This window comes from Cibotium barometz, chromosome 17 (genome assembly GCF_041138505.1).
Source record: "Cibotium barometz isolate CiBa-2024 chromosome 17, ASM4113850v1, whole genome shotgun sequence".
NCBI classification, from domain to species: Eukaryota; Viridiplantae; Streptophyta; class Polypodiopsida; order Cyatheales; family Cibotiaceae; genus Cibotium; species Cibotium barometz.
This window is the reverse complement of record NC_141062.1, coordinates 35,050,448-35,106,738: the sequence shown is the minus strand read 5'-3', so window position 1 is coordinate 35,106,738 and position 56,291 is coordinate 35,050,448. Positions and strand designations below refer to the sequence as shown.

The window sequence follows — 56,291 nt, the reverse complement described above, 5'->3', positions numbered from 1 at the left end:
TCAAACCATTTTTTCCTTCTATCCTTCTCCACAAGGGCATTGTATACAGCCAATTGTCTTTCTTCGTTTAGTCGCGTAGTATACAGCCAATTGTCTTTCTTCTCCACAAGGGCATTGTATACAGCCAATTGTCTTTCTTCGTTTAGTTGCTTAGTATACAGCCAATTGTCTTTCTTCGTTTAGTCGCTCAAGGATATATAGACGCTCTACTAAGGGATTACCATCCCAACCCTCTTGAGTAGCAACACGAAGACTAGGAATGACAAATTCCCACGGCATGACCGCTTCTTGGCCATATACCATTTTGAATGGTGTGCAATTAATGGCCACTTTGTACGCAGTACGATAGGCCCATAAAGCTGTTGTAAGCTTTAGATCCCAATCCGTGCGATGAGCTTCAACTGTCTTTGTCAAAACAGAGATTAAGGTCTTGTTGGTACTCTCGGCTTGGCCATTCGCTTGCGGATAGTAAGGAGTAGATTTATGATGGGATATCATGAAATTTGTTGTGAGCTCCTTAATCACTTCATTTATAAAATGCGTACCATTGTCGCTCACAAGTTCAAAAGGACAACCGAAACGTGTGATTATATTTTCAAAGAGGAACTTGGCTGTTGTCCTTGCATCTGCCTTACGTGTCGCTTTCGCTTTAGCCCATTTGGTCATATAGTCAGTGGCCACAATAATATAGCGAGATTGTGTGTTGCGGGCCGCTGGTCTAATTGGACCTACAAAGTCTAAACCCCACTTTTCAAATGGTTGGTTTACTTTGATCGGATGTAGGGGCATCTGATCTTTTCGCTGGGGTTTCTTGTATCGTTGGCATTCATCGCAACCCTTCACAAAGAGTGATGCATCTTGGAACATAGTGGGCCACCAATACCCTGATTGTAAGATCTTTCGCGCAGTTAAGTCTCCTGAGAAGTGACCACCGGCTACGCCCATATGTGCCTCTTGCAAAATGTATAGATACTCATCCTCTCGGGCACAACGCCTAAGAACGTCATCCTTTCCTCTTTTATAAAGAGTCCCGGCTATTAGGCAATAGGGTTCGTATTCTTTGATCAGCTTTTGAGCTAGATCTTTACGAAGCTCCTTGGGTGGAAAGCCATTAACCAAAAAGTTAACAATCTTCTCACTCCATTTAGGCATTGTCTCCACCATGAATAGGGAAGTGTCAGGTAAGTCATCAACAACTCCCATAGGAGCCTCACCATTAGGTATGCGAGACAAATGATCAGCCATAACATGTTTTTTGCCAGGTCTCACAACAACAGTGAAATCAAACTCAAGAAGAATCAATAGTCATCGTGTGATTCTTCCTATGGAGCATGGTTTGTTTACCAGATACAACAATGCTTGATGATCCACATAGAAAACAAACTTGGTGGCAAGGAGGTAATAACAAAATTTCTTTACTGCATATATCATTGCCAACCCTTCTCGCTCCGTAGTGGTGTAGTTCATCTCAGCATCCGACGACTGGCAAAGCTAATGGGGAAGTCTAATTTGTGTTCTCCAGGTTGAGTTAACACACACCCAATAGCAAAGTTTGATGCATCAATATGCACATGGAAGAGTAAATCCTAGTTAGGCATTCTCAAGATTGGAGCACTCGCCAAGGCCTTCTTTAATAGCTCATATGCACGGTCACATTCTTCGGTCCAAATAAACTCGATGAGAAGCTTATACAATGGTCGAGCTATCTCGGCGAAGAATAGAATAAACCTTCGATAATAACCAACATGGCCTATAAAGCGTTGGACTCCCTTATAGTTGGTAGGTGGGGGCAATTCCAGAATGATCTTAATTTTACTCTCGTCAGTAGAAATCCCATTTTTGGACACTATATGCCCTAAGATAACTTCGTGTTTAATAGAGAATTGGCATTTGAAAGGATTCAATGAAATGCGATACAATCTACACCTTTCAAATATTTTTCGTAAACACATCAAGTGCTCGTCCCAAGAGGAATGAACACAAAGATCATCTAAGAAAGCTTCACAAAAGTCCCTTACATATTCCTTAAAGGCCATGTTTATCAATCGTTGGAATGTTGCAGGTGCATTGGTCAAGCCAAAAGCCATGACGCGAAAGGCAAACACTCCAAACTCCGTGATAAATGCTGTTTTAGCTTGGTCCTTGACTATAATTGTGATCTGATTGTTGTAACCCGAGTACCCATCTAAAAAGCTATATGCCTCCTTGCCTACCACTCTTTCAAGCACATGTTCAGAATATGGCAAGGGGTAATGATCCCTTTTGGTGGCTGCATTAACCTTTTTGAGATCAACTCACACTCTGAGTTTCCCATTCTTCTTTGGTACGATGACTATCGCAGAAACCCATTCTGAGTGCTCAATAGGGTATATGAATCCACATTTTACAAGCTTTTCAATTTCCTCTTGTACAATCTTTGCGTACTTAGGATTCATTGGGTAGGGACGTTGCTGGACTGGTTTAGTAGTGCTAATCATTGGAATTGTGTGTTGCACCACAGAGGGTGGAACACCCTTCATATCATGATATGTCCAGGCAAATACGTCCTTGAATTCCTTAAGAAGCTTCGTAAGTGCAGCTTCCTCTGACTGGGTGAGGTCTTGAGCAATAAAAATTGGTTTAGACTGGGTGAGGTCTTGAGCAATAAAAACTGGTTTAGACTCCTCACCCGGATCTGCTAAGTCTATCTCCTTAACTACCGCAGGGCCATCGTAGACACCGCTACTCCCATTGGTAGGCGTTCGTTGGGCTTTTGTGTAGACCACTTTACGTTCCCCTGTGGTGAATGATTTGAAATGCTCGGGTGCGGGGTGTAAGTCTACTGGTTCTTGTTGTGCCAGGATTTTTTCTTTCAATTCCGCCTCCTTTTGTTGCTGAGCTAACTCTTGGTTTTGCTGCCTTCTTGCAGTACGACTTAGTTTCGGCTTCTCTTCGATCTCTAATTGGGCGACATCATGAGGTTGCAGAATACACCACATGACACTTTGGAGGTATTGTCCCCAATTATCTGCTAACTTCTGATGAGCGTCAATAGCTCCTACATAACTAAGCCATTCTGCGGTGGATCTCTCCTTGTTTATTGCAGTGCGTACATTAGCTCGATAGCGTTGGCCCTTATGTCTCCAATTATCTGCTAACTTCCGATGAGCGTCAATAGCTCCTACATAACTAAGCCATTTTGCGGTGGATCTCTCCTCGTTTATTGCAGTGCGTACATTAGCTCGATAGCGTTGGCGCTTATGTCTCGTTTTCTTCTTACACCAAGTTTTTGATTTTTGTTTCTGTCAGATTCAAACTCACTTGGTCGATTTTCACTTGTGTCCCCCTCACTTTTGGATGAACTGCAAGAGGTCACCGTCCTAGGCCTTGAGCACATTGCTTCCACATTTGGGTGAATATTTGATTCATCCCCCCCATCAGGCTCAGAGTCAGTTTCTTCTTGAGATTCAGACGACTCAGAGTTACATTGGTCAGAGTCTTCGCTACTTTCAGTGTCAGTGGAGTCTGCCGCTTTCTCGCCATCAGGAGTCAAGTGCATAACACCTATCATGTTTATTGGCACTAACGGTGGCATATCTTGCTCCTCAGGTGTTACCCAACTTGTGCCTCTATTTCCCCATGTGTCTATGGTTGCCGCTAGGTGTACCCAATCCACGTTATCCGACTCAGTCATACCCGGTAGGACATCCATATAAGGAGAATCTTTCCCATCATCAGTCTCTTTTTTGCATGTATAGCAATATCTTAATGGGGCGGAGTGAATAGTGGTATCCGATCGATTATCAATGATAACCTTGCTTCCTAAAGGATGTGCATGACCATTCTCAAGATCAACTCGAATGACAGAGTCCTGGAATTGTAGGTAGACATGGTTTTTCGACCAAATCATGCACCATTTGTGCTTCCCTCATGAAAGGACATCCTAAGATCATTTGATATGACATAGGATGCTTGGAGAAATCCATTACAATGAAGGTATGTTTTACCTTGTATCCCAGGACCTTGATCTTAAGATCCCTTAACATTCCAATAGGTTTAGCTATGGTTCCGTTTGCCATCTTAACCACTATGTTTGTGACTTCGAGGTGAGGTCTTCCCATAGATTCCCAACAGTTTTTAGTCACAATGCTCACGCCAGCACCACCATCAAGGATTCCCTTTAGAGTTAATCCCTTGGTAGTAATGGGGAGGGTGGCATTAGATTCGTCACCTTCAAAGTATTGTCCCAACTTGTTCACAGGTATTTCAACGACCGAGTCTTCATCTAGGTTGGGTTGTAGATCCCAATGTTCCCCTTCATCTTGAAGCCTGTCGGGTCTATCCATATTTGCAAATTGTGGTAGCCCCGCCTTTAGTTCTCCATTGAGAAATGCCCAAAGAGCTAAGAATAGCTAAGGATCTCCGTATAATTTGGATATGATCGTGGTTCTGATTTCAGAGGACATGAAATCCATTAGCTTAGACACATTCAACGGTACTTTTCGAGACATCGTCCCTTGACTAGGGACTGGTGAAGATGGAATCACTTCCTCTTTGATGGGGTCAGGCATTCCCTCACTAAACATTCTTTCAAGCAAAAAGGGTGTTTGCCCACTTCCTGATGTCCTATCCTCACTTTCTTCCCGAATGATACTAGGTATAGCTAATGGTTTATGGTTCCTGTGAAGCTGAACTTGTGTAGGAAACACTGTGTCTGGAATTTTGATTCTTCCAGGGTCTGCTAGCTCCAGTTCTCTTTGTGTTTCTTCCACCAAACCCCTTAAGTGTTGCACTTATTCAATCTCCTCAACTGGGTTTGGGTAAGTTCCAATCTTTTTCTTAAGGGTTTTTGGCCCACGTGGCTTGTCTTGGGGAGTCTCAATTAGTTTGGGTGGTCGAGAGGGCATTAACTGACTTGGTTGTGGGGCCGAGGAAGTTTTCTTCTGTTTCCCCTTATTTATGTACTCGCTTGATTCTCCTTCGCTGAGCTCCCGAGTGGGTTCCTCCCTTAAGGTAGTGGTTTTGGTCCCCATGGTTTCTATTGAATCAGAATCATCTTCAGGATCATTCATATACACGGGGTCGTCTCATGTTCCTATGTTAGTCTTTGAACTAGGCTTGGAGCTCGTGGCATTAAGCGATCTCTTCCGTCACGTTTTCTTTTTCTTTGCTCGAGCAATTGATGCAGTATCCCTCTCCTCGAGAATGTAGTTTTGATTTTGAAGCATTGACCGTGTAACTACATTCACGGGTACAACGGGTGTGGTTCCTCGTGCCTGGTTGGCGACCTCAACCAAATTCAATGGCGTAATCTTGGGTGCATTAGGATTATGTGGACATTGAGCAATCAAATGATATATGCCACAAAACGATTACATGTAAGTACCGGCATTCCCGATGTGCTCCCTTGATTTGGTTGCATCTGAGTAGCGATCTTCTGTAGCCTATTAGGGCACTCCGCTACACGATGCGGTCCACCACACTCGTAGCATTGAAGAGGTGGTCTCCTCGCCAAGGTATTAAGATTTTGCCCTCTTGTGGTGGCAAGAGCAGCCTTGATATACAGACTTGACTTGCCCGAAATGATCCTCCATGTAGTACTGGGGAGTCATTTCAAACGTATCAATCCCGTATGGAGCAGTGGGGTCTAACTCCTCTTCATAATCCCCACACGCACTATGCGACTCACAACCCATCTGGTTTATTGGGGTAATCCTTGGATGTGGAGGTTGTGGTCCTAGCACTGGCGGTGGTAACGGCACAGACTGGACTACATTCGGATTCCTTGGAACTATGTGCTGTGACAGTTGCTCGACAAGTTGTGCAGGCATTAGCGCAGGTACTTGAGGTGTGTTTGACCAGGCTAGTGGTGCCTGATTTGCCAACATTCGCTTAAGTACTAGGCAATCTTTAGATTGATGGCCATACTTACCACATGCATTGCATTTTCCATTGAATTTGACTTTCAATGTGGGACATTCACTCGTGCTATGTGGTCCTAAGCAAACCGAACACCATTGTTGCTCTCTTCTTGGGTACATATGGCTATTTTGAGGAGCTCGATTACCCCTAAAGTATTCTTGGAGAGCCTTAGTAAGGTCGGTCATAGACATTTCGGATATCTTGGGCTCCTTGGTACTAGGTTTTACCGTCATTGGCTCGTGCCCAGATACTTGCGAACTAACGGATTTTGTCTCCGAAGACACCTTTTTACCTGCAATCATCAAGTTGTCTTCTAACTGGATTGCATTGGCAGTGACTGCTTCCTACGTTGTAAGACCTCTAATGACTAGGCCATTGTATATGTCCTCGTGGCGCAATCCTCGGATGAATCTATTGAGCAGTTGGTTATTATTGAAGCGCTCATCGTCGAGAGTGCCCAGATACTTGCGAACTAACGGATTTTGTCTCCGAAGACACCTTTTTGCATTGCATTGGCAGTGACTGCTTCCCACGTTGTAAGACCTCTAATGACTAGGCCATTGTATATGTCCTCGTGGCGCAATCCTCGGATGAATCTATCGAGCAGTTGGTTATTATTGAAGCGCTCATCGTCGAGAGTGCAGCGAGAATTTAGATGCTTCAATTGACTTATAAAGTCTCTCACTGACTCCCCTTCCTCGCGTTCAGCTTTTTGGAGTTGAGATGCTACTCCCCAAAGCACACCCTCACGTATGTATTCTTTCAAGAACAATCTCTTGAGAGTGGGGTAGTGAGTGCGCTCTTCAACCCTTAAGGTTCGATACCAATCTCCAGCCTTCCCACTCAAGGTTAAGCCTAAGGCTTTACACTTATGCAGCTCATTGTGCTCTTCCAAGGAATCACACACGTGTTCAAAAACTTCAATGTGCTTCCTAACATCCTCGTTACCACTGAAGTTTTGAGTGAGCTTAGCTACTTGTACTAAAGTTTTGAGTGAGCTTAGCTACTTGTACTGCCTTGCTTCTAGGTTCTCTCTCAAGCATGCCCCGCATGTTTTTCGTAATAGATCGTCTGATCGTCTGAGCAAACACTGCGAGATCACCTAGGTGAGCAGGCATAGCTGGTGGAGGCACTTCTGGGATAGCCTGGCTGATAGGAGTTGGCGTTGGTCTGGGTATGTTGGCAAATGACGTAAGATACGATATGTGACTAGGCCTAGCTCCTCTTGGATAAGGGTGGTGATGATAAGGTGGTCGTGGAGCATACGCCATTGGCATACTAAGAGGCATAGGAGCTACATGAGCATGAGTAGTGATAGGTACATATGGTCGATAGGCACTGGCACGCACTGTTGTAGGTATTGTTCCACTAGGTAGCGGCGTCGTACTAACTACAGTGGTAACAGGTGCACTTTCCATCATGCTCATCATTGGAGTAGGCATTGTGGATTCCCTAATGGAAAGTTGAGCCAAGGTTGGAAAGCTAAAGTTACTGCTCGTGGGCTCAACCTGCATTGAGACTCCAGGCGAAACAACATATGAAGGGTCTATGGGACTAGGGTTGGTTGTTTGGCCTTGCCCGTATCCAAAAATCTCATAGGGCCAGTGGAAACTAGGTTCACCCCCCTATTTTGCCTTTGAAATTGGATAATTCTATGAAGAACCTCACATATCATTTGTTGTTGCTTCTCCAGATTAGTGGTGCTAGATGTAGATCGTAGGACTTCTAACCAACCTACATGGTATGTGTAACCCGTGTATAGGTCAGTTAGAGTCTCATATTCCCAATTTTCATTGAGAAATATCCCATCTAGACTTGGTGTGCCAAACGGTTCTCTTGAAGTGGACGCAATGTCACTTCTTATGGATTGGCTTCTAGGAACCTCTACTTTAGGAAGAGCATCGGAAGGTGGTAGCTCAGTAGGGCCCTCATTAAACGAAGTGGGTAGAATATCCACATGGACACTCTTTGAGAGGGTAGGGTCTACATGAGATGTGAATGGTGAATCCACTACCCCTCCTTCTTCATTTACTTCGCTTGTCGCATGTTCAGAGCGTGTAGCTCTACTAAAGGTCTCTATTAGACGACTAAACATGCTAGATCCGGGTTGTGGGACCCAAACTGGCATGTTTTGGCTTGTCTCCTCAGGGTTCTTGGTAGGGTGCCCTTCCATGGCTTCTGAGTCAGAGGACGAGTCACTAGCCGCTATTCGTGGATCTTGGTTGCACTTCCTTGGGTTCCAGCGGAAGGCCAAGATGCTAACGTGGAGGGATGGTGTGAGCCTGCGTAAACAGAAATGCTTTCTATTGGCTCAGACTCTAGCACCCGACCAGAGCGTAGATGCATGTGACGTGGGTACCCTACAGGCGTTGGTGACTACCTTTGAAGCCCACACAAGTGGGCTTCTTAGGTGTTTCGCACCCCGTTTTTACTTGTTTTTATATTATTTTTAACTCGTTTTTTACCACCTTACTTATGGTTGAACCTGAACTAGGGCGTGTGATAGCTCCAAACGAGCGTATCGTTTAAAGGGTCCTAGCGTGCTTTACAGCACCGTGTTTGCCTATCCAGAGCTCGTGTGGTCCTCAAAACAGTCTGTTTCCTTGTGGGGCAAAAGGTGCAGGCCTATTGGCTTGTGGAGGAAAGGGTGAAGGCTTTATCCCACATGCTCACTTCACTCCTTGGGGAGTGGGCTACATATAGGGCACAACTTTCCATAAGCTCTCACTTGAAAGAAAGCTATGGAGGCTCACTCTCCTATATATATATATCAAAAGACCGAGGCCGAGGCCGGGGTCAATTGGGGGTTTTTCTTTTCAAAATTTTTTTCTCCAAATAAAAAATCTTTCCTCTCCACACGTTTGGTTTTTTTTCTTTTAAAAAAAGTTAATTTTTCCTTTTTATTTTTATATTTTTTTTAAAATTAAATTTTCCTTTTTTTGTGATATCTTTCTAGGGTTCAGACTTTGCCGCGGCGCAGTTCGCACACGACGCAGGCCTGGGGATTCAGAAATCCCCCCCTCACACGCAGAAAACCAGAGACTAGAACGCACACGGAATAGAAAAATAACAAAAGAAGCAGAGTTGCAGGAGACAAATTGTAGAAACAGATTGCAAAACACAGAAACACCTTAACAACAAACACACAGTCGCCTTTCCTACAGTGTAAATTTCACTTCACGCAGCAGCCCGAGCTGCAAACTGGAGCTTGGTGCAGGGCATCTCCCCGGCAGTGGAAAATGTGCGCTTTTGCTGCACAGGTCGTTGCTAGGGACTTACCGAACACCGTATGCGAGCCACGAATGTCTGCAAGCATACAACCAGGAAAGCAAGCTCAAACAGAATGCAAGGGTGTGTCACTCACCGCTCAAACCACCACCGTGAAGGATTCCCGTGTCACAGCCGTGAAGGAGGAGCCGCCGTCCGCCGCTCTACCGCCTCGCCGCCGCCGTGCCGCTACACAGTGCTCGATCGCTCTCTCACTCTCTCTCTCTCTCTCTCTCTCTCACACACACGCAGGAGAAGGAAACCAAGAGGATAAGGCAAGAGCACTCTTGTATTCAACACATGAGAATGAGGGTTTTAGGGTTACATTTGACTCTTATAGGTGACTTGGCCATTCACACATGGGCGCCCATACATGACCGATCGATCCTAACTCTTATCCTATTGATATTCAAGGTGCGCCTCTCATCGGCGATCACCCAATCCCTTTATCCTTTGCATATGGTGACGACAAGCCCGGCCCATGACTCAGAATAGTTAAACTAATTACATGACGTAAAACATAGTACGTCTCATTGTCCATCATAGGTTAACAGACTGGATTTTTGGCAAGATTTCGAATGGGCCAGATAACCCATAACATTCACTTTTCTTTCATTTTTTCAGTTTGTGGCATATCTGGTTATCTAGGAATGCCTTCATATTTGATGCAAAAGTGGGTATTATAGCTCACATAGTTCTTATAAAAGGGATACTATTATGGCAAGTCTATTACTTGAAGTCAACTCATTTGGTGGAGAATGACACAGTTATATATTGGATGAGGGTACTCAAAGCTACACCTGTGGTCTAGAGTAATTAGGGAGGAAAAGCTAGTACATCACATGGTGGCCATGTGGCCATTTGTAGAGTAATTGTTAGTAATATATCTTCTATTACGAGAGAGAGAGAGAGAGAGAGAGAGAGAGTAAGAGCTAGATTGCAGGACTCAATCATGATTTGATTGATGTGTTGTACATGCTTTTATAGACTTGAAGCCTTATCTTTTGACTTATAGAATTACACACACACACACACTGAATTGATGACACATGGTACTCTTATCCTATCTACACATATAGCAGATGTTCACACCTAAGAGGATGTTCACACCTACTAAGCCCCAAATCCTAACAAACTCTCCCTTGGAATAAAGGACATGTTGTCTGAGAAACCTTCAATAGCCATGGTGATTTAGACTCTAGATTGTATCATGTGCTCAAAAGAGTCACAAGGATACCAAAATCTGAACTCTGATGTCAAGCATGATATAAGATCTTAACCACTCATGACATCCTACATCAATCCTATTGAGCCCCAAATCCTAACAAACTCTCCCTTGGTGGGAGGTGTTGTCTGAGAAACCTTCAATAGCCATGGTGATTTAGACTCTAGACTGTATCATGTGCTCAAAAGAGACATAAGGATACCAAAATCTGAACTCTGATGTCAAGCATGATATAAGATCTTGACCACTCATGACATTCTACATCAATTTACCTAAAAAGAAAGGGTATAAAGAGAATGATTGAACCTTTTATAACAATAAGACATTACAAAGTGGAAAACACACATATTGTTTATTTAAATCAGTTTTTGGGGGACATCTTGGGCAAAGAACCCTTTACTCACACGTATAGGATAAATCAGAAGACCCAGTCATACCTAATTATAATCTTCCTTGTTGATATATTTTCCATTACTGTGAATGCTTTGTCTTCTACTGATGTGGATACTTTTGCTTCACTACCAGAGTAGAACCCCCCCCTTAAACGTCACAAATAACGTCATCCAATTAGACATATTTTGTGTGATGCTAGGAGTGACGTACAAAACCTGTCGGCAAACGTCACTCATATAGTCACAACTATAACCATAATAGTGATGTTATAAGATCTTAAATTTTCAAAGCTAATCATCACAAATGTGACTTTAAACATCACAAAGTGTGACATTTAAAGTTGTATTTTGTGACTACTTTGTGATGTTTAAAGTCACATTTTATGACTTTAAAATGACTTTACGCATTGTTAGTGAGGAAATCGACCGCTTATTTCCATGGCAACCTACTGAAGTTCACTAGTTATGCGCACAGCATACACCAGACTAACATAGCATTAAATCAAGCAACAAAGACAGCTTATAGGTTGCTCGAACAATTATTGGACTGCCACAACAGAAAAACACAATACTACAAAGCTAATTTCAATGCAATTAACAACCGGACACAGACATGAAGACTCAGAAACATGATAGGATGACTCATGTACAATGAAGCTAAATATATATATACATATACATATATATATATATTATATACATATACATATATATTATATATATACACATATACATATATATATACACACATATATATTAAGAAGAGCAATGATACAAAAATGGTAGCCAGCCTCTGCAAGGCTTAAGACTCATCCTTTTATACTACTTGCTTGCTGTATTTGTCAGTGCTAAGATTTCTTCTGGATGGTAAGATGCACCAGCAAGGCGTGCAGGAGGCGTTGTTGAGTAATAATGACCTTTTAGCTACCATTCGGCTATTGCTGGAGGTGCTAACTTGCAATTGTGGTAGGGCGGCTATCCGGCTTTGCTGCTGTGCGGTCATTAGTCCGCGCTCGCACTTAGCCCTACGACTAAGACTTCCCAATCCACCGACGACTCGAACCCAAAATTGTTGACAGGCTTAAGACTCATCCTTTTATACTACTTGCTTGCTGTATCTGTTAGTGCTAAGATTTCTTCTGGATGGTAAGATGCACCAGTGAGGTGTGCAGGAGGCGCTGTTGAGTAATAATGACCTTTTAGCTACCATTCGGCTGTTGTTGCTGGCGGTGCTAACTTGCAATTGTGGTAGGGCGGCTATCCGGCTACTGCTGTTGTATGGTCATTAGTCCACGCCTGCACTTAGCCTACGACTAGGACTTGGCACGCCTGGTGGGTTGGATTCCCAATCCGCCGACGACTCGAACCCAAATGTTAACTGCCTCTTATGTTATGAGGGAGTTTTGGTCATGGTCTTGGCAACTATACCTTAGACTTCGAGACCCGAAAGGCGAAATTTGAAGGAAGCCTTCCATGATATGAATTCCGGGGATTGATTCCCGAAAGTGGACATGGGGAAGAAACATCCCAATGTAGTACTGACTTCTTCCCATGTTGCTTGACTGGTGGTGGATGTCCTTGCTTTCTTGGTGGTTGTTGTTTTGCTAGTCTCATTGGAGGACATCATGATAGTGAATAGCCGATCTTGTAGTTGGTCATAGTCCTTCTGGAGAGCCGTGGAATATTCTTCCAGATCTTCTTTTCCGAGTCTTTTCTCTCTGTAGTGCCTCTTTGGCCTAGTGCTCCTCCACCCAAGTGGAGACTTCCGTCCGGACTTTGTGTTGTTCTTGCCAAGTGGAGACTTCCGTCTGGACTTTGTGTTGACTCCTTTTGGCTTCCCCTTCTTTTTCGGGGTCTGTTTCTATGCCACCTCCAAAGTCTTGGACTGCATGGATCTGGTCACTGCCATGGCTGATAATTTGGCTACTTCTGTGGTTGGGTGGTTTTCTACTTGCTCATCCAGAGCTTGGATTTCCACTACGTTGACTGTAGGTGGACCAGACGTGGAAGCATGAGCTCCCTTTAATTATGCTTTATGCTTTTTTCATAGTTCACATTTTGACTTCCAGTGGCCTTGGCCACGATAATAAAAGCATGTAAGGATGGGCCTTGGGGAACCAGTCACGTCTCTGGGCAGAAAATTTCCACATTGGCATAAACTGCGGTCTGCGGAATTGGTCTTGTGCGGCCATTGGCTGGGCTGGTTGGATTGTAGCTACTACCTGGGGTTGCATTACTAGCTGCAGAGGTGCTCTCCTACCATTGTAGTGGCATAACTGCGGTCTGCGGAATTGGTCTTGTGCGGCCATTGGCTGGGCTGGTTGGATTGTAGCTACTACTTGGGGTTGCATTACTGGTTGCAGAGGTGCTCTCCTACCATTGTAGTGGCATGCTTCAATTGCATGTGTGGAAGTTCTGCAAATGGCACACCAAAGGTCGTTTAAGCCGCAGTTTTCGGCTCCATTGCGACACTTCGCAAACCAGATATCTGACCGGACGGTAGGAGTAGGCTTTGCACCTTCAGTGGTCAAATGAGCCATGGTTGCAGCCAATTCTTTGACTATTTTCCACGCCTTCTTGCTCTTGGACCTTATCTTGTGCTCCTCCTCCTCCTCCGATTCGTTATTGGCTGTGGAATCATCGGAATCATTCTGTTCGTTCAAAGATTCAGATGAGGACTATTTGGACTTCTTTGTATTTTTAGATTTCTTCTTACTTTTGATCGGACCTACTAATACCCATTCTGCTTTGAGAGCTGAGTCTACCAGTTGTTCCATGGTAATGGTAGACATGTACACTCTGACTACAGAGCATTTGATTTGCTTGTTGAGGCCCTTCATGAAATAAGAATTTAGAATTTCTTATGCAGGCTAATTAGTTGCATCTAATCTACGGAGAAGTTTGTGAAACTTTGGGGAACTTTGCAGCATAATCTTCCACTGTCATTGCCTTCTGAGCCATTCTGGACAACTTATCCAAGACATGCACATATGTCTTGTCCTCTCTGAAGCGTTGAAGGAATGCATCTCGGATGGCATTACAAGTGGGGAAATGGGCATAGCCATACAGAGCTACCCAAAGAGTGGCACTTTTGTGAAGTGTGGAAACGAAAGCATCCTTCTTGAGATTCTAGTCCATTGGGCCAAGAACATTAACACGCCAAGTTGTGTCAAACATTAGGATGTGGGCATCGGGATCATCTGAGGACTTGTGGGAGAATTTGGGATACTTTATGGTGACAATTGGTCACTGCATGGTGTTTTGGTAAGTGAAGGATTGAGGCTATGGGGGTGGGGTGGTGGTGAGGTTGGGGTGGAGGAAGTTGGTAGTTCTACTTCTGAGTGGGATGGGGATTGTTCATGGTTAGATTCTTGGGGATGAGGGGTGAGTGGTTCTTCTTCTGAATGGGAGGTGGGTTCTTTTGGTTCTAATTTAGCTGGGTGGTTATCAGGGTTGGCAAAGAAGGTTTGTCGAGCTTGGTTACGCTCCAAGTAGCGTCATTGGCGTGCTGACATGGGGGACGGGTTTGAAAACAAGGGGGAGAGCTTCAAACACAACAACAACTAGATAACAGGCGAAATAACAGCTACATGAAGCAATAACAAGCATCATGGTCGCCAAAGTGTTAGCGAGGAAATCGACCGCTTATTTCCCCGGCAACCTATTGAAGTTCACTGGTTATGCGCGTAGCATACACCAGACTAGCATAGTGTTAAATCAAGCAACAAAGACAGCTTACAGGTTACTCGAACAATTACTGGACTGCCTATTCACTTAACAGCGGAAGAACACAATACTACAGAGCTAATTTCAATGGAGTTAACAATTGGACATAGACATCAAGACTTAAAACATGACAGGATGACTCATGTACAATGAAGCTAAAACCCAAAAAGGCAATAGTCTTTGCTAATATATATATATATATATATTAAGAAGAGCAATGATACAAAAACGGCAGCCAACCTCTGCATGGCTCAAGACTCATCTTTTTATACTACTTGCTTGCTGCATCTGTCAGTACTAAGATTTCTTCTGGATGGTAAGATGCGCCAGTGAGGCGTGTAAGAGTAATAATGACCTTTTAGCTTCCATCTGGCTGTCTCGCTCTGGCAGTGCTGACTTGCAGTTGTAGTAGGGCAGCTATCCGGGTACTGCTACGGTTATTAGTCCGCGTCGCCCTTACCGCCCTTAGCCTACGGCTAACATACGCAAATAAGGGATCTTCATATGGGAGAGTGAGTGCATGCATTGGATAGAAGTTCTAACTAAGGACCTCTTTGCCTTGGTATAACATTACCTTTAGGTACTACATGTGGTCAAGTAGTAGACTTATCCATCAAATCAGGTGGCTTCAACGAGTTGATCATTAACATCATGGGCATCATCGATTTTTCCACTGGTAGATTCTTCTTTAGGTGCTACATGTGGTCAAGTAGTAGACTTATCCATCAAATCACGTGGCTTTAACGAGTTGATCATTGACATCATGGGCATCATCGGTTTTTCCACTGGTAGATTCTTCTTTAAATTTTCTCCGTTGGAAAAATTCAGAATCAACCTATGTGGGTATGAATGAACAAAATGTGTAGGCTCTTCATATGGGAAAGTGAGTGCACCCATCATGATAGAACTGCTAAGTTAGGATCTCTTTGCCTTCGCATAACATTAGTCGTCATGATAGAACTACTAAGTTATGATCTTTTTACCTTTGCCTAACATTACCTTTAGCTCCTACATGTGGTCAAAAAATAGTCTTATCCATCAAGGGTTTGGATGGCACTAGAGACACGCTCTCTCTCTCTCTCTCTCTCTCTCTCTCTCTCTCTCTCTCTCTCTCTCTCTCTCTCTCTCTCTCTCGCTCTCTCCTATTTTTCCGTTCCAAAAATCGCTCATTTTTATTTTTCCCATTTAATCTTTCTTTAGAAAAACTAATTCCTCTCTCTCTCTCTCTCTCTCTCTCTCTCTCGCTTTCGCGTGTGCGCACACATTTTTGCGATAAAAAAGGCTCATTTTGTATTTTTCCCATTTAAAGCAAAACAAAAAAACTTTTTTAAAACTAATTCTACTCTCTCTCTCTCTCTCAGTGATGCTAAAGAAGACACATAAGCCAAGTGACATTTTGAAAGTGCGAATCACTCACACAGAAGTAGCAAGTAGAACGAGATAGAGAAGTTGTGCTTGGGTACTTGGAAGTAGGCAGCTATGCAATAGTCCCCCTATAGGTGGCCTCCATTGATAGGATATCATCGTGCTGCACTTTGGAGGAGGCTACTAGTAACAAAGTTCTAAACAACCTCAAAACTCTAGGCGAGAGAGAGATAAGATAAGGTTTTCCCCTCATGTTTTGGTCTAAAAAGCTGTGGTTAAGCGTGTGTTCACATGGGTTCTTTAAATTTGTTGCCTTCATCTCTACATGGAAACCCAAGATGAGGCATGTTTAGATTTGTTGTGGTCATGGGAGAACCACATGACCACCAACAAATCTACATGGAACCACTTGCTTGAGATTGGCTTGGAAAGAAACCTCAAGAAAGTTGCATCAACATTGACAATGGATTGGCATGAAGATTGAGATGACCTTCTATTTTGGGGCCAAGTTGAGTCCATATGGTGTTTGTGATGAGGCACAAAGTGCCACAATTTGACATTTTGACGAGCCAATGTGAGCTCGAGTTTTCTAGCCGTGTGTGAACCACATGAAGTGTTCAATTGTCCATGTTGAGATGTGTATGTGAGTAGTGTCAAGGGTTAAGACACGTGTATTGTGTTTGAAGCTGTGTGTGAACCACATGATGTGTTCAATTATCCGTGTTGAGATTTGTATGTGAGTAGTGTCCAAGGTTGTATTGAGTTGGGTCTTTGAGGCTATATAATTATTTGGGTCTTTTGATTAATGAGAAAGAAGAAAGTGTTTTTAGGATTGAATCTCATGCTCTTGCCCATTATTCTAATTATGTATTTATTCTCTTAATTCTTGCATTATGGAGTTGATTAGATTTGATCATCCTATGGTGTTTGTGGTCCGAGAGAGAGAGAGAGAGAGAGAGAGAGAGAGAGAGAGAGAGAGAGAGAGAGAGCTAAAAAGACCCAAAGGGCCCATTAGACAAGAGTAACACAATGGCTCCATGAAAATACTAATCCATTGGAAAATAGAAAAAATTAAAAAAGAAATTAGCTACATATACTATGAGCATGTGTCGATGAAAAGGGAGTACAAGTAGCCATGTGTGGCTAATACAAGGTGCAGGTACATGCGTGTGCTCACACATAGAGAGTTTGATGCCGAGTTTCTCAAAATGGTAAACCTGCAAAATCTCATGGTGAGAGCTCAAGACACAAAGAAGGAGCCATTTAGAATCCTTCAAGCTTCACGAGGGCCTACTAGCAAATCCTTCAAATGAGGTGGCTTTATCTCCATCGTCAGATGCAATCAAACACCGGCCAACTTCTCTTGAATCCGATGTTGATTGACCAAGAAGTTATTCGTCACCCAACAACATTCCGTGAAGATCAATTTTTCTCACTTGCCGTGCCCTAACACCCCGCGGCCCCCTGCCCCCTGTTGGATACCCAACAGGGTGAGGTCTGAACACGCCTTGAGCTGGAGCGTGAATCCTGGAGTGTGTAGTCACTGTGGTGCACTCGTCTAAAACTGGGTTCAAACTAGTGAATCGGAACGGTTTCCTTTCTTACAAGAAGACATGGCTGGGCTTTACATGAAAGGCCACTTCGCCCTTGCATCTCTGCCTGTGTCTGGCAAGCCGAGGGGAGTCCACACCTCCCCCTGGTCTTCCATGCCCATCTCCACAGCAAAGGCAGCCCCGAAGTTGGAAACAAAGGTTCTGGAAGAACCAGACACAGGAGAGCCAACAATGAAAATTAGGTTTTCTGACAATTCAGGAACGGGAAGAAAGCCCGTGCTAGATTCACAGAAGAAAATTAGAGTTTCGGTTACAGACGAGCCAACGCTGGCTTCATGCATGGAGGTTAGGGCTTTGGAAAACTCAGGCACAGAGAAGCATACAGGGGTGGATATTAGGGTTACGGAAGTGACAGATGCAGAGGATGAAGAGATGGATTCAGAGTTTAGTGCAGCAGAAGAGCTGGATGCAGGCATGGAGATGTTTCTTCCTCCTGGTGCTGTGCTTTCAGAGGAGAAGCCTTTGAGAAGACTGCCTGGTTCTAATATATACTTGGGGCCCTTTGCCAAAAACAGTAGGGTTAAGCAAGCAGAGTTTGTCAAGAGCAGCCCAGATGTAGCAGACTGCCCGGATACTAAGCTCCCAGAATTCGCATTGGTTGGCCGTTCCAATGTCGGAAAGTCGTCTCTTATCAATGCTCTTGTTCAGAGGAAGGACCTTGCTCAAACTTCTAAAAAACCAGGTAACGACAGCAAATCCTGCTTGCTTACATTTCACGTCTTGTTTTGCATGTTCATAAAACACATGCAGGCGTGTATGTGTGCACTCACGTGTATATGTGAACATGTATACATGTTCATGAAACAGCACACATGGGCATGCACATATACACACGCATATGTTTGTGTGTGTATATGTGACGCATGTATACACACTTTATCCTTTTTCGGAAACTCCAGGGTATGCTTTCAATTGGATATAAGTAGTGTAAAAAAATCTAGCAGTCTTGCAGAATCAATACAACAAATTTGCTTTGCCTATCCATAATAATTAAACACTATTATTACGCTTTACCGATGTCAAGTGATGACAAGGTCCATGCTAATCTCAAAGGAAAGATCAGGAATTTCCAACTTTATAAGTACATGACGTGTCTTACCATGTGGCCTTGTGCTCTAGCTTCTCCAATGTCCCTTGTGTCAACCTTAAATGGAATCAAGCAGCTCTTGCAACAAAGTTTGAGAAAATTTGAGTAGAACACAGAGGTGGGCATTGAAAAGTACCCAGCCTTTTAGTCCCACCATTTCCCATGAGAACATAAACCCACTCCAATTTCTCCAACTTGGAGAGGGCTTCCAATGCCTTCTTGATCACCTCTTACAAAATGTTTGTCAATGGAGCAATGTCGAAAAATTTGTCGAGATGTCCTTTGTAAGCTTGGGCAAGTCAATAGACAGTTGGAGGTTCTTGGTGCCTTGGAGAATCTACCAATCCACAATATTTTTGACTGTTGTGGAGGGTCCAGAAAAATTTTGCTTGGACCAATAATTTACTCCAAAACAAGAAACATTCATTAGAAAGATGATGTATTTCATCTTGTCGATGCCAAGCTTTTATTTTTTGGGCTACAACTTTTGAACAGTTTTTTGATGTGCTTTGAATGCTCGCTGGGTCGAAAACTTAGATATCTCCCAAGAAAACAAAAACATTCTTTCCAATTAAGGGTTTGAAAATTTGCATCACCATTTTATTGAATGGTGTTAGGGCATTGTTCAGGCCAAATGGACCAGCATCACTTGAACTCAAAATGACCTTTTTTTGTTTTGAAATGGTCTTGTGAATATCGTTCTCAGCAATCCCAATCTACTTTTTCAATCTAAAATTTTGGCACCATTTACTGAAACTGATCCATCACAAGTATGGTCTTAAACTACTGAATGCACCCCTATTCGTCGGCCTTTGTTCCTTTATTGAATAGTGCTCACAAATGGCCCACCGTTAATCAAAATTCTCGTATTTCCCAGTAGTGTGGCATATGTATCCATGTTGGGAAAGCGGGATGATGCATGTGCCAACTTTTCATGAATTGAAGGAATTAAATGGATAACAGTGCTGAAGCAAAACACATCATAGGGAAAATGCAGGTCAAAGGTGCTGTCCAGCAGGTGATACAGTTGGTGACAGGCATTCAGCCTGCAGCCACATCATCTGTACGTCATTCATGGTCAGTACAACAGGGATTTACATTCATGCAAGCAATACAAGTAAATACACCTACAGGTGGGGGCCTTTCTGAGGGTTATCGGGACCAATCATGTGTGCAGTTTTCTGTCTCTACACTCCCATCTCTTTCTTGCATAATTCAGTTTTGTGAAGTGTTCTCTGCTAATCAAGTGAAAAGGTTCCAATTAGGCTTCCGCATGTAACAAGTCGGGGGGACTTGGCTCAATCTCTGGTGTAATTCATCAATGAAGCCCTTGAGCGAGGTTACTGGTTGGCTCCTAGTCTTCTATGCTTTTGTTGTGTATTTACACATACTGCCTCTTATCTCAGTTTGTTGTACACCTCTTTCTAGACTGTGTTTAAACTGCTGATCAGGCCCATTTTAGGCACTTGGGCACATGAAGCAGGCATGTTACCACATTTTCACACTGGCAGTGTGGGCAGGCTGGGAGAGGGTGGGGGCAGGCTGGTGCGGTGCCTGATAGCATGCTGAAGCAATACTAAACAGGAACCGTGCGCCCCCCGCCCCCCCCTCCCCCCTAAACGGAAGGGGCAACTGAACACGGAAAATCTAATCAATCATGAAATCTGAAAATACACATATGCATGCCAGATAAAACAAGATGACAAAGCTGCACAGGACACCACACTAGGGGCCAGAAGATGCCCCCCCCCCCCTTTATGGTTAGATTACCAAAAAGGAGTCTGCTTCCAATACAACTTTGCGGGTGCCCAGGGTTCACTACTGGTTGCACTTGTTTCTTCCTATACAATATGAAAACAAGAAAAACATCACAATATTTGAATCTGCTGACAATTTCAGCACATGTAGGACAACTATGGACAGTCCATAGTACTCCCACATCAGCCCGGGACAACTCAACATCATCATCGTCCTCTTGTCTGGCTCATAGAGCAAGTCGACCAGCCCTCAAAGGCTGGTCAACCAGCCCTCAGTAGCCACAGAAGAAAGCGACCAGTAATTGTGCACAAGCCTGAAAACCTCTGGTCGGAAGGAAAACTGTCTAGCAGCCCACAACCAGCTCTTCCTCCCTGTTTTTAACCTCTGTCCAGCCTCTATTCAAGCTGTAAATCCCCCGGCTAGCAGTGGAGAACATGCAGAAGGAGTCGGCCAGCTTCTCCCATGCATCCGGTGAACTTCAGTCGCGATGGATGGCTGTAGAAACTTGCCAACAGGCTGAAAACCAGCCGACCAGCCCTCATGCGCCCTTGAAAAGCATGCGCCCCCTCCAATCTGGAGTTTTGTCAATAATAGAGGCTTCCCCGCTGAAAATAGCCCACACGTGTGCTTTTCTGGTCCAGAAAGGGGCGCCTACATGAAGGGGCTCCAAATAATGTCAAGTGCCCGGTCTTTGGCTGCCATGTGTATTAAATAAGTCCTGCTCAATGTGTACTCACTTATAAGTTGTCCGGTCACTTATAAGTGAGTGTGAACTTGCATCCATTATTAACATGTGAACTCATAAAGCTGTAAATTGAGTTTTTGGGAATACTTACCACCTGCAAAACACATGGAGACCACGTGTCAGTCCCAAACAGGTGTGCACATACACATCCAACAGGGTGCCCAAGCATCCCCGGCCCCATGGACAACACAGGCAGAAATCTGAGGCATTCTCCAGGCAAACAAGACAAGTCATCCAAAGATAAAATCAAAGTCATGCACACACGAGTGCAATTATATTGGAAGAAACACCCATTTGCTTAGTTGTATCCGATAAAATGTCCAGGGCTCATGATCCTTCCGGAACCTTACCAGAACATAAATACACAAGATCTCCAAGATAGCTAGTCCCAGAGACTTTCATCATGTCAGGCTCCATGGCCATACATGTACACCATGTCAGGTCCCACTAGCCACACATGTACTATCATGTCAGGCTACACCAACCATATATGTACTGTCATGTCAGGCATCAAGGTGGTTCCAAACGTAGTGAACGATACGTTTAGTACATTTGGAAAACGTGCTGAAAAGATTCCAAACGTAGTGGACGTTGCCCTCGATATATATGTATACAAAATTTATAGTTTACTTATAAACTTTTGAAATATGAAGTTTGAGGATTAAAATATGAAGTTGGAAATATTTCAATCAATGAAGTTTGAATAAAATTCCACACGTGCGTGTTGGAGCGACCGACACCTGGGGTGTGAGTGTGCCTTGCCCATACGGAACTCGGTGCACGAGGCATCTATGGCATATGCACAAAAAGCAATCAACGGCTTTGTCTAAAGGAGGAGTTTTGGCAGTCGGTCCACACTATTGTCATTGCGGTTACGCCCTTCTATAGGGTATTGCGGATGACCGACATGGAGGGAGCCACCATGGGCCTTCTTGTTCACTTCATGAGAGAGGCCATAGCAGAGTTACGCAATTCTCCTTCCATCGACAAGGAGAAGCGCAATGGTATGTTGGCCATTGTGGAGAAGAGATTGAAGTGGATGCGAAGACCTATCCATGGTCTTGCCGCTTTATTGCATCCGGCTTACAAATCACCCGCCCTCTTCACCAACGTGGAGCTACTTAAAGCCCGAGATGCTTACTTGCCCAAAGCATTGCCGGAGGATCGCCATGGGAAGTTCCTTGAGGAGCTCATAAGCTACAATGACCAAAGGGGAGGAGCCGCGTTTGCATCTACTACCTGTTGGAAGAGGGAATCCCTTGTGAAGCCCCTCTTTTGGTGGGAGACATTTGGGTATGCGCTCTCAAGCCTCCAAAAGGTGGCTTTGAGAATCCTAGCTCAGGATTGCTCTTCAAGTGCATGTGAGAGAAACTGGAGTTCCTACTCACTTGTACACACGAAGTTACGTAATCGCTTGAGCACGTAACAGTTAGAGCGGCTAGTGTATTGCCGCGCTAACTTGCGCATGGTGTGCGCAATGCAAAAGATGGAATCGGCGAGACAGGTATAAGCTACAACTTATAAGTTATAAGTTATAAGCATTCAAATTTCAAACTTCAATGTTTATTGAAATTTGGAATCAAATTCTAATACATTGCTTGTCACTTGATCATTGTACAATGTAGGTGAATGTGGATGCATTCAAGCTCATAGGGGGCACTCTTGAGAGTGTAAACAAAGTGCAGGATGAGGAGGAGGAGAGGATCTATGCAGAGATCTATCGAGAGCTCAAGTCGTTTGATCGACGACCTACTCGCACTCGTCTTGGGCGTGGAGGTAGTGGCAGAGGAGTGCAAGTAGGAAGCCGTGGATGCACGGTTCGTGGTGCTTCCAGGGACATAGTGCATATCTATGTGCGGCGTGGATCGGGTAGCTCCACACTTGCTCTTGCAGATGAGGATGCTCCCTTTGGCTTCTCACATGAGCTTAGAGAGCCCGAGTTCGATGATGAGGGCAACCTTCTTAGCGATGGCGACTTCGGGGAGGCCACTGATGTGTCCTCTTCTCATGAGGATGATTTCAGCGAGAGCTTTGATAGTGATGCCTTTGTCTAGTCTCTCCTTGTGTCTAATCCCCACGGATCCCCTCGTGATCGATCTTGGTTCGAAACTCGAATCCTGCAAACAAACGAACAACAACAAGCAAGGGGGTGCAGGCCTGACTCACCTCCCAACCATGACAGCCGTGGGCGAGCTCACAGTCTTGGCTGTCCCCACCGAGCCACGAGCTGAGCTAACTAGGTTGATGTACCGACCAATCTCCTCCTCGTGACGTCCCATACCGCCACGAAGCTGCCCTCGCGGGCCTCGAGATTGCTGCCGGCCTCGGCTGCGTAAAGCAGGTGCACGTCTGCACTAGATCCAGGCTCCAAGACCATAGAGCTCTCACAAACTTGCGAGACTCTCTATAATACAATAACTAACCTTGGCCACCCTTTTATAGGCTCTTGGCCGGTCATCGAGCGTCCACACTTGGCCGCCCGCCCGTCCATACTTGGGTGCCCGCCCGTTAGTATATCCCTAACTCAGCTCGTCAATCAGCCTGCCTAGTTCCAAGCTTCCCCAAGCCTCGAAACTAGTCTTGCATGCGTATAGCACACGGTAGATACCCACTGTGCACATGACATACTCCCCTTCCTCTAAGAGCTCACTCCTGAGCTCACTAAAAAGCCAGGGTAATCTCTCTGAAGAGAAGTCAATGTCTCCCATGTAGCGTCCTCCTCAACACGATCCTTCCACTTGATCTTGTATTCCGTGATAAGCGTATGACGCAATCTTCGTTCACGAAATCCAAGAATCTTTTCAAGTTCGTGCGGAACAAATGTCATTTCCTGGACATCTATAATTTCTTGAGGAGTAACTAACTGATCTGCTCCACCCAGTACTTCCTTAAGTCTACTGACATGAAATATAGGATGAACTTTCACATGAGAAGGCAAATCCAATTCATATGCAACTGAACCAATCTGTCGTGTAACACGAAATGGTCCACAGTATCTAGGGGATAATTTCGGAGATCTACCTGTCCGTAAAGTCTCGGAATCTTTCGGAACTCGCAAATACACCATCGTTCCTTCAGAGAACTCTCTAGGTGAACGATGTCTATTAGAATAAAACCTGTCTCGGTCTTGAGCACTTCTAATAGATTCCTTTGCAACTTGTAACATTTCCTGCATATCTTGCAAAAAATTACGTGTTGCATCATGCTAAAGTCCTGAGAATCCTACTGTAACAGGTGATCTTGGTTGAAAACCGTACATAAGCATGAAAGGACTAAATCCTGTACTCGTATGCTTAGTACTGTTATATGCAAATTCTAACATAGGGAGATAATCCTCCCTTGAACTTTGTCTTTTGGATACATATGTCCGAAGCATATCCTCCAAAATCTGATTCACTCTTTCAGTCTGGCCATCAGATTGAGGATGATCAGAGGAACTCAAATTCAAAGTTGTTTCCAACTTCTCGAAAACAAGTTTCCAAAAATCACTCGTAAACTTAGAGTCCCTATCACTGACTATGTCCTGCGGTAACCTGTACAGTCTAAACAATTGCTCGATAAACTGCCGAGCTAATTGCGTAGCTGTAATAGTCTTCCGGGTCGGTAAAAATCTAGCCATTTTTGTCAAGCGATCTACCACAACCCAAATAGAATCGTGGCCTTGATGTGTTCTTGGCAATCCGGTAATAAAATCCATGGAAATAGTTTCCCATTTATTACCTGGGATTTGCAAAGGATGCAACAAGCCAGCCTGTCTAAAGCGTTCAGCTTTATTTGCCTGACAAATCTGACGCTTGAGAACATAATCTTCTACATACCCTTTCATCTTCGGCCAATAAAAAGTGTGTTTCACTAATGATAGTGTCCTGTGTACCCCAGGGTGTCCAGCAGAAGGGGCGTCGTGACACTCCCTCAGAATCTTGGACCTAATGTCCGGGATCTGTGGTACACAAATTTTGTCATTACGGAATAGTAAACCATTCCGAATCATCCACTGACCCCTGCAGCCTGAATGGTAGACTGCGCAGTCACCGAGTCTTGGTCAATCAATGAGCTCCCGTCCTGGATCTTCTGCCAAAATGGACCAAAATAACTATCAGTCCTGCAAAGCCCTCTCAATGACTGAAATAAGTCAGTAGAAATCTCGATGAACGACAAAGTATTCACCTCTCTAATCCGACTAAGCGCATCTGCAATATTATTCATGGACCCTTTCCGATAACGGATTTCAAAATCAAAATCTTGCATTAACTCTGCCCAACGAGCTTTCCTGCCTCTCAAATCATCCGCATCACACACATACTTGATTGACTGATGATCAGTCAATACCACAAACTCGGAGCCATATAAATAATGTCTCCAAACCTTGAGAGCATGAATCACAGCATAAAGCTCCTTCTCAAGGGTTGGCCAACGAGATTGAATGTCGTCTAGCTTTTTACTTTCAAAAGCAACCGGTCTACCATCTTGAAATAAAGCAGTCCCGATAGCATAGTCACTGGCATCAGTTTCAAGAACATAAGGCCGACTAGGATCAGGCAATGCTAAGATAGGTGCTTCCTTGACTTTATCTTTCAAAAGTCTGAAGGCCATATCCAAATCGTTATTCCAAGTGATAGGCTGATTGGACTTACGTCCACGACCTTTCAATAAGTCGGTCATCGGTAGTGTGAGCTGAGAGTACTCCCGTACAGATTTCCGAAGAAAGACAACAAAACCGAGAAAAGAACGAAGTTGTTTCACTGTTCGTGGTATAGGCCAGTCCAAAACCTTCTGAACTCGGTCATAGTCAATGCTCAATCCATCTCTAGTGATCTTGTGTCCCAAGTAAATGATGTCGGTCATAAAGAACTCACATTTACTCAACTTAGCATATAGTCGATTCTGTCTTAAAATAGATAAGACAATCGTGAGGTGTCTGACATGATCCTCAAGAGTACGACTATAAATCAAAATATCATCTAGGAACACCACCACAAATTTTCCCAAATGTTCACGAAAAAGATCGTTTATCATTTGTTGGAAAGTGGCTGGAGCATTGGTTAACCCAAAAGGTAATACGAGAAACTCGTAATGGCCATACCTAGTCCGAAAGGCGGTTCTTTCGACATGCCTTTCATGAATACGTATCTGGTGATAGCCAGTACGCAAATCTATCTTCGTGAAATATTTGGCTCCTGCTAACCGGTCAATCAAGTCATCTGATCTAGGGAGAGGATAACGGTTCTTAATTGTCAGCTTGTTCAATCTTTTGTAATCTATACACATTCTCCAAGTATTGTCCTTCTTTCTCCTAAGCAACACAGGTGCACTCCAAGGTGATTTACTTGGACGGATGTGGCCCATCCTCAAATAATCTTCGAGTTGTTTAGCCAACTCATCTTCCTCAGCTTGGCTCATCCTATAAGGTGGAATACTCATAGGATGAGCACCAGGGATCAAGTCAATACGATGATCTACTGCCCGTTCAGGTGGTAAACCCGATGGCAGTTCCTTAGGAAATACATCTTGAAACGAATCAAGTATCTTCTGTAATTCTTTGCTTTCAAACACACTTAATTCATTCACATCCATGGAAGGGATGAGAAAAGAAGAAAGTGGAATCAAGACACAGTGGAAAGCGGTGTACAAAGAAGAATTCATTATATTTCCAAAATCAATAGTATTTACAAGAGGTCCCTGAGAGGGATGAATACAATCACCTAAAATACTATACTTGGTGTCCCTATGCTGAAAAGAAAAAATATGACTAGACCAATCTATCTGGACATCAAGAGTCTTAAACCACTCAATCTCTAATAACAAGTCTACATTTTCCAGATGCATGACATAGCATTCCAGAGTATCTTTGTAGTCCTGAATCTGGATTGGAAGCATCTCCACCTTGCGATCCCAAACTTGTCTGCCCGCAGGTAGACGTACCTCATAGGTATGGTCGCTAAGTGTCGTATCAAGACTCAATTTCTGCACAAGTTTGTAGTTAACAAAGTTATGCGAACTGCGAGGGTCTAACAGAATGTGAATTTTATGGCCATTCACTTCTCCATAAACTCGGAGAAGATCATGCATGCCAAATACCTTAGAATTGAACAGACAATCAGAACAAGTACTAGAGCGAGAAAGTACAGTAATTGACGTACCTGTCAAAGACAACTGGTTAGCTGCCTTTGGCTTGGGTCCTGCGTTTGACTTGGTACCCTTTTTCTTTGGGCACTCGTTACGCATGTGTCCTTTTTCTTCGCAGATAAAACAACGTCCTTCCTTCTTGAGCTTCAAAGCCCGAAGGAGTCGTTTTTTCTTCGCTGGTGTCGAACTGGAATTCTTCGAAGGTTGGTCCGAAGACTTGCCTTCAGTCGAGTTAGCCATAGGTGCGGAGAACTTTCTTTTATGCTTGTTCCCCTGCTCTGTAACGGGTTTTGACTTGGAAGAGACCATCGTATCATCATAGATACGAGCTGAATGAATGGCCTCGTCCAATGTTTTACATTTGTTATTTTTAACCTGTAATTGGTACGAGTCTGGTAAACCAGCTACGAAAAACCCCAAAAGAGTAGTGGGATCCATCTTTGTAGCTTTCATCTGCAAGTCACGAAACTTCTGGAGGTAGATCTCATAAGTGAGGTGCTGCGAGGTCATGGTCAAAGTTGAAAACCGGGCAACAACATCGTAATCATCCTCTTTCTTGAGGAATTCTTTCTTGAAAATGTCTTCAAATTGTGCCCAAGTCGTTGGCTTAGGGTTCAGTTCCTTCCACCAAAGCAAAGCTTTGCCGGACAGGAAACCTGCTGCTAACTGTATCTTCTTTCCATCATCATATGGATGAAACTGCAGGTGAACTTGCCACTTATGTAGCCAAGTGTCCACGATCTCCTTGGTTCTCTGCTTTTGCTCGCCCCCGAATGGTTCCGGAGTAATATTGGGGCCTAAAGCAGAAGCCAAGGTATCCATTCCCGAGAAAGTAGAGAGGGTAGTGGTTAATAGAGCGATGGAGTTCTGCAAAGCCTGCATCTGGGCTGCGATTTGTGTCTGACGTTCCGCCGAAGAAGCTTCGAGAGCTACTTTGAACTCTTGGAAATCTGATTTTGACACAAACTCGTCAAAAAGATTGGCATCAGTGCCTTCCGTAGCCGGCAAGCCTTCGCGTTCCACGAGGGGCTCCAACTCTGATTCTTGGGTCGACATCGTGAAGAGGGTACGTGGAGAGAAAATTCGATCTTTGCACAATGAAAGTGTGAACGAACTCGAGAGCTTGAGAGCTTGAAAACTTGAGAACTTGAGAACTCGAGAGATGTGTGGCAAGAAGCCGACTAGAGGGGTTTATAAAGGTTTCCCAGGCTTAGCTTTTGCTTTAGCTTTTGTGTTTTTTTTTGTGAATAAATATATATATATATATATATATATATATATATATATATATATATGGATATATATATTCGCTTTTCTTTATAAAAAAAATAAACATCTTGAAACCTTTGAGAGAGGAGGATTTTTAAACCTTTTTTTAAAAAAAAATTTAAAACTCCCCTAAAAAAAAACAAAAGCGAAAGCATTAAAAAAAAAAGCTTAAGTTTACGAGTGATTTTTGGAAACTTGTTTTCGAGAAGTTGGAAACAACTTTGAATTTGAGTTTCTCAGATCATCCTCAATTTGATGGCCAGTCTGAAAGAGTGAATCAGATTTTGGAGGATATGCTTCGGGCATATGTATCCAAAAGACAGAGTTCATGGGAGGATTATCTTCCTATGTTAGAATTTGCATATAGCAGTACTAAGCATACGAGTACAGGGTTTAGTCCTTTCATGCTTATGTATGGTTTTCAACCAAGATCACCTGTTACAGTAGGATTCTCATGATTTCAGCATGATGCAACACGTAATTTTTTGCAAGATATGTAGGAAATGTTACAAGTTGCGAAGGAATCTATTAGAAGTGCTCAAGACCGAGACAGGTTTTATTGTAATAGACATCGTTCACCTAGAGAGTTCTCTGAAGGAACGATGGTGTATTTGCGAGTTCCGAAAGATTCCGAGACTTTACGAACAGGTAGATCTTCGAAATTATCCCCTAGATACTGTGGACCATTTCGTGTTACACGACGGATTGGTTCAGTTGCATATGAATTGGATTTGCCTTCTCATGTGAAAGTTCATCCTGTATTTCATGTCAGTAGACTTAAGGAAGTACTGGGTGGAGTAGATCAGTTAGTTACTTCTCAAGAAATTATAGATGTCCAGGACATGACATTTGTTCCGCACGAACTTGAAAAGATTCTTGGACTTCGTGAACGAAGATTGCGTCATACGCTTATCACGGAATACAAGATCAAGTGGAAGGATCGTGTTGAGGAGGACGCTACATGGGAGACATTGACTACTCTTCAGAGAGATTACCCTGGCTTTTTAGTGAGCTCAGGAGTGAGCTCTTAGAGGAAGGGGAGTATGTCATGTACACAGTGTGTATCTACCGTGTGCTATACGCATGCAAGACTAGTTTCGAGGCTTGGGGAAGCTTGGAACTAGGCAGGCTGATTGACGAGCTGAGTTAGAGAAATACTAACACGCGGGCACCCAAGTATGGACGGGCGAGCGGCCAAGTGTGGACGCCCGATGACCGGCCAAGAGTCTATAAAAGGATGGCCAAGGTTAGTTATTGTATTATAGAGATTCTCGTGAGTTCGTGAGAGCTCTATGGTCTTGGAGCCTGGATCTAGTGCAGACGTGCACCTGCTTTGTGCAGCTGAGGCCGACAGCAGTCTCGAGGCCCGCGAGGAGCAGCTTCGTGGCCGTATGGGACGTCGCGAGGAGGAGATTGGTCGGTACGTCATCCTAGTTAGCTCAGCTCGTGGCTCGGTGGGGACAGCCAAGACTGTGGGTTCGCCCACGGCTGTCATGGTTGGGAGGTGAGTCAGGCCTGCACCCCCTTGCTTGTTTGTTCGTTCGTTTGTTTGCAGGATTCGAGTTTCGATCTTGAACCAAGATCGATCACGAGGGGATCCGTGGGGATTTGACACCTTCAAAGGCAACATCTACATGAAAGTCCATGCCCAATTCCTCAGGCTTTAACCCAAGAGCAGCAACCAGGTGTATGGATATGAAGTTGTCTGTTGAGGCATTATCAAAAAGGAATAAAGCTGTTTGGTCCTTTAACTTGCCCCAAGCTCATAAAATCCTACTCTTTGGTTCATGTGCAATGTTACCCTGAACATCGGGTATAACATTCACACTCGGTTTGGCATCCTACACATTATTCTTTTTGAGATTCTGGGGGCACTGCGCTTTCATGTGATCTTTGCTCCCACATGAGAAGCACTTCCCCTCTCTCATGCAATCAAAGATATACTGTTTGGACAGCTTAGGATCATCCTTTTTACCCCCCGGCTTCTTTTCTGAGCCTCCTTTTGCATCCTTGGACTCATGAGACATAAACTTAGGTGGTTGTCCACCCTTTTTCTGCTCATTTCCAGCTCTGAATTTTCCCTTGTATGAGCTGAATTCTCACCTTTTTGATGCTCCCTTGCCATGCAACTCCTTAGAAATAGTTGCCGAGTATATGAGCTCCTGTAAAGTGTTGTGGCGGTACACTGCAAGGCTCTTTTGAATGATTCGTTGCAGCCCTGACTCAAACTTCTTTTCTTCTGGTCCTCACTAATCGTCATGAAAAGTGTGACCTTGAGAAGAATCTGCCAAAACTTTGAAACATAAGAAGAAATGGATTCGCCTTCATCCTGTGTTAGCCAATCCCATTCCTTTCGTACATCCTTCTCAAAGTGAGGAAGGAACTGATCATAAAATTGCTTTGAAAGCACTCCATGTACGGGCAGCTGGCCTATCCAAAAGCTTTGCCATCCACCAATCACTTGCAGTCTCTTTAAGATGCATACCCACATACCTGAGCATAGATTTCTCGGTAAATTCCTCAGTGCAAAAGGCTAATTCAAATTGCCTTATGAAAGCAAGTGCCTTGGTAGTATCCAACTTTCCATTATAGCTCTGGAATTTAATGTGCATGTCCCTTGATTTGAGCTCTTTGGTCTTCTTGCCATGGTGGGCATCCTAAAACTCTAATACATCCTCCTCCTCGTCATGCCTACGTTGGCGACGACGCCCAGATCTAGGACTGATTTCCCGCGTAACACCTTCCACTCGGATGGAACTTTCGGAGCAGGAACATACCTAGAAGGTGGAGATACCACCAACAATGCATGAAGATCTTCTACATCTCTCAAATGAAAGAGTGCACAGAGCGGAAGCAAAGGAGCACTAGAGTGTGCTGAATAGAGAGTGCAAGAGAGAGAGAGAGAGATGGAGCAAACTATTCTGAATATACCGAAGCAAAACAATCCCAAGCAAGAGACACTACAAGTCTCATAAGTGAGGGAGCAAATATGTACAAGACTGAATGAGAAATGAGAGGCCAGCACCTCCTATTTATAGGTGAGGTATGCTGGCTGACTGGGGATGCTAATACTGGCCGACTTGAGCATGTATGCTGGCCGATTGGTAAAATACCTAAAAGTCTGGGAAAAATCCCAAAAAAATAGGAGAAAAAGGGGTGGCCAGCCCATGATCAAGGGCCATACAAAAGGGACCAAATGGGCATAGAGGAAAGCACCACAGTAGGCTGCTTTTTATTGCGCCAAGAAATGGCTTCAGACCCGAGTGTAAAAACACAACCAGTGGTCGAATGCCGAGTATCTGGATCTCAAGCCGAGTGTGAATCAGACCATCCAACAAGAGTGCATCCTTGGCCATAAAAGATGCCAAAGTCCAGAGTGCCACGCAAGTACCAAAGAACTCTGAGAGCACAACGCCAATGCTGCTAACGGGGTTTGGATGAGAAAGAACTCAATAAACTGACTGCGAAACATATGTCCAATCGGGAGTAGGTCAACCACACCAAATAGCCGACGAGAACCCGATATTGTCCCTGATCAATCCTTGGAGAAGCATCAAGAAGAGGAAGCTTCTCACCAATATCCATAGGAGAAGATACTGGTATGCACCTAGTCATGTGAAATCTGTCGAGAATCTCCTGTGTGTACTTCTGCTGAGAGAAGAAAATGCCCTTCGAGGTCTGCCAAATCTCAAAATCGAGAAACTAATGCAAGAGGCCAAGATCCGTCATCTCAAACTCTGTCTCCAAAGCATCCATAACAGAATGGATCCATAACAGAATAAGAACCTGTAAAGATGAGGTCATCAACATAGACCACAATGATAACAATCAACCCCCTTTCAAGGAGGATATAAAGGTTCGAATCTGCATGAGAACGACGCAGGCCAAGCTTCTGAAAGAACTCATCAATCCGATGGTACCAAGCTCGCGGAGCCTGCTTCAGACCATATAAAGCCTTCTTCAGCTGGTACACATGATCTTGTTTGCCTGGAACAACAAATCCCGGCGGCTAATCAACATAAACCTCCTATGTAAGCTCTCCATTAAGGAAAGCCGACTTGACGTCCATCCGGAAAACGGGCCACCTATGATGACTTGCAAGAGCAAGAACGGTGCGAATGGTAGTTATTCGGGCTGTCGGAGCGAAGGTCTCATCGAAGTCGACTCCAGGGCGCTGAGCATAACCCTTGGAACCAACCTCCCCTTGTACTTGTCCAAGCTGCCATCAGCTCGGAACTTCGATTTGAAGATCCAACGCACACCAATCACCTTACGCTGCAGTGGCCGAAGCACCAAAATCCAAGTGCCATTCCGTTCGATAGCATCCAGCTCTGCTTGCATAGCACGACGCCAAGGCTCATGTGAAAGAGCCTCGTCCACAGAAGTGGGATTAGAAGGACCATTAATGATAGAGGACATAAGAGCATAATTGACAAACATGTTGCCCTCATGAATTTGTTTCCTTGTAACTCTGGAAGAACGCCGGAGAGAACGGGGGGGAGGAGCAGAAGGAAGCTCACGTAACCCAGAGTCACGAACTGTTTGAGAATACCATCCAGGCACAGATCTGCTCGAACTCGGTGGAGGAGGAGCAAAGTCATCATCATCTGACTGAGAATCCACAGCTGGAGGCGGAATAGAAGCAGCGGGAGGAGTAGTAGGAGAAGGAGGCGGAGACGGAGGTGGAGGAAGAAGAAGCTCACCAGTCCCCTCTGAAGATGTAGGAGTCTTATCGAACACCACATCACGGCTCACAACAACTTTGCCGGCCTGAGGATCATAAAGACGATATGCCTTGGACACAGTGCTGTATCTGAGAAAAGTCATGCATTGAGACTTCGAGTCCAACTTGGAGCGATGCTCCTTAGGCACATGAACATACGCCACACACCCAAATATCCGGGAATGAACAAAGGAGGGCTTCTCACCATGGAAAGCCTCATATGGAGTTTTATCTGTAAGAGCAGCAGTAGGAGACCTGTTCTGAATGTAGACAGCAGTGGAAGCCGCCTCAACCTAGAAATGTCGAGGTAATGAAGAATGCTCAAGCATAGCATGGGCCATCTCCATAATGGTACTATTCTTCCTTTCGGCAACTCCATTCTGTGATGGAGTATATGATGTAGTAAGCTGTCTCTGAATGCCATGGGTCTTGCAATATTGCCGAAACTCCTGGGATGTAAACTCACCCCCTCTGTCGGTCCTGAGAGCCTTGACCGAGTGACCGGTCTCTTTTTCCACCTCAGCTCTCCAATCACAGAAGTGCTGAAAAGCCTCATCCTTGGTCTTCAGAAAGAAAACCCCAAGTATATCTAGAAAAATCATCCACCATCACGAGCATGTACAACGCCTTACTCAAAGATGCGGTACTCATAAGACCACATAAGTCTGGATGAATAAGAGCAAGTGATGTTGAAGATTTGTGCATCGCCTCCTTTGGAAAGGTGGCTCGGTGTTGCTTCCCCTGTAAACAAGAGGAACAAGCAGAAGACGGAGCCTTGATGGTCGGTAATCCCTCAACCAACCCATCCTTTGAAGCTCGTTGCAGAAGCTGATAGCTCAAATGGCCAAACCGAGCATGCCAAAGAGTAGAAGAAGCACCAGAAGAAAGCAGAGCGGTCAACTTGTAGAGACCACTATCTTGGACTCCCTGAGCCAAGATGCTACCAGTCGCCTTATCACGAATGGTAATCTCATAACGAGAAAAGATCACCTCCGCACCTTGAACTGTAAGAGCACTCACTAACAAAAGGTTAAAAGCCAAATCTAGAATATACAAAACGTCAGAGCGGAAGATGGGGATAGTGCCATGTCCATGCACTGGCTTGGAAGAAGAATCACCCAGAGTGATCTCGCCTGACCTGGCAGCGAAGTCCTCCAACCAATCTCGATGGGGTGTCATATGAGCAATAGCACCGCTATCCACAATCCAAGATCGTGACTGAGAAGTCACAAGAGCAAGTATACGCCGAGTACCTGCTAAGAGAAGGATGCTATCATCCTTCTTGGGTTGAGACACTGCCGTAGAGGAAGAGTTCTTTGCTGCTTCATCACGCTTTTTCTTGTGACATTGGGGTGACTTATGACCCTTCTTGCCACAATAATGACATTCAATGTCCTTATTCTTTGAAGATTTGTTGTTGTCTTTATCCTTGTCGGAATCCTTGGAGTTCTTGTCAGAACCCCCTTTCCCTTTCTTTTGTTGATTCTTTCCTTTGTCTCGCGTTGCCAAAGCTCCATCAGGGCCACCAGAGGTGCGAGTCCGCTCCTCGAAGTGAGACTCAATCTGCATAACAGAGGGGAGAACTTCATCCCAAGTAACTGGAACAGGACGAGGAGAAGAAACAAGAGACTGAAAGTATGCATCAAACCTCTCGGGAAGCTTGGAGAGAAGCCGAATAGCCATACTGACTCCCGAAGGGCGTCCATCAACCACTTGGGTACTCGAACAGATCGTGGAGCCTCCTGCCGTTGCGGGGGCTCTACTCCAGCTGCGGGCTCAACCTCTTGTACTGACTGTGGTTGACCAACTAGAACAATGGTCTGGGAATCATCATCAGACTCTTCTAGATCTCCAAGAAGTGGCGGCTCCTTGACAGTGGATACTGGAACATGCTCATCAAAGACCACATGTCGGCTGACAACAATCTCATTCCTCTCTGGATCATACAATCTGTATCCCTTGGAAAGAGAATTATACCCCACAAATACAAGCTTGCAGGTTTTGGAGTCAAGCTTCCCCCTCTACTCCTTCGAAATATGTGCATACGCATCGCTCCCAATGCTGTCCTGAAAAAACAGGCCGCCTGGTGTCCAAACTCCACGTGGAAAAGAAAACACTGATCAAAGAATACCTGATGGCTGTGTCGGTGAAGCCAATCTGTAGGAGATGTGACCAGCAGGTGCTGTCCCCAGAAAACGCAGCAGCAAAGGGGTTGCAAATCTGAGAAAAAAAACACAGAGGAGAGGGTGCTGAAAACAGCACTGAATCTGGGGCAGCAAAGAGGTTGCTAAACCGGGAGCGATGATACCATGAAAGAGTGCATAGAGCGGAAGCAAAGGAGCACTAGAGTGTGCTGAATAGAGAGTTCAAGAGAGAGAGAGAGATACAGAGCAAACTATGCTGAATATACTGAAGCAAAACAGTCCCAAGCAAGACACTACAAGTCTCATAAGTGAGGGAGCAAATATGCACATTATTGAATGAGAAATGAGAGGCCAGCACCTACTATTTATAGGTGAGGTATGTTGGCCGACTGGGGATGCTAATACTGGCCGACTGGTAAAATACCAAAAAGGCTTGGAAAAATCCTAGAAAAATAGGAGAAAAAGGGGTGGCCAGCCCACAATCAAGGGCCATACAAAAGGGACCAAATGTCACCAATTGGCCGACCATTTGGTCTATCTCCAGATTTGTGTCTCGTTCACTTGAGGCGAGGCCGGTGTCTCATGTGAAGGGGCCAATATTTTTGCATAACATGGACGGGAGCCAGACTGGTGCCACCCGTGTGTTAGCGGGATGGTGTCGTATGGACGGGAGCCAGATTGGTGCCACCCGTGTATGACCTGGACTGTGTTCTATCCATGGGATTGTCACGCCATGGAAGAGCCAGTATTTGTGCCGTGTCTTGCCTATGGGATTGTCATTCCATAGGGAGGCTCGTGCCTCGATCTGTGTCTTACCTATGGGACTGTCAGTCCATAGGAAGACCGGGATTTATGTTTTCTGTCGTGCCATCATTGTGCCCGACAGAAATGTTTAGTACTTGTTCCATGAACGGGAGATATGTCCATGATACTGTTGGCACATGCATTCATGTTTTGCATGTTTGGAACTGTTTTCGCATGACTTGTATTCTTGTGTTTGCTTGTTTGACGTGCCACTTACTGAGCAGGGACGCCTGCCAGTGAGTCGTGGAGTTTGCTTTGTCTTCTGACGAGTTTTATTGCGTGTGAACAGGTGGTAAGTGTATTGCATTTGTTTATTTCTTAGCATTCTTTTTAACCTTTGTTTTTTATAAGGTTGCAATTTCACACTCATTAATGAGTGGGCACCCTTCCCAATATTTCATGGTACTTTTAGAAGGGTGGGCACCCACGTTTGAGTCATGGTGGGAAAGGGAACCCCTCATGTGTGTGGGGGTGGGTGCATGGCCACCTACCCACCCCCCACCTTGAAACCTTTGGAATTGGCCGCCTCCATGCAAGCTAGGTGGGCCGGCTAGCTGTTGGACGTGTGCCCTCTCCAACGCTTACATATAGGCGACCGCTTCATCCAGCTATCGGTATTCGACTGTCCACCTTGCAGACGGCTCTTCATCTTGCCCTGCAGTCGGCTGTCTTCTTGCCCTGCAGGTGACCGTGCGCAGGACCTCACTGCTCTTTGGCCAGCAGGTGGCTGCGCCCAAACACCACCTTTTCCACCTTGTAGGCGGTTGCGCACAGACATCACTGCTCTTTGGCCAGCAGGCGGCTGCGCCCAGACACCACCTTTTCCACCTTGCAGGCGGCTGCGCACAAATATCACTGCTCTTTGGCCAGCAGGCGGTTGCGCCCAGACGCCACCTTCTCCACCTTGCTCTGCAGGCAGCTGTCCTCTCTTGCCCTGCAGGTGACTGTGCGCAGGTTCTCTCGCTTCTCTCTGGCCAGCAGGCGGCTGCGCCCAGGTGTCCTTCTCTAGCCCCTATGCAGCTGCACTTAGGCGCCTCGGATATTTGTTCTCCCACTAGCGAGCTGCAGGCGACTCTCTCACCTGCGAGCTGGCAGCAACAGCAGTAATAGAGACTTCTCCTTTCATATGTGGGTGCCTACTACTTCTGAAGGCCATACCCATTATTTTGCAAGGTAAGTGGATTGAGATTTAAGCAAAGGTCTGTGATGTAAATCTTATAAATCTTATAAGGGATATTCTCTGCTGCTAACACTCGTTCGGTGCCAGGTAGTCCAAGCTTTTGGAGAACCACGGTCCATGAGATCGGGAGAGAGGCAGGCGTTAGTACGGGAGCGCTTGTTTGTGCGTGGTCCTGGAACACTAGTGGGGCGCACTCTGCGGATTCCAGTGAAGGCACGAGACCGTAGAGATTAGACTTCTTTAAGTGGATCGCTCTCCTTTGAACGTCTACTTCAAGTCTCTTGTTTGGTAACTGTATTCATCTCAGTTGTACATGGACATCATCTGGTTCATTGAACCCATGGAGCATTGTATCTCTTAAATACTCCCAATAATATATCATATATTGAGGGGGGGGTTGGCCCGTTCCGGCCCGAGTGCTGGTGTCCATTGATCAACATTTCATTTCATTTCAGTTTTCAGTTGTTACTGAGTTGTCCATTTATATTGTGAAATTTAAGTTGTGCTATTACGCGTGTGGGTGTCCAACGGAGTCTATTCCCACTTGACGGGATCGGTTTAATTGGTATCAGAGCACGGTTATTTCCCTCTTCTTAGTGGGGAAACAAACGTGTATTGGACACCCCGCTTCTAGCACACTTAACACAATGGACAGCCAAGGCAACCCTTTGGAAGTGCCTAATTTGAAGGGCCCATCGAGTGCCTCACGTGGTTCTGATGCTTTACAGGGAAGGCACAAGCCCCTTGAGAGGGTGAATGATAGTGATTCGAGGGGACAACTGTCTCGTGGAAAGACAATTATGCAAGAAGAAGAGCCTGATGCAATGAGGGCTGAATTGGAGCATATGAGAAAGCTTTTGCAGGCACACGAGCAAGAGCTAAATCTTGCCTACTGAGTTGTCTCATGGAGAGACATTGCCTTATGCAGGAAGGTCACATGCATCTGATTCTCAGGTTCGTGGAGCACATGCCACCGTGCTTCATGAAACTTCCATGATGGCCCATGGAGCCCATGCAAATAGGGCTGCCCCGTTGGATAAGGGGAAAAGAAAAAGAGAGGACCATGAGCCTCATGCCAGAAAGCTCAAGGAATTTAAAGCAGGTGACAAGTCCGTTAAGTTTGATGTTTTTCGTGGAGAGCATGATGCTTTCAAAGTGTTAGCATTTGTGGCACAGTTTGACATTGCTTTTAGTGATGAGGACTTCACTGAGAAGTTTAAAGTACGCCATGCTAGCATGTTCTTGAAGGGGACCGCTGCTCATTGGTGGATCACCAGAAAGAACCTATCTGGCTCACAGGATTGCCATCCCCTCTGGTTTTGTGGAACACCACCAACAAACCTCCTGGGAGCTACCAAAGACCCCATTTGCACTTGGAAAGAGTTTAAGGACATATTTTATGCCCAGTTCTTGCCACCTAATGCGGAGCAAACTCTCACCCAAAAGTGGGATAGACTTGAGTAAAGAGATAATGAAAGTGTGCAACAACATGTCAATAAGTTTTGAAAAGTGTTGCTTGAGGTAACTCCTTTTATGCAAATCACTGAGGATGAAAGAAAGAGGAAGTTTCGCTCCGGATTGCAACCAGCTTATTGTTCGGGCATTGCACCCGAAACACACTTTGCAAGAGCTTATAGCCTCTGCTCTTGCTACGGAGCAATTGGTGCTCAAAATTAAGCAAGATCAAGGCGGTTCAAAGGGCAAAGATAAGGCCGTTCCAAATCTGCAAAAAGGTGGACAGTCACCTAAAAAGAGCTTCCGAGAGATCCAGAAGGGAGGTAAAGCTGAAAATACCTCATCTAAAGATCATGACCCAAAGAAGAACAAATTTAGCTTGACCTCCGAGCAAAGGGAGTAATATGCCAAGGAGGGGAAATGTTTTTCTTGTGGCAGCAAAGAGCACATGTTTAGACAATGCCGTGACCGCAAACCAAAGCATGAGGACAAGCAAACCAAGGCTAATGTGCATGCAGTTCCCGATGTGCAGGGAAACACAAAACATGATGCAAAAGAACGGATGGTATGCAAAGCATGGGGTCAAATCAAGGATCAGCCCGCCTCATTTATGTTTGATGATTGTGCAACCGATAACTTCATCTCTATTCAGATGGCAGCTGCCTTGGGTATTGAGGTTGAGAACATGGGACCTCAAATTGAAGCAGAGGTGCCTTTGTTGGTAAAGAGGTGCAGGTTACCCCACTAATAGGGAAGTTGCGCATACATATCCAGGGTTACCTTGATCATGAGCATTTCTTAGTTGCACCACTTAATGGATGTGATGTATTGCTTGGCAAGCCATGGCATCATAGGCTTGAGCCCCGCAAAGAGTACAAGACAAACATGATTTCTTTTATGCATAGAGGCCGCATGCATATCATTGATGCCGGCAAGGAAGGGGATTCCATCCCACTTGTATCTCACATCCAGATTAATAAAGCAATGAAAAAGAGTCTTTCTGCATACTTGGCTTTTGTTCGTGATAGCATTGTACCAAGTCATCAAAATGTGGATGCTTTGACTCACGATAGGTTGAATTTTCTTCATGCATTCAACGATTGTTTTACTGATGCATTGCCAGGTGAATTACCTCCCCAAAGGCCCGAGGATCATCGCATAGATCTTGTGCCAGGCAGTTCTCCACTTTAGAGAAAGGTTTGGTTCAGCCAAGTTCCTCACCTTATTGCTCTCCCGTGCTTCTTGTTCAAAAGAAAGGCGGGTCATTCCGCATGTGTGTGGATTATAGAGCTTTAAATAAGCTCACCATCAAGAATAGATTCCCAATCCCGCGTATTGATGACATTTTGGATAAGCTTGAAGGCTCGGCTTGTTTTAGCCGTCTTGATTTGAAGAGTGGTTATCACCAAATACGAGTGGTGCCACAAGATGTCCACAAAATTGCATTCAGGACAGCTTTTGGATTATATGAATTTTTGGTGATGCCTTTTGGTCTCACCAATGCTCCCGCCACATTTAATCGTATGATGGATAGGATATTCCGACCCCATCGCAAATTCACAGGTGTATTCTTTGATGACATCTTGGTTTTCTCCAAGAATGAGAAGGAACATAGAACTCATTTGGTCACAGTGTTCGAAGAGTTGCGGAAGTATAAACTTTTCATTAATGCCAAGAAAAGTGAGTTCTTTCTTTCAGAGATACATTATTTGGGTCACATTGTATCCAAGGATGGAGTAACAATGGATCCTGCAAAGATAGAAACCATTCGGAATTGGCCAGAGTTGCAAAATGTACATCAAGTATGTAGTTTTCTGGTATTATGTTCTTATTATAGGCGTTTCATAAGGCATTTTGCTATGATAGCCACCCCTCTACATAATCTCACAAAGAAGAAAACTACTTTCAAATGGACTCCAAAAGAACAGGATGCCTTCTTGCAACTCAAGCATGCTATCATATGTGGACCCATATTGATTGTTTCCGGCTTACAAAGGTCATTCATAGTGGAATGTGATGCTTGTGGCGACTGCATAGGAGCTGTCCTAAATCAAGAAGGGCATGCAGTTGCATATGAGAGCCGTCGTTTGCATGATGCTGAGCTTCATATGGATATCTATGAGAAAGAGCTCTTGGCTATAATTCATGCCTTAAAGATATGGAAACATTATCTTCTTGGTGCTGAATTTGTAGTCAAGACAGATCATGAAAGCTTGAGATATTATTTATCTCAAACAAAGCTTTCGTAGAAGAGGGAGGCTTGTGCCTGGATCTGTGTCTTACCTATGGGACTGTCACTCCATAGGAAGACCAGGATTTATGTTTTCTGTCGTGCCATCATTGTGCCCGACAGAAATGTTTAGTACTTGTTCCATGAACGGGAGATATGTCCATGATACTGTTTGCACATGCATTCATGTTTTGCATGTTTGGAACTGTTTTTGCATGACTTGTATTCTTGTGTTTGCCTGTTTGACGTGCCACTTACTGAGCGGGGATGCCTGCCATTGCGTGTGAACAAGTGGTAAGTGTATTGCATTTGTTTATTTCTTAGCATTCTTTTTAACCTTTGTTTTTTATAAGGTTGCAGTTTCACACTCATTAATGAGTGGGCACCCTTCCCAATATTTCATGGTACTTTTAGAAGGGTGGGCACCCATTTTGGGCACCCACGTTTGAGTCATGGTGGGAAAGGGAACCCCTCGTGTGTGGGGGTGGGTGCATGGCCACCTACCCACCCCCCACCTTGGAACCTTTGGAACTGGCCGCCTCCATGCAAGCTAGGTGGGCCGGCCAGCTGTTGGACGTGTGCCCTCTCCAACGCTTACATATAGGTGACCGCTTCATCCAGCTATCGGTATGGGACTGTGCAGGCGATCGTTTCATCCGGCTATCCACCTTGCAAACGGCTGTGCAGGCGACCTCATCATCTTGCCCTGTAGTCGGCTGTCTTCTTGCCCTGCAGGTGACCGTGTGCAGGACCTCACTGTTCTTTGGCTAGCAGGCGGCTGCGCCCAGACACCACCTTTTCCACCTTGCAGGCGGCGGTTGCGCACAGACATCACTGCTCTTTGGCCAGCAGGCGGCTGCGCCTAGACACCACCTTTTCCACCTTGCAGGCGGCTATGCACAGATATCACTGCTCTTTGGCCAGCAGGCGGTTGCGCCCAGACGCCACCTTCTCCACCTTGCTCTGCAGCGGCTGTCCTCTCCTTCCTTGCAGGTGACTGTGCGTAGGTTCTCTCGCTCCTCTCTGGCCAGCAGGCAGCTAGCCCAGGTGTCCTTTTCTAGCTCCTATGCAGTTGCACTTAGGTGCCTCTGATATTTGTTCTCCCACTAGCGAGCTACAGGCGACTCTCTCACCTGCAGGCTGGCAGCAATAGCAGTAATAGAGACTTCTCCTTTCATCTTATAAGGGATACTCTCTGCTGCTAACACCCGTTCGGTGCCGGGTAGTCCAAGCTTCTGGAGAACCACGGTCCATGAGATCGGGAGAGAGGCAGGCGTTAGTACGGGAGCGCCTGTTTGTGCGTGGTCCTGGAACACCAGTGGGGCGCTCTCTGCGGATTCCAGTGAAGGCACGGGACCGTAGAGATTAGACTTCTTCAAGTGGATCGCTCTCCTTCGAACGTCTACTGCAAGTTGTACATGGACATCATCTGGTTCATTGAACCCATGGAGCATTGTATCTCTTAAATACTCCCAATAATATATCATATATTGAGGGGGGGGGGGGGGGGGTTGGGCCCGTTCCGGCCCCAGTGCTGGTGTCCATTGATCAACATTTCATTTCATTTCAGTTTTCAGTTGTTATTGAGTTGTCCATTTATATTGTGAAATTTCAGTTGTGCTATTATGCGTGTGGGTGTCCAACCGAGTCTATTCCCACTTGACGGGATCGGTTTCACCAAATGGGCACCAAAAGTGAGCAGAAAGGGGATGAAAGTGCTAACATCAAATGGGCTGAAAACCCCTCATCATTCCCACGAGCTGCATGTTGATGTACATCATCTCCTCGGGCTGCATGCTCCCTCAAATCTGTTGCATGGGCTGCAAGCCCCCTCAAAACACTAGCTCGGGCTGCATGCCCACTTACATCACTTGCTCGGGCTGCATGCCCCCTCTCTCATAACATCATCGGAATTCCCTTCACGGGATAGTCTGCGAGGCTGCCGTGTGAAGACCCACTTGCCATCATCATCGGAAACAACTTCGCCACGGCTTTTTAGATAAGCAACAGCCAACTCTCGAGGTTTGTTGATTCCCATCTGTTAGGCAATTGCATCAAAAGTGACCACATCAGCCTTGACATGAGACTTTGACTCTATGACCCTCTGTACATCAGGATCTCTTTGCAAAGCATGGAGCTCTTCAAGCTCATTCATCAAGGCATCAATATCCTACTGATCCTCAGCCCTGGCAGATAACGGTGGATCATTACCCGCGAAAGCTCCAACATGATCCCTGTCTTTTATCTTCTCTCCGCATGCGGCGAATACGGGTGAGAGAGTCCTCCATAGAATGATCAGACTGGCTGGCCATAATGTATCTTTCAGCTTTTCAGAAAGAAAAGAATTTTCTGTGCCCCAGAATCGCTCTCTACCAGTTTTCCAAGTATGATACCGAATAGACTGCAAGGGTGCAACAGTGTCTCTACATAGATAGGAGGGCCACGAAGTCTTTCCACACGCTCACGGCCGCTTAAACCAAAGGTAACCTCTTTCGAGGTGCGACAATAAGATGAGGGCTACCTCAGAATCCCAACCTTCTCTCATGGATAATGACTCCTTACAGCCATATCCAGCATCATATTAGGCATAATTGTATAGAAAGCTGGGCTATGATACCAATGTAAACGGAAGGGGCAACTGAACACGGAAAATCTAATCAATCAATGAAATCTGAAAATACACATATGCATGCCAGATAAAACAAGATGACAAAGCTGCACCCCTTTATGGTTAGATTACCAAAAAGGAGTCTGCTTCCAATACAACTTTGTGGGTGCCCAGGGTTCACCCCACTGGTTGCACCTGTTTCTTCCAATACAATATGAAAACAAGAAAAACATCACAAAATCTGAATTTGCTGACAATTTCAGCACAAGTGAGCATTCCCGGCATCAAGCACATGGAGGACAATTATGGACAGCCCATAGCACTCCCACATTAGCTCCGGACAACTCAACATCATCATCTTCCTCCTGTCTAGCTCATAGAGCAAGTCGACCAGCCCTCAGTAGCCACAGAAGAAAGCGACCAGCAATTGTGCACAAGCCTGCAAACCTCCGGTCGGAAGGAAAACTGTCTACCAGCCCACGACCAGCTGTTTCTCCCTGTTTTTAACCTCTGTCCAGCCTCTATTCAAGTTGTAAATCCCCCGGCCAGCAGTGGAGAACATGCAGAAGGAGTCGGCTAGCTTCTCCCATGCATCCGGTGAACTTCAGTCGCGATGGATGGCTGTAGAAACTTGCCAACAGGCTGAAAACCAGCCGACCAGCCCTCGTGCACCCTTGAAAAGCATGCACTCCCCGGAGTTTTGTCAATAATAGAGGCTTCCCGCTGAAAATAGGCCACACGTGTGCTTTTTTGGTCCAGAAAGGGGCGCCTACATGAAGGGGCTGTCCAGTGCCCGATCTTTGGCCGCCACGTGTATTAAATAAGTCGTGCTCAATGTGTACTCACTTATAAGTTGTCCGGTCACTTATAAGCGAGTGTGAACCTGCATCCATAATTATTAACATGTGAACTCACAAAGCTGTAAATTGAATTTTTGGGAATACTTACCACCTGCAAAACACATGTAGACCACCTGTAAGTCCCAAACAGGTGTGCACATACACGTCCACAAGGTGCCCAGGCATCGCCGGCCCCATGAACAACACAGGCATAAATCGCAGGCATTGTGCAGCAAACAAGACAAGTCATCCAAAGATAAAATTAAAGTCATGCACACACATGAGTGCAATTATTTTGGAAGTAACACCTATCTACTCAGTTGTATCCGATAAAATGTCCAGGGCTCATGATCCTTTCGAAACCTTACCAGAACATAAATACACAAGATCTCCAAGATAGCTAGTCCCAGAGACTTTCATCATGTCAGGCTCCATGGCCATACATATACACCATGTCAGGCCCCACTAGCCACACATGTACTATCATGTCAGGCTACACCAGCTATACATTTACTGTCATGTCAGGCTCCATATACCACACACACACATACATGTATGTCATGTCAGGTTCCACATGCCACACATGAACAGTAGAAAAATAGAAGCTGTAAGGAATTTTGTGACACCCCCTCCCCCCCGCCCCGCCCCGCCCGCCCCGCCCCGCCCCGCCCCGCCCTGCCCTGGAAACAAAGAACACCTGTTTTCATCATTATAGTTTTTCAGATTTTGCATTCGACGTCTGGCTTAGCCTGTGTGGGTCATAGAGGTTCTCAATGGACTGCATTTTTTAGTATTTTTAATTTTGACCCTCTAGCCATATGAGAGTTCTGCTCTTGGAAGTTATTTAGTTCATTAGTAGTTTAGGTATTTGTGTGTACTTCTAGTGTTCTGTTGCTTCTGTCTTAGTTATTCACGAGCACTTGGACTAATAGGCCTTACACAGTCTCTGGTATAGTTTGAGTTTCTGATCAAAAGCTTAAACTCAGCTATGCAGTAAGTGTGCTATCCACATGTTTTCAGGGATGATGAGGTACAACCCAAGCTCAGGTAGTCGTCCAAAGCGTATGGCTGTGGAATTTCGGTCTGCAAAATGAGGAATGAATGCTCAAATGAGGAGGCTAAGCCCCATTGGGGAAAAATTTCTCCCCAAGCAGGTTTGCCGGTTCCCTTCTATTGGGACCCCACTTTTGTCCTTTGCAGAAGCCAAGCCCCTGTAGTGCGGCCTGTGCTGCTTGGGGGCCACATAAATGCCAGTTTTTAGCTGCTTTCTAGCCTATTTCCGTGAAGTCCTATTGTATCTCATTAGCTATATGATGGATATTTCGTAGCTCATACATTTGTTCGATTGGGCCTAGCAAATGATATATATATATATATATTTTTTGACTTGCAGGCAAAACCCAACTTATCAATCATTTTATCATCAACAAGAGCTGGTACCTAGTTGATCTACCAGGCTATGGGTAAACCCTTCTACCTTCAGGTCCATACGTGATTTTGAAGTCCCAGAGGGAGACCTTAATAAACCTTACTTTGTGACTTTGAATTGTACAGTTATGCCAAGGTACCGAGTGCAATCCGGGCTTCGTGGGATCGTTTCACGAAGGACTTCTTTCTTCGTTCAAAAAGCCTAGTTTGTGTTATGCTTTTAATTGATGCAAGCATCCCGCCACAACAGATTGATTTGGAGTATGCCTCGTGGCTTCACCAAAATAAGGTGATGACAGAACTCTATTATGTTTATTTTATTTTCAATGATATAATATGCTTGTATGTATTTAACGCATGCACGTGTACACCTATACACACATATATGTATTTATGTAAGCACTTACGTATGTGGGATGTATGTGATAACGATGTGACAAATATGTGGTAACGTAAAGAACACATATACCCATACATGAGTACTAGAAATACACACATGTACACACATACATCTATTTATATCCATGTAGTAATCTACTCTTAACATGTATCAAATCCAAGAGCCCAAGCCCAAATATACAACAGAAAAAGAGTACAAATGGCTGTTTGGAAGTTACAAAATAGATCAACGCTCAGAAGGAAGGGCCCAAGTTAATGGAACGCACTTCGTTCTCCAAACGCTGTTGATCCCTGCCTTCCAACGCAAGCAAAGACCCTCTTTGGCTGAAGGAGGCAGCTTGATTGTTGTCTGACTAATGAGGGAGGGGGACATGCCTATTTGTAGGGCAATTTGGGGTCCCTTCTAGGGGTTGGCCTGCTCGATCGGCCCCATAACTGTTGCCTGACCTGCCCTGGACCTGCGTTTACAGCTGTTTGGCCTACCCGCTCTGTCTGGGCTGGCTGTCAGCACCCAGTCTGTCCTTCACAACATATATACACAAATAGGTGACCTGCGCGCTACTGCAGCGAAGCCAAGTGTGAAAAATTACACCTTCATTTCAAATTTCAAAAATCCAAAAATCCTCCTTTCTCCATGGCCACTTTTCTCCCTTGTGTTTGACCACGTGGAGAGGGAGTAAGCTGTATTCAAACACATGTTATAGATATTAAGTTTATGTAGTCGCTCACATACGTTAATACACATACACTTACTATGTGAAACAGATATATTAAAACATTGAATTATCTATATGTATAGGAATATAAATTTGAAATAGTTTTGCTGCACTGCTAAACATAAATATAAAATTGTATGTAAATATATATGCTTGATCTGCACTGCTATGCCTTGATAATTGGTGGTTCGATGCACTTGCAGATTTTCTCTGACTATTGTATGTAAATAAAATCACACATTTCATCTATATTAATAGTTAGGTCTGCATTATAGTGCCTTCCTATTTGGCCTCTGTTTGTGATAGATGCACTTGCAGATTCCTTTGATCATTATAAATCAATAAATTTAATACATAGTATATATATTATTAACTATAACTGTACTGTAATGCCTTGGTAATTGGTCTCACATTGTGGTTGGATGCACTCATATGCTTGCAGGTTCCTTTGACAATAGTCTTCACAAAGTGTGACAGGAAAAAGAAGAAAAAGAATGGAGGGAGGACGCCAGAAGAGAATTTGAAGGATTATTTAAGGTTGTTGAAGGAGTCCTTTGACCAGTTGCCTCCTTGGATCATGACAAGCTGTGTGACAAATCAAGGGAAGGATGCATTGTTGATGCATATGGCACAGCTTCGGAACTACTGGAGCAGTTAGTGTGCATTGATTTATTTTTCCTCTACGAGTGAAGTGAGAACCCACACCCTTTGCATGTTTAGATGCAAGTTCCACATATATCATTCATTCGCGTCATAATTGCTCATATAAAGGCCAGAACGAAGGCTTCTGCACTTTAGAGGCGAGCTTTGTGCACGAGGATATTATCAGCCATTGCTATGCATGCTATGCCATTTGGAATGCGTGACGGGTTCCTGTGCTGTTATTTGTATGCACACTTTTTAAGGGGTTTGGAAATGGCAGTACAAGCTTTGAAAATGAAGAGAGGTCATTGATAAAATCAATGCAAGAGATTCTTAGGGAAAAAGAAAATCAATGCAAGAGAAAGCATTGTGCTGTGCACATAGTCCCATTGGATTTAGTTAAGGCGAAAAGTTAAAACAACTAGAACTTAGGCTTGGTTTAGATGCTTATAGTTGAAGGTATTGTGGTGCATGTAAATTCAACACATCATGGGCTAGGAAACTAGCAAAGAGATCTTAAAGCCATTGGTGATGCAATGAGACAGATTGTGAGTCCTCACGCAAGCCTGAAGGTGAAAGAGAAGAATAGTCTAAGATGGATATTTCAATTGATATGTGGTCCTCATAATCTTTCTTTTTTAATTGTAGAGGAAACCAATCCTTAGCAAAATGGCGAAAATAAAATTCATATTCAGGTTTAAAGAGATTTTGGGAGCTTAGATTTGGAAAGATATGTTTTGTGTGGGATGTATTATCAAGCCCTTAATGCATTTTAACGCGTGGCATTGAGTTTTGCCTATGGAAGCAAGATCTCTCTCTTCATGTGCTATGGTCGGCTTCACATGCACAAGCGTAGCCCAACTTCATCCTTGGGCCTCTCTCTCTCTCTCTCTCTCCCTCTCTCTCTCTCTCTCTCTCTCAGAATTTACGAGGGCTTTTTTAATTTATTTTTTTGGGGGTTGGGGGGCTTGGGATGTTAGAATTGTGGACATTAGGGGAAGGGCTGACCTCTATAGAGAAGAGCATATATATATATATCTCCCTCACACATGCACACACTCTTTCAGCCTTTTTTCATTAGGTGGTGTCAATCATTCGTAGTTAAGTCTTTTATATATATATATATATATATATATATATATATATATATTACAAACTATTTCTATACATACTTGCTTCCTTACCTTGACATGCACTTTCTCATGTGTAAATTTTACATATAATTTTTTTTTTGGACTTATTCAAGTACGCAAACTCTCTCACTTTCGTCTCATTGACCCATTGGGTCTTTAGGAGACGTTTAATTTAAGTAACTTGCGCACGTTCTTTCTTTCTCTCCCCCTCTCCTTCCCCATAGTAATATAACCAACTTGTTGTATGCACAGTAAACACCTTCCATGCTCTATGTCGACTTCTAAGTCACCCGCCTTCTAGTTAACGTGAGTTGTAAGTCTTGCCTACAGTTATGGCCATGACAAGAGCCCTTTGCCAATCAAGGTATATGCACTCCACTCACGAGCCTTGCTTCTCCTTAAACACATCTAGGTGATTGATTTTTAGTCAGACGAAACTCATCCCATGTCTTCTCTTTTACCCCCACCTTGATCAATTCAATGTGACCATAAACTAGCATGACCATCTTTACACATAACTCATTATTGAGGAAGTTATTCATATGTTAGCTCTTCGACCATTAGCTTAACTCAATAATTAAAAGCTTTTGGCATGTAATACTCTTAAAGCAACATACTTCAACTCGTATGTCAATAAGTTCATATGAAAAGCTTCGACACCACATTATCACAATGTAATGAGATCATGTGAAACCTTTACAAATTTTATGGACACTATTTTTCATAGGAAGTGGCCATTTATATGGTTTATTTACTGGCATCTTTGGTCATGGCATTCTAGCCATATATTTGATTTTGTTTAGTTTTTCTTATGTCACTAATCTTTTATGTTTTAAATTTTTTATGATTTGATTATGAGTTTTCCTTATTCTTGAATGGCCACTAGGTGAGTTTGCTTAGTCACGTGTGGTCCTACCTTTACCATTATATACATTCTCTCATATGTGACTATATTACAGCCTTAGTTGATTTTTTTAGCAACTTCATTAGCTTTAATTTTATTTATTATTTAAGACCTTTTATATTGTGTAACAAAGTAGTTTTAGGATGCACATGTACATGGGATGGGTTTAGGTACATGGGCTTAGGGTCATTTATATGTGGGATTAGGGCACATGGGCCTTGGGACTATAAAAGACATGGGCGTTAGGACTATTATACCTTTTGAGACCTTATGATATATCCTTGATATACCTTTTGAACCTTTGAAAGTCTTTGGACTATCATTACACTTTACTTTCCATTGTTCTTTTTTTGATCAAAGCTAATTAAGTTAATCTAAGGCTAATCAAGATGTTACTTTCTTTCATTGGTATCAAAGCTTTAGGTTTAGATTTTGATGCTTTGATTAGAAAGTTAATCATTTTTAGATTACAATTAATTCAGTTTTCAGAATACATTTTTTTATCATGATTAGTGTTAATTTTTTTAAATTGATTTTTACATAATTTTTAAATTTATCGATTTCTTGAGTTGATAAGATTAGCAATGAAATTTGTATTAATTATTTTTGAATTTGTTATAAATCACTATTTTTAAAATCCTAATTCATCTTACTAATTAATTTCTTAAAAGTTTTTATCTTCTTGATCTTGATTTCTTGAATTTTTTTTATTTTTGAAATTAGGATTTACAAAAATTTCAGTAACTAACATTGAGTGATTTCTTGCTTAGGGAGTATACGTTAATCCTTAGAGTCCTTATTTCTTCAAGATTGAAATCTTATATTGTCAACTCTTTGAGTTTTTTTTGAAAGAATACTGCAAAAAGGTTGCTCTGCAGAATCTTGGTGTAATTTCAAGAAGTGTGCAAAAATTTCAAATTGCTGTGCAAGATTTGGGATAAAAATTTCAGATTGCTATGTAAGATTTGTTGTAGAAATTTTAGATTACTATGCAAAGTTTTTCAAGCTGCTATGCAAAGATTTTGGTTCTTGTGCAGAATTTTTAGAGCACTTTAAAATTTTTAGAGGTTGCGCATAAATTTTTCAAAGATTTTGTGTTGAACAGTGTAAAGTATTAAAGATTGTGCAATTTTGTCAAGGTACAAAGACAGTGCATAAATCAAATCTTGAGAAGAATGGATAATAGTGGGTGTTCCTAAATAATCTTTCAATCTTTATCTTATCTTTATTGCTATCTTACAAGAAATCAATGTGGACAAAACAATTGATTGTAGATAAAATCTTGCAATAATTTTTTGGTTTATAAAAAATCTTGATGTCTAGAAGCTACAAGGTTGTTAATCTTGCAAGGTTTATGCAAAATCCATAACAATTTGATGCTTAAGAACAACTTGATTAGTTTCTTTACCAAGAATTGAGTAAACAACGTAAGATTAGTACTTATCTTATGATACGTAATTAATCTTGGTGAATTAGATAAAGTTTTGTGTCAAATGCAAGGCAATCTGATGCATGCAAGACACTTTCCATATATGCATGCAAAGATTGGTGATATATACGTTAGATTAAGAAGTTCAATGCATTCAAGGCTTGAGGCAAGCAAGAAGACCTGAATATTCACAAAAGGTGGTGTTAAACCCAGACATACATGGTATGCAAGACTCTTTCACAAGCATCATTGCCCTTGGGTACATGCTCAGTAAGAACACTGCTCTAGTGAGCAGCTCTTGACAACAGTAGCAAGCTCATATAGTCTCTTCAGACAACCCTCGAACAATGGTTTGTAGCACTATTAGAATGTAAAAGGACAAAGCATCATGGCCTTGTGGGGCTCAGCAAGCACAAATGCAAAATGCTTGTGCATTAAACTGATGAAGAACAGAATGGAGATATGGGCATGCTTGGAGATTGATGGGGTTGTTTTACATGTGAGTTCACTTGTGGGAATTGTTGGGGCATGTTCATGCACATTGGTGCATTGTGATCGCTTTGTTACTAAGTATCATCATCATTGTCGATATCACTATGCCACTGTTTCAGACTCTCATCAGTTGACATCTGCACACGCTCTATTGAGATGGCTCTACTTGCTCTATCTTGAGATACCATTTCGAGTCGCGAGTTACATATCATTTTCCGAGTTCACACATACATTTGGCACCATGAGACTCCAACCTTTAGATCTTTCTTCACCAACATCATGCTATGAGACGAGGCAACATATTCATGTCATCTATGGTTGTATGAGCTTGAGGGTTTATTACCTAGTCAGTTCAAACATCTAGTCGATGAGGGAGCTATATGTGCCAGATGGTCAAGATGGTCCTTTACACATGGTGATTTTGTTGTTGACTTATGTGGCTATCTTGGGCATTATTCACTTGGGATGATCTGCGTGGAGACTTGAGCGAGCGTCCTACACTCGTGAGTTATGGTCATGTCCCTCAGGATGTGGACTATTCAGATGATGATGATGTATGACACCCACATAATTCTGATAATGTATCGTGCACACATACATATGATGATATTGATGTATCGCACACACATACACATGATGATAATTATGAATTGCACACACACATACACATGATGATAGTGATACACATGCACATGATGCCACTGACACATGCACATGTGATGATGTATGTGATAGTGATAGCGAGAGTGATGTGTGTGAGCTAGATCATGTGGGCATGATCTTGATGGGAGGGATGGCAGCAAGCATTTCGAGCATTATGATTAATGATACGCCTATGCCTACCTACCTTCCAGCGGATCATAGTGATGCATTAGACTATCATGGGGATCAGCTTTTGATTAGTGATGTATCCATTGGCACGTTTGAGATTGGGGATGATGATACTTCACATGTTGATGAGCATATGATAGTGCATGAGGAGCATAGACCTGAGTTCCTAGTGCTAGATTCTATCTCTACTCCTAGCTCTCACATCATACGTGGTAGCATTCACTTGGGTTTAGTACATATAGATCATTCCTTTAGCGGTGACCTTAGTGATCTTGGAGATTTAGCTAAGGGTGGTTACATAAACATTGACTTGGAGGACTCTTGGAAGAATCTAAAGAGTTATCATACTCTTGAATCCAAATTTTTTTCTTATATATAATATTTACAAGCTTGTATCTATAATTAAATACAAACTATCTGTTGCAAGTTTATTTGCACAAATTTCAATCCAAATTTGAGTAAGGTTTAAGGGTATATCTTCTTCTATTAAAAAAGGGTATATATTTAAAGTGCATATTTAAGGGTATATCTTCTTCTATTCAAAAAGCTATTTTGGATATTTCATGTTTGGGTGTTAATGCCTAAATTCTCAAGAAAAATGACTTGTTTATGTGAGCTCATTTTATTGGTGAATTCACTCTTAGGATTTTAACAATTTAGACTATGCTTTCTATTGTAATAGTTCACTTGCAAATAGTGCATTGTTATCTTCAATTCACATTGTTTGTGTATATTGCTAAGATGCACTTGCAAATAGTGCATTGTTATCTTCTATTCACCTTGTTTGTATATATTGCTGAGATGACCAATGTTTTCTCAACATGTTTTTGGAGCCAACCCCAAGAATCAATAGCACTATTTATGAAATATGGAAACTATGCTTATTATTCACAAGCCATGGAAGATTTTCCAAGGAGAAGAGAAAATGCATAATATTGATTAGCAAGAGCAAGAAAGATATGACACTAAGATGCTTTTGGTTGAAAGCATGATGATAAGGTGGACTGAAAACCTGTGTCCTGGACAATGGTTTACAACTTGTTGTGATTTTTTTATATGCAGACTTAGAGAATTAAAACATGGTTGTTTAATATTGTTTCACATTTATTATATCTAAAAGACACTAGACAAATTGCTAAATACATCTTATGAGATGATATTAAATCCACTAATATTGGTTCTCTTCAAGTGTGGTATAGCAACCAATGCAATTGGTAGAAAGTGTACCACCTTATCATGCTTTCACCCTTTTGGATTTATCAAATTATGATGATGATATTGTTTTCAATTTGCAATCTAGTGAAGGTCCAAAATTAGCTTGGGAACTTTTGGCAAAACAATACAAGGTAAAAAATACATCAAGATTGTTGAAATTTTAAACAAAGTTTAGGCATAACAATGAGCTAGATCATTTGTGTAATTCGAGGGCAAAGAAATATCAGCTCCAAGATATTGGAGATAAAATTAATAAATAATAGGTCATTCAATTTGTCTTTAATGTGGACTTAGAGATCGCTTTGAGACAACATAGTTGAGGGCTAGGCTATATAGAAAACTTGACCTACTTGGAAAGATCTTCAAAGGTTCTACTTTGATGCAAATTAAAGAAAAACAAGGTGGAAGAAACCCCACCTTCACAAGATTTTATAGTAAACAAATGGAAGTGGAAAGGTAAAGGCAAGCGAAAGAATAACCAAACAAAGGAAATAGTTGTTTTCCCTTCTTTTTCTAACTTCAAACCTTAAATCAAAATAATGTTAATTTAACTTATGAAATTGGTTAAACTCCATTATTATGGTATTGTCATTAGTTTCCAATTAATGTAGAAAGAAGCAATCCAATTAAAAAAAGAGTAATATATAAAGTAAAACTAGATTCATCAAATAATCACTCCTTAAGTGAACATCTCTTTATTATAACTCAATAATCAACACATTATCTAAATAATACAAAATAGGTCTAATGAAAGAATTTTAGTATGCACATGCACATACACATGGGGCATGGGCCTAGGCACTTGGGGATTACGGCATCTTTATGCATGTGGGATTAGGGTACATATGGCCTTGGGACTATAAAAGGCACATGACCTATGTACTTGGATACCTCACCATACTTTTCATACCTTGGGATCATTATAAACTTTATCTTCTTGGAGCTTATGGCCCAAGCTTTCATGGCTATGTCATAGAAGACTTCCCATGTCTAGGTGCTACTCCTTATGATGAGTGGATCTATGGGGATACGAGCTTCATGAGTGTAATCCTCATCTCTATCCCTAGATTCCTTTCTTGCATCAATGGGCTAAATAATTTTTTAAAAATGGCTCTATTACCACTTTGTAGGTTAACATGGTTTCACCCACTCAGTTGTCGGAGTGGCCCTTTTCCATCTTACCCACTTAAACGAGCATCTGTGCTTGTCTATCCTTGACCATAAGGGAATTCTTACCCACTTGAACAGCACCCATTTGACCTACCATAAGGTGCTGTTCCATCTTACTCACTCAAATGGGAACCTATCTTTTTTGTAAGATAATGCTAGACTTTATAAAGTGGCCTTACCACCATGAGCTTAATGACAAATAGGGAAGTCACTAACTTTGTGTACATAATTGCTTTCAATTGGAATTGTGTACAAGGATGACTTATTCATACAGTCCCCCTCGTAACACCATCACAAGGCTCCAAATCAAGACAAGGACAATACAGCCAAGGGAACATCCAAGGTTGCAACAAATAGGCAAAAATCTCAAGCTTCAACCTCAAAGTAAGTAGCTAAAGAAACTAAGGTGCAAGCCCCGAAGGTTATAGAGTAGCCCCTAAAAAGGCTAATGAACCAGAACCGGATGTCATAAAGAAAAATACCTCAAAGAGCACACATAAATGTAGCACACGATAGTTGTTAAAGGAAAACAACATCATGACCATGGAAAGAGGTTTGGATAAGAGCTCCAAAGTTGCATCCCTTATGGAGACAACAAGCAACCCCTTGCTCAAACTAGATCTTCCCAAAGAGAAAAAACCCATTGATTACTCAAACCTTCCAAAGGAATTTCAACCCTATGTTGGAGAAAGAGGAAATGAAACAAGATCAAGAGCTTATAAAGGTATGGTCTGAATTAGAGCTCATACTTGAGCAAGTGATTGAGTACAGACCATTGACCTTGCTCGAGCATATCCCACATCCTGTACCAGAGCCAATTATAGAAACTATGAGGGAGCCTCAGTGGGTTGAGTATGAATTAGTGACCCTGCTCAAGAATATCCCACACCCCGTACTAGAGCCAGCTATAAAAACTATGAGGCAAACCAAAGATCTTAACCAAACTATGAACATTCTTAAGACGCCATAGAAAGAGTCAATTCCGAAGCTTCTACAAAACCAATGCAACAAAGCCCCACATTGCAAGATGTTGTGAGGGAGGACTTAATGTACGAGATAAAAGTTAGCCTTCTATGGATCATCATTGCAAGATGTTGTGAGGGAGGACTTAATGTACGAGATAAAAGTTAGCCTTCTATGGATCATCATTGCAAGATGTTGTGAGGGAGGACTTAATGTACGAGATAAAAGTTAGCCTTCTATGGATCATCATAGTCATCATAACATTTTCTTAAAGGTGATTGGCAAAAACTTCATTTTATCCACTTCAAAGGAACTACCTGTTCATAGGAACTGCCTCCTAGGGAAGGATAAATGCACATCCCTTACACATTGGTAGGTCCAAACCCACCTTCGAGTAAGTGCAAGCCAAGTGAGTGCAAATATCTCCCATCATGGGACATAGCAAGCCTCACAACCTTCTTATCCTTGAGCCAAAGAAAACAACCACACCATTTAGCAAGAAGCCTACCCAT

General features: G+C 43.4%; 1 protein-coding gene across 1 annotated transcript; it reads left to right on the top strand.

Annotated features, from left to right (window-relative positions):
• The first annotated feature begins 17,381 nt into the window (after positions 1 to 17,381).
• Positions 17,382 to 47,991, top strand: LOC147629925 (GTP-binding protein At2g22870-like). The gene is made up of 4 exons (XM_086811449.1): positions 17,382 to 18,171; positions 45,851 to 45,920; positions 46,012 to 46,174; positions 47,443 to 47,991. Exons 1-4 carry the CDS (start codon positions 17,490 to 17,492, stop codon positions 47,656 to 47,658), a joined length of 1,131 nt encoding a protein of 376 aa, XP_086667575.1. The 5' UTR covers positions 17,382 to 17,489; the 3' UTR covers positions 47,659 to 47,991.
• Positions 47,992 to 56,291: the final 8,300 nt, after the last annotated feature.

Bases quoted from the DNA above. Each gene is read 5' to 3' on its own strand.
- LOC147629925 (XM_086811449.1), top strand. From the start codon at position 17,490: ATGGCTGGGCTTTACATGAAAGGCCACTTCGCCCTTGCATCTCTGCCT. The intron at 18,172-45,850 runs GTAACGACAGCA...TTTGACTTGCAG, and splicing joins TCAAACTTCTAAAAAACCAG to GCAAAACCCAACTTATCAAT. The intron at 45,921-46,011 runs GTAAACCCTTCT...TGAATTGTACAG, and splicing joins GTTGATCTACCAGGCTATGG to TTATGCCAAGGTACCGAGTG.